The following is a 72,089-nucleotide window of genomic DNA, read 5'->3' on the forward strand; positions in this document are numbered from 1 at the left end:
AATTCCTCTCTTTTTACTCTTAATTGTTTTGAGGGTAGAAAATCCTAAATAAGATGTTGAAAATTGTAGTAAAATGTTCAAAGCTTTTTTAGATATTGCCACATATTCTTCTTTTATAGAAATCCAAAAGGCTTCAAGAGACCATTTCTTATGTTTAATCATCAATTCAAAACCCCCACCATACATATCATCTTAACTTCACACCAAACAAAGGATAGGAGAAACTTGCCTCCAGTCTTTCTGGGGAACATGGGGGGTAGTGTAAACAATCCAGCACCACAGCTTAACAGCCTTTTGCAACCTAATCAGGCAAGTGAGGTGGGAGGTTGGGCAGACTGTCAGGTTACAGCCAATTCCCCACACCTCTGTCCTTCAAAAATCTAAACTCCAAAAACCCTGTTGGTTTTTTGGTCTCCAATAGGCACATATTTCTCTGGAATACTATAGGGCACACCTGGAAATCTCCTAAGGCACACCAGTGTGCCCTGGTGCACACTTTGAGAACCACTGGAGTAGGGTCTTCTTCACACAATTGAGGTCTCTTAGACTTGGGTATTTGCGTTCTCTCCAGTGAGATTTAAAGCTCTAGAGAGAACATACTCTTTCAGGCTGCAAGGGAATGATAAATCTTTTGAGGAGATCAGAATTCAAAGGTTCAGAGTTCACTTTCACATGTATCTATTAAGTACCTACTAAATAAATGTCAGATGCTATGGTACATACGAGGATGCAAAGATGTAGAAGTCATTCCTTCAGAGGGAATTTAATCTAATTGCAGACAGCCATATTCCCAAATATACAGAATTAACAATCAACTGTCTCAACATTTTAAAGAAAGTTGTTTTAAATATATATATTCTTTTAAGAATGCGCAATGGCAAAAAAACAAAACAAAACAAAACAAAATTACATCAATCAGCGCCTGACCTGTGGTGGCACAGTGGATAAAAGCGTTGACCTGGAATGCTGATGTTGCCGGTTCAAAACCCTGGGCTTGCCTGGTCAAGGCACATATGGGAGTTGATGCTTCCTGCTTCTCCCTCCCCATTCTCTCTCTCTCTCTCACACTCTCTTCCTCTCTAAAAATTAATAAAAGTAAAATAAAAAAAAATCACATCAATCAATATATTTGAAGTGTGAAAATTTATAACGAACTTTCTACCTACAAATGGTGTATCAGAGGAGTATATTCACAAATCAAATAGCTCAGTACATTAATGATTAATGTTAAAAGTTATTTGATAACCATTAAAACAACTCCTCTAGTTGTTGCAGATTTTCCTAGTGAAAACCAACGCACTCTTTCATATGCCTGATTACTGGATCAATAGATGATTCAGGTCCTTAATTTTCCCATTTTTCTGTTTTCAACTTTTGGGGCACTTCATTTTTTAATTAAAAATTCTCTTAAAGATGGCAGGAAATGAAGGTGAGAGTAAAGTACAAGTATACTTGTTGTTCAACTGGCTCCTTGTTAGTCATTCTGTTAAATTCCTATGGAGAAAGTAAGTCATCTACTAACATAAGCCTTTGATGTTATCACCGAAGTCTTCCCAACTCTAATCAGACATCTTTTTTTCTAGTTTTACCATTTTATATTTAATACAGGATGGCTTTGCTTACAATTGCCTTTTGATTTAAATGACTTCTTTCTTGTAAGGTGCTTTTTTTTTAATAAATAAATTTTTATTAATTTTAATGGGGTGACATCAATAAATCAGGGTACATATATTCAAAGAAAACAAGTCCAAGTTATCTTGTCATTCAATTATATTGCATACCCATCACCCAAAGTCAGATTGTCCTCCGTCACCTTCTATCTAGTTGTCTTTGTGCCTCTCCCCCTCCCCCTGCCTCTCTCCCTCCTTCACTCCCCCCACCCCCCGTAACTACCACACTCTTGTCCATGTCTCTTAGTCTTGTTTTTATGTCCCACCAATGTATGGAATCCTGCAGTTCTTGTTTTTTTCTGATTTACTTATTTCACTCCGTATAATGTTATCAAGATCCCACGATTTTGTTGTAAATGATTCGATGTCATCATTTCTTATGGCTGAATAGTATACCATGGTTTATATGTGCCGCATCTTCTTTATCCAGTTTTCTATTTTTTTTTTACAGTGATTAAAGCCTTTAAGCAAACTCTTGGCCAATACAGCAAGAATCCATAAAAGAGTAGTGTCCTTATCATGTTCACCAAGTCCAAGTTGGCACCATCACCATGCCAAATCCCTGAAAAATGCAACCCAACCCCAGTTCAGTCTGTGTAAGGTGCTTTTTATTAATTAATTAATATATCAATTTTTCAATTCTGAGTTTAATGACATACAAATTAACGTGTTCTTTTTTAGTTCTGAGTTTAATGACAACAAATTAATGTGTTCTTTTTTATGCTGTACTAACACAAAACACGTTTGGAGTGAGTCCTTCAATTTGTTTTTGTTTGTTATTTACTTTCTTTTTTTGTATAGGTTTCATGTGTACAGTTTAGGGGTTAGACAATCAAATATGTGCAGAGTGTTCCTCTTAGTATTTCCAACACCCAACTGACAGCATACATAGAGCAATATTATTGACTCTATTCCCTGTGCTTTACTTTCCATCCCTGTGACTACTCTGTAACTACCATTTGTAGTTTTTACAATAATTCTTTCACCTCTTTCTCCTAGTCCCTCAATTCTCTCCTTTTGGTAACCACCAGTTTGCTCTCTGTGTTTGGGAGTTGGTTTCAAGCTATTGCACATATATACAATGAAATATTATTTGGCCTTCAAAAGGAATGAAATCTTACTGTTTGCAACAGCATGAATAAATCTAGAGGGTATTATGCTCAGTGAAATAAGTCAGAGAAAGACAAATACCATATGATTTCACTTATATTTGGAATCTAAAGAGCAACATACATTTTTTTAAAAACGAAGATCCTCTTTAAACAACACTATCACTCTGTCATTATTATTTCTCCAAACCACGCCTTCAGTGTATGAGGTGTTGGTAACTGATGCTGGGTTGCCTAGAAAATAAAAATATGGGCTGTTTAAGGCATCTATTCTGAGTCACTGGTAGATTGAGGAAGATAACTTATTTGCCAGATGTTAGCCAATCTACTTCGTCTTCAATATAACACAAACTTAGCCCTTTATACACTTTATATACTTATATGTATCGTCCATGATGAATAGTAAAATACTTATCGTGTTCTAGAAGATTGCTGACCTATTTTTATGAATAGCCAGTGTCACAATAGGACATTTTGAGCAACTATTCCCAAAGAAAGATTCTTAGTTTTGCTTGGAATTCTTATCGCTATTTTGTTGGGATATAGGGCAGGGCAGTGGAGATTGAGAGTCAAATTTTGTATTGTTATCATCATTATTATTTTACTTTTAGTTTTGTGTTAGCCATGTCTGAGGAAAGTAGCAAATTTGTCTCTGACCATTGGCTAATTTGATTATGCAATTGCTTCTGGTATTACTAAAAGCCAAGAGGGTGGAAATTCTCCAAGGCAAGAAGTTATTCGGCAGAGACACACAGAACTGTTGTACCATCAGTTACAACAGAAAATTACTTTTCCATGTTTTCAACCTAGTTTTTAATATTTCCTCATTGACCATGTTTGAGAACAAACTGCTCCAGACAGAACCAAACTAAGGTCAGGTCTGTTCCTCACACAATGATCAAGTTCTCTGGAAATACAAGCTGTCAAAAACACAGCGTGAATAGTATTTAGAAACATGTGCCTTGGACTTAGCCAAGTGTCGGTCATGGAGAAATTCAATGGCAGCAGTGCTCTCTGCTGGAATGTTGTGAGTTTCATATCAAGATGACATACCACAAGGCAGGCGTCCTGAACAGTGTTCACCTCTGTTCTTGTCTGCTTTTTGTTTTTAATTTTCAATTATAGTTGATACTCATTATTATCTTAGTTTCAGGTTATGGTCTGTAAAGAAACTAGTGCCAGTGCTAGGGAGTGGAGGACAGAGTATAATTCCAGACCCAAGATTAAAGTAAACTCAAAAAGAAGACAAGATGTTCTAATAGGGCAAGCAAACATTAGGAGTTATTTTCTTTTTTATAGACATGGACACACTGGTTGAGAAGTGGTCAACAAAAGCAGCATTAAAATAAGTCTATTGCTCTGTTGCCTTAATAACAGAGAAATTGTTAATAAGTTCCTCTTTCAGATATTGTATGCGGTCTATTTTCTAAATATGATTGAGACTGAAATTTCTAAGGTGGGTACCCAGAATTTTTTTCTTAAACATTTTCAATTACTTCATAATTAGAGAATAGATATGTATTTAATTTTTTAAAAGGGTACCCGGACAATCGGTACCCAGGATGGGAAAGAGACATAAGATTACAAAATATAGTTTACTGCCGCCATGGCTCGCCATTGTTTTGAGTTGTCCTGTTTGTGATGATAGCCATGAGCCACCTGGGGCCACTGACCACATAAAGTCTGGCTAGCATAGCCGTGTAACTGACATTTTAATTAAATGAAAAATACTCAATTTACATATATGCAGACAATTCATTTTCACCCTCCCTGTTTTATGCAACTCTCTTGACTTCTTAACTGCTTTCTTGCCTCTGACCTTACACTTTGCTAGGCCAGTCTCATAAGAACTGCCAGTTATAGTGAAACTTTAAAACTCTTTTCAAAGTCTAAACAGCATACAGAAAAGTACAAAATTGTAAGAGTACAGTTTGATGAGTATGTATTCCTTGTGTCTCGTTTGTTTTCCTTAAGATTATGCTTGTGAAATACATCCACAAAGTTAATTCATTTTCACTGTTCTATAGGAATTTAGTATACGAACAAACCACAATGTAGTCTTCTTTTCATAAACAATTTGGTTATTTCAAATTTTAGGCTACTATGAATAATACTTTGAACACTTTAAAATGTGTTCGGTGCACACATTTCTGTAGGATCTATTCCTAATAGCAAGTTACTAGGTAATAATATGTACATGTCCAAATTGAGAAGATACTGCAGTTTTCCAAAGTAGTTTTTTTTTTTAAATTTTTATTAATGTTAATGGGATGACATTAATAATTCAGGGTACATATATTCAAAGAAAACATGTCTAGGTTATCTTGTCATTAAATTATCTTGCATACCCCTCGCCCAGAGTCAGATTGTCCTCCGTCACCCTCTATCTAGTTTTCTCTGTGCCCCTCCCCCTCCCCCTAAATCTCTCCCTCCCTCCCTCCTGCATCCTCCCTCCCCCCACCCCTGGTAACCACCACACTCTTGTCCATGTCTCTTAGTCTCGTTTTTATGTTCCACCAATGTATAGAATCATGTAGTTCTTGTTTTTTTCTGATTTACTTATTTCACTCCATATAATGTTATCAAGATCCCACCATTTTGCTATAAATGATCTAATGTCATCATTTCTTATGGCTGAGTAGTATTCCATAGTGTATATGTGCCACATCTTCTTTATCCAATCTTCTATTGAAGGGCTTTTTGGTTGTTTCCATGTCTTGGCCACTGTGAACAGTGCTGCAATGAACATGGGGCTACATGTGTCTTTACGTATCAATGATTCTGAGGTTTTGGGGTATATACCCAGTAGAGGGATTGCTGGGTCATAAGGTAGTTCTATTTGCAGTTTTTTGAGGAACCACCATACTTTCCTCCATAGTGGTTGTACTACTTTACATTCCCACCAACAGTGAATGAGGGTTCCTTTTTCTCCACAGCCTCTCCAACATTTGTTATTACCCGTCTTGTTGATAATAGCTAATCTAACAGGGGTGAGGTGGTATCTCATTGTAGTTTTGATTTGCATTTCTCTAATAACTAAAGAAGATGAGCATCTTTTCATATATCTGTTGGCCATTTGTATTTCTTCCTGGGAGACGTGTCTGTTCATGTCCTCTTCCCATTTTTTTATTGGATTGTTTGTTTGTTTGTTGTTGAGTTTTATGAGTTCCCAAAGTAGTTTTTCTAATCCACACTCTGTAAGTGTATGAAAGGTTATGTTCCACGCTTCCATCAATACTTAATACTGTCAATCTTTAAAAGTTTGTTCATTTCATGAGCTTTTAATGGTGTGCCATTATGGTTTCATTTACATTTCTTGATTAATGAAGATCAGCATCTTTTGTATGTTTATTAGAAATTCGTTGTCTTTTGAAGTTCCTGCTCCTCTTTTACCCGTTCTATGGACCCTCTCTTTAAACGATTTGCAGCAGCTCTTTCTCTACTCACTTTACGAGGTGCAATATCTCACCCCATGGCTGTCTTTTTCATTCTGAAGGGTGTTTTTGATGGCAGAACTTTTCCATTTTATGTTATCCATTTTACCATTGTTTTCCTTTATGACAAAGTCTTTTTTTTAGGTTCCATTTAAGGAATCTTTCCTATCCCTAGGATTTGAAGATATTTGACCGAGTAATCATTTAGAAATATTATTTTTGCCTTTTAGATTTACAATCAACCTGAAATGCATCTTTGCATGTAGTGTGAGGTAAGGGTTTCTTTTATTTTACATGATTATCCAATTACCCCACTATAATTCATTGAAAAGGCCATCTTTTTCTCTCTGTGTTTAAGTGCCATCTTTGTTTAGGGTGACCAACTCATCCTAATTTTTTTCTGGAACTCTCCAAGTTTTAGCTTTGAAAGTTCTGTATGCTTGGAACAGTCCCAGTCTCAGGCAAACCAGGATGGATAGTCATCTTATTTTTGACATAAACCATGTGCTCATATAAAGATGGGTCTATTTCTGCATTCTCTTGAACAGAATAGTATGCCCACTCTCTCCATTATTTCAGCTTTATCATAAGGCTTGTTATCCTGTATGGAAAGTCATCCTAACTTGTTCTTTATTTCAGAGTCTTGACTATGTTTAGAATTTTTCCATTTCCATTTTAGAATCAGCTTCTTCTTTAATACAGATAAACATTTCAAGATTAGGAATGCTTTGGTTCTATAGGTCAATTTGAGGAAAATTAGATGAACTTTCTAAGCCATGATTTATTTAGGTTTTCAAATTCCTAGACACTGTTTAGTAGTCTTCTGTGTGGAGGTCTTGTGCATCTACTGTTAGGTTTCTAAAAAACTGATTTTTAAAATATTGTATTTAATATTATTAAATGTTATATTCTAATACGTTTTTCTGTTATATTACACTTGAATTTCATACATTGGCTTTATATTCAGGGAACTTATTAAACTCACTAACCCTAAAAGTTTAGATATAAGTTTAACATCCGTAAATTAATTATTTTGGATTTTCTATGTATATAAGCAGGTGGCTGGCTCATGAGCTGTATTTGCCAAACTGCTTTCAATCATGTTTAAACTTTTCCTGGGAGCATCTTGTCTGTCTGTGCATAGTGTGCTGGATACACGGTGGCTGCAGCAGGAGGTCCAAATTGCTGCTTATGAGCACAGAATGGGTCTTGAGCTTTCCAAAGCTGTCCCCCTTTTCCTGAATAGTCTGTAAAGTGAGTCAGGTGCCAAATTCATTTCCAGCATACCATTTCTTTGTGTAGTTCCCATCTGGTATCACTTTTCTTCAGCCTGGAGAATTTTTTGTAACACAGCATGTAGTGCAAGGATGAAAAAAAAAAGCCTCCTCTCCACTTTTGTGTAAAAATGTCTTTAACCTTCATTTTGCATGATATTTTCTTTGGCATAATACAGTGACTGTTCACTAGGTTGACAGTTTTTCCCCCTGCATTTTTAGATGTCATTCCATTGCTTTCCAGCTTGAATAATTTCTTTTTTTTTTTTTTATTGTATAATTTTTTTTTAATAAATTTTTATTAATGGTAATGGGATGACATTAATAATTCAGGGTACATATATTCAAAGAAAACATGTCTAGGTTATTTTGTCATCAAATTATGTTGCAAACCCCTCGCCCAAAGTCAGATTGTCCTCCGTCACCCTCTATCTAGTTCTCTGTGCCACTCCCCCTCCCCCTAACTCTCTCCCTCCCTCCCTCCCATGTCCTCCCTCCCCCCCCACCCTTGGTAACCACCACACTCTTGTCCATGTCTCTTAGTCTCATTTTTATGTTCCACCAATGTATGGAATCATGTAGTTCTTGTTTTTTTTCTGATTTACTTATTTCACTCCTTATAATGTTATCAAGATCCCACCATTTTGCTGTAAATGATCTGATGTCATCATTTCTTATGGCTGAGTAGTATTCCATAGTGTATATGTGCCACATCTTCTTTATCCAGTCTTCTATTGAAGGGCTTTTTGGTTGTTTCCATGTCTTGGCCACTGTGAACAGTGCTGCAATGAACATGGGGCTACATGTGTCTTCACGTATCAATGTTTCTGAGGTTTTGGGGTATATACCCAGTAGAGGGATTGCTGGGTCATAAGGTACTTCTATTTGCAGTTTTTTGAGGAACCACCATACTTTCCTCCATAATGGTTGTACTACTTTACAGTCCCACCAACAGTGAATGAGGGTTCCTTTTTCTCCACAGCCTCTCCAACATTTGCTATTACCCGTCTTGTTGATGATAGCTAATCTAACAGGAGTGAGGTGGTATCTCATTGTAGTTTTGATTTGCATTTCTCTAATAACTAATGAAGCTGAGCATCTTTTCATATATCTGTTGGCCATTTGTATCTCTTCCTGGGAGAAGTGTCTGTTCATGTCCTCTTCCCATTTTTTTATTGGATTGTTTGTTTGTTTGTTGTTGAGTTTTATGAGTTCTTTGTAAATTTTGGATATTAGGCCCTTATCTGAGCTGTCGTTTGAAAATATCAGTTCCCATATAGTTGGCTCTCTGTTTATTTTGATATCAGTTTCTCTTGCTGAGCAAAAACTTTTAATTCTGATGTAGTCCCATTCATTTATCTTTGCCTTCACTTCTCTTGCCATTGGAGTCAAGTTCATAAAATGTTCTTTAAAACCCAGGTCCATGATTTTAGTACCTATGTCTTCTTCTATGTACTTTATTGTTTCAGGTCTTATATTTAGGTCTTTGATCCATTTTGAATTAATTTTAGTACACGGGGACAGGCTGTAGTCGAGTTTCATTCTTTTGCATGTGGCTTTCCAGTTTTCCCAACACCATTTGTTGAAGAGGCTTTCTTTTCTCCATTGTGTGTTGTTGGCCCCTTTATCAAAGATTATTTGACCATATATATGTGGTTTTATTTCTGGGCTTTCTATTCTGTTCCATTGGTCTGAGTGTCTATTTTTCTGCCAATACCATGCTGTTTTGATTATCGTGGCCCTATAATATAGTTTAAAGTCAGGCATTGTAATGCCCCCAGCTTCCTTCTTTTTCCTTAGGATTGTTTTGGCTATTCGGGGTTTTTTTATAGTTCCATATAAATCTGATGATTTTTTGTTCCATTTCTTTAAAAAATCTCATAGGGATTTTGATGGGAATTGCATTAAATTTGTATATTGCTTTGGGTAATATGGCCATTTTGATTATATTTATTCTTCCTATCCAAGAACAAGGAATATTTTTCCATCTCATTGTATCTTTTTCGATTTCCCTTAACAATGCTTTGTAATTTTCATTATATAGGTCCTTTACGTTCTTTGTTATGTTTATTCCTAGGTATTTTATTTTTTTTTGTTGCAATCGTGAAGGGGATTATTTTTTTGAGTTTGTTTTCTAATATTTCATTGTTGGCATATAGAAAGGCTATGGACTTTTGTATGTTAATTTTGTATCCTGCGACCTTACTGTATTGGTTTATTGTTTCTAATAATCTTTTTGTGGAGTCCTTCGGATTTTCAATGTATAGGATCATATCATCAGCAAAAAGTGATAGTTTTACTTCTTCTTTTCCGATATGGATGCCTTTTATTTCTTTGTCTTGTCTGATTGCTCTGGCCAGAACTTCTAGCACCACGTTGAGTAAGAGTGGAGAGAGTGGACAACCCTGTCTTGTTCCTGATTTAAGGCAGAAAGTCCTCAGTTTTATGCCGTTTAATAGGATGTTGGCTGATGGTTTATCATATATGGCCTTTATCATGTTGAGATATTTTCCTTCTATACCCATTTTGTTGAGAGTCTTAAACATAAAATTGTGTTGTATTTTATCAAAAGCCTTTTCTGCATCTATTGATAAGATCATGTGGTTTTTGTTCTTTGTTTTGTTGATATGGTGTATTACGTTAACCGTTTTGCGTATGTTGAACCATCCTTGAGATTCTGGGATGAATCCCACTTGATCATGATGTATTATTTTTTTAATATGTTGTTGTATTCGGTTTGCCAGTATTTTGTTTAGTATTTTAGCATCTGTATTCATTAGAGATATTGGTCTGTAGTTTTCTTTCTTTGTGCCATCCTTGCCTGGTTTTGGTATGAGGGTTATGTTGGCCTCATAAAATGTGTTTTGAAGTATTGCTTCTTCTTCAATTTTTTGGAAGACTTTGAGTAGAATAGGAACCAAGTCTTCTTTAAATGTTTGATAGAATTCACTAGTATAACCGTCTGGGCCTGGACTTTTATTTTTGGGGAGATTTTTAATAGTTTTTTCTATTTCCTCCCTGCTGATTGGTCTGTTTAGGCTTTCTGCTTCTTCATGACTCAGTCTAGGAAGGTTGTATTGTTCTAGGAATTTATCCATTTCTTCTAGATTGTTGTATTTGGTGTCATATAATTTTTCATAGTATTCTACAATAATTCTTTGTATATCTATGATGTCTGTGGTGATCTCTCCTCTTTCATTTTGGATTTTATTTATTTGAGTCCTGTGCCTTTTTTCCTTGGTGAGTCTTGCCAAGGGTTTGTCAATTTTGTTGATCTTTTCAAAGAACCAGCTCCTTGTTTTATTGATTTTTTCTATAGTTTTTCTGTTCTCTATTTCATTTATTTCTGCTCTGATTTTTATTATCTCCTTTCTTCGGCTGGTTTTGGGTTGTCTTTGTTCTTCTTTTTCTAGTTCCTTAAGGTGTGAAGTTAAGTGGTTTACTTCGGCTCTCTCTTGTTTGTTCATATAGGCCTGAAGTGATATGAACTTTCCTCTTATTACTGCTTTTGCTGCATCCCAGAGATTCTGATATGTCGTATTTTCATTTTCATTTGTCTGTATATATCTTTTTATCTCTGCGCTTATTTCTTCTTTGACCCATTCATTTTTTAGAAGTATGTTGTTTAGTTTCCACATTTTTGTGGGTTTTTCCCCCTCTTTTTTGCAGTTGAATTCTAGTTTCAAGGCTTTATGATCAGAAAATATGCTTGGTACAATTTCAATTTTTCTAAATTTGCTGATATTGTCTTTGTGGCCCAACATATGGTCAATTCTTGAGAATGTTCCATGTATACTAGAGAAAAATGTATACTCTGTCGCTTTGGGATGAAGTGTCCTGTAGATGTCTATCATATCCAGGTGTTCTAGTATTTCGTTTAAGGCCACTATATCTTTATTGATTCTCTGTTTGGATGACCAATCTAGAGCCGTCAGCGGTGTATTGAGGTCTCCAAGTATGATTGTATTTTTGTTAGTTTTTGTTTTAAGGTCAATAAGTAGCTGTCTTATATATTTTGGTGCTCCTTGGTTTGGTGCATATATATTAAGGATTGTTATGTCTTCTTGATTCAACTTCCCCTTAATCATTATGAAATGACCATTTTTGTCTCTGAGTACTTTTTCTGTCTTGTAGTCAGCATTATTAGATATGAGTATTGCTACGCCTGCTTTTTTTTGGGTGTTGTTTGCTTGGAATATTGTTTTCCAGCCTTTCACTTTGAATTTGTTTTTATCCTTGTTGCTTAGATGTGTTTCTTGTAGGCAGCATATAGTTGGATTTTCTTTTTTAATCGATTCTGCTACTCTGTGTCTTTTTATTGGTAAGTTTAATCCATTTACATTTAGTGTAATTATTGACACTTGTGGGTTCCCTACTGCCATTTTATAAATTGCTTTCTGTTAGTTTTGTATCTAGTTTGATTCTTCTCTTTTGTTTTTCTATCATTTGTTTTTGTTTGTTTGTGTTCCATACTTCTTTCCTCTGTTGCTACCTTTTTTAAGTCAAGTGTTTTTGTGGTGGTTTTTTTAAGGGTGGTTACCATTAAGTAATGAAAAGGGTACCTACCATATTCATTGTAGTACCCTATCTTATAAGTATTTCTGCACTTCATCATCCTTTGCTACTGTTAATCTCCATCCTCTCCCCCCTTTTTTTTCCTTTGTTGTCACAGTTTAAGTTTGGTTTTATTGTGTTCTTGGTGGAGCTGTTACTTGTGGTGTTGTTTTCTTTTGTTCTTTGAATCTGGTTGGAAAACCCCCTTTAGTATTTCCTGGAGTGGGGGCTTTCTGTTGATAAATTCTCTCATCTTTTCTGTATTTGTGAATGTTTTTATATCTCCTTCATACTTGAAGGATAGCTTTGATGGGTATAGTATTCTTGGCTGAAAGTTCCTCTCTTTCAGGGCTTTAAATATTGGGGTCCACTCTCTTCTAGCTTGTAGAGTTTCTGCTGAGAAATCTGATGATAATCTAGTAGGCCTTCCTTTATATGTTGTACTCTTCTTTTCCCTGGCTGCCTTGAGAATTTTTTCTTTGTCATTGGTTTGTGTCATCTTTATTATGATGTGCCTTGGAGTGGGTTTGTTGGGGTTAAGAAAACTTGGTGTTCTGTTTGCTTCTTGAATTTGAGGCTTTAGTTCCTTCCATAGGCTTGGGAAGTTCTCGTCTATTATTTGTTTGAGTATATTCTCCATTCCATTTTCTTTCTCTTCTCCCTCTGATATACCTATTATTCTTATGTTATTCTTTCTGATGGAGTCAGACAATTCCTGTAGGGCTTTCTCATTTTTTATTATTTTTGAGTCTCTTTCTTCTTCTCTCTGTTGTGCCTCAAGTTGTTTGTCTTCTATTTCACTAATCCTATCTTCAATCTGGGCTGTTCTGTTAGCTAAGCTTGTTACCTCGTTTTTCAGCTCGTGAATTGAGTTTTTCATTTCTGTTTGATTTGTTTTTATAGTTTCAATTTCCTTGGTAATATATTCTTTGTGTTCATTGAGTTGTTTTCTGATCTCCCTATATTGCCTTTCTGTGTTTTCTTGTATATCTCTGAGTATTTTTAAGATTTCTATTTTAAATTCTCTGTCATTTAGCTCCAAGGCTTCCAATATGTTAAGTCTTTTCTCCATAGATTTTTCCACATCTATTTGTGTTACCTCTCTTTCTTTTGTATCCATAATATTCGATTTCCTCTTTCTTATCGGCATCTGAGGGTGGTCTTATTGATAGCACTAATTAGAATTAATAAAGAGTAAAAAAAAAAAAAAAAAAGGGTAAAACACCCCACAAAAAAAAACAGTAATAATTTATTATTTCCCCCTTTTTTTCTCTCTTCTCTTTTTCTCCTCTCCCCTCCTCAGGGAAATATCGTGCCTATAATGGAGGGCCTGATTTGGGGTGAAGAGTTCAAGGGGCAAAAAAAAAGGGAGTAGGGACCTAGTAAATGCAAAAAAAAAAAAAAAAAAAGGAAGAAAATCTTAGACAAGCATAAGATGATTTGCTTGTAAGTGATGGTCAACTAAGAGATATAATGAGAGGGATAAGAGGGAACCAGAAAAAAGGACCAAAAAAGAATAATAAAGAAGAAAAAATAAAAATAATAAGTAAAAATCTGTTTTATTAAGTGGAGCGAAGACTAAATACAATGGAGACCTTGGGTTGGGAGGACCCAAAATGCCACAAAAATAAACAAACAAGAAAAAAAAAATAAAAACAAAAGCAAAAAAGAGAAATAAAGCCAAAAAAAAGCCTTGAGTCCCAAATTAACTAATTTGTTCGTGATTGAGGATTATATGGGAGGAAAGTAAAATGAGAAAAAAAAAAACGAATAGAAAGGAAAAAATAAGAAAAAGAGAAAAACGAAGGAAGAAATAAAATAGGAAGAGAAAAAAACAAAATAAAGCAAGACAAAAAAAAACAAAACAAAAGAGGAGAGAGTGAGAGTTAAGTGTTTTGGAGTATAACCTTAAAGGAGGGTGAGGATGAAGAAGAAAAATAAAATGCAACACTCATGAGTAGTGTAGTTCAAGAAAGGGGAAGTATAAGATGGGCAGAGAATAGAAGGACCGAGGTGGAGGAAATAAAGGCAAAAAGATAGAAGAAACAAACAACAACAACAACAAAAAAAAATTAGTGGATCAAGTTGTAAAGTCTGTGGGTTTTTCTTGATTTTGAGAGGTTAACTTCTTCCTTTTTCTTTTCTCTCCCTCTTCCTGGTCAGTGACTCTGTACCCCAGGCTCTGCCCCTGTGTCACTCTTAGGTAGGGATTTGCAGTTGATGGGATTCTATGGCAATGTCATATAATTGGCTTTAGTCTTGCTGGAAGTAAAGGCTTGTTGGCGTTTGCAAGGTTCAACGATGAGAGAGTTTGCTTTCCTGGATTCTCTCTCCTAGTCCCCCCTTTCTGAATTAGCAGCCTGGTGATCCAGCTATAAGGCTGCAACTGCTTCTGCCTGGGGAGTAAGAGGCTCAAAGAGCTGGGAAATCCCCACTCTATCCCCACTCAGTGCAAGGCTTTGGGAAAGGCTCTGAGAGTCAGGGCCTCCAGTTTAATCAGACGGGGGTGGGAGTCAATTGTTGTCAAGGTGACTGATCAGCGCCTATCATTTAGTTGGACCTCTCAACCCAGGCTTTCCACACTTTGTAGCCTGTTTTTGCAGGGAAGAAGAGGCACTAGTCTCTGCTTACGACTAGTGTAGTATAGACCTTATTATCTGCCAAGTCCTTCTTGTTAGCGTTTATCCCTGAATATGGAGGCTCTATCAATCAGAAGTTGCCCCCGCCCCTTTAGCGAGAGGCACTAAAAAATATCACGCCTCTTGTCTTGGATCGCTGAACTGAGAGAGATCTTATCAATTAGAACCGAGGGTGCGCAGATTTTATGGGTTAAGCTAATTTCAGTGATTGGGTCGCAGCTGTGCTTCCGAAGGTATTTTAGGCTGCCTGCGCGCGCCCCTCCCCCAACGCTTGATTGTTAGCTTGAATGGCTGGGTGAGGTGCCCCGCCCACGGAGAGAATCTCCCAAGCTTCTCCAGCTCGCCCCGCTGCTGGCGGCTGGACCGCACCAGGCGCAGGATAATGGAGCCCCCTGGGTGTGCGGGCCAGCAGGGCGCCCTGGGCGCGTGGAATGCCCAAGGCACGCGCGCGCGAATGGGGCGCTCCGGGCACCGGTGGCGACCCCCACTCGCAGTGTGCGGGCCGCTGGGAACGTCAGCGGTGCTCAACCGGACTGGGCACGCGCGCGGTTGCTCGCGCGGTTGCTCGCGGTGGCGGCTCGTGGTTCCCAAGTATATGGGCTGACTCACCACAGGCGCACTTCCTTGCGGTTTGAAAGAACGTCCCTGTGGTAGCTTCCTCCACACCCTCGTCTCTCAGATTCAAGTGATAACAGTCCTTTCGCTTTCAGTTTGTGTGGAACTCCGGAATGCTCCGAGGATAAATTTTTCTGTTTCTAGTTGATAAATTTGTTGTGATTTAGGGGAGAGCTGTCGGACGCGCTGCTCACGGCGCCATTTCCGTGACGTCACTCTCCTATTAGCTTGAATAATTTCTAATAAGACTGCTGTCTTTCTTGTTTTTCTATACCAGGGATTACAAACTTTTTTTGTAACTACTCCAATAACTATTTTTGGCTTTGCAGGCCTTATAGGCTCTGTTACAACTACTCAACCCTGCCATTGTAATGTGAAAGCAGCCCTAGATAATAGGTAAATAGGTGGGTGTGGCAGTGTTCCAATGAATACTACAAATAAAAAAGGAGAGAGGATAGATTTAGCTTGAGGGCAGTATTCAGTTTGCTGACCTCTGTTGTGTATATGTGTTCCTTTTCTCTAGCTGCTTTTAAGTTTCTCTTTATCACTTAAAATTTTTTGCCAATTACAATTGACACAGTGTTTCACATGTGCAACACAGTGATTAGACATTTATATAGCTTATGAAATGATCTCCCCAATAAGTCCAATACCCATTTGGCACCATGTATAGTTAATATACTTTTAATCCCTTGACTGTTTTTTTTTTTATCTGGCAATTTGTACATATTAATTCCTTCTCCCCCTTGCCCTTTTTCTCACCATTTTTAATGACTTTGATTATGATGTACCTTGGTGTGGTTCCCTTTATATCTATTCTGCCAGGATGTTGTTGAGCTTCTTGGATTTTTCATTTCTTTATTCACTGTGTTCATGTTTTCTTTTACATTCCTTTTAGCTGCTACTTTGTCAACTCCTTCCTTTCCATAATTTCCTGGATGTTTTTATTGATTGTTTTCCCCTGGGTAGGAGTTATATTTTCCTCTTCTGAATGCTTGATAATGGTTGATCAGATGCTAGATATTCTGGCTCTTACTTGCTTAAATGCTCCATGTATTATATTCCTTTAGGGTGCTGGCCTCTGTTCTCCATGCAGTGAAGTTATTTACGAATGAGTCCGATTCTTTCAAGGACTGCTTTTCATCTTTGTTGGATGTAAAGGGTCAGCCTGTACTCTAGGGCTAATTTAGCTCCACTACTAAGCCAGAGCCTATTCAAGAAGCACAAGATACAACCTGGGATAAAGGGGAGATTAATCAGACTGTTAGGTTAGTACAAAACCTGAGCATAGTGAAAGGTGGGCAGGATTTGTCACTGAAAACAAGAAGGGAACGGTGGGGTGAGGAGTATGGCAGGTCATATTGAGACCTGCATGTGTGAAAAGCAGAGAGATGGCAGGTACACGATGTCATTTGAACAAGAACTGTGCAAGGTTCGGTATGACTGAGGGAAGACAGAAAGGAAAGAATGGAAAAGGTGAGGCTAGCAAAGCTAGTAAGTAGAGACTCAACAAGTATAGCAAATATGTTTGTTAAGAACCATGTTTCTCAGCCATTCAGAACACTACCTACATGTTTTAACAAAGCAAAGCAGAATGTTTTGTTGTTGTAGGAATCATGTTGGGAGCGCAAAAGCCTAAGTGACACAGATTGTAGAAATGTTATTTCAAAAAATTCATTGCCTTAGGAAACAAACCACTTTTCTTTAGCCTAGAAGTTCTTGATCCAGGCTGCACATTAAAATCACATGAGAAACTTCAAAAAATATTGATGTCCAGTCTTCACGTAAGTTAATAGGTCTGGGGTGGAGGCTAGAAATGGTGTTATATTAAAAAAGCTTTTTAAAGTGATTTTAACATGAACGCAAGGTTTAAAACTGCTGATCTTGCAAAAAAAAAAAAACCCTACCTTTATATTCCTCTGAAATCGAGGGGTGTGTGTGTGTGTGTGTGTGTGTGTGTTTGTGTCTCTAGCACACAAAGCAAAACATTAAAACGAACTGTTAAGAAAAAACAACTGCAGGCCATAACTGACACCAACGAGAGCTGGCGGCACACTTGGCTGACTTCTTAGATTCTATTTTTAATGTTACATGCACACTGGTTATATAACATTGGGGCCCAAGGTTTCACATAACAGATCCCGTTGAGTTTGTAAACATTATATTGTTGCTTTTACAAAAATCTTTACTCCATTTCTTTAAAAAATATTTCCATGGCAAAATATTGTTTTTATTCGGGAAAGCTGCTGTTTCTTTACAAACTAGTGGGTTTTTTTTCAAAGCACTGTTTATTTCGGATCCTTGTTTTTCAGAAGTTCCCCACTTATTCTGAGGTTCATTCACTTCTAAATAGAATTCAATAAGAAAATTAACTTAGTAAAAACAAAATAAAGATAGCACTACGATGATATACAGTTTGAGAAATGCTTATAAATACATAAATATATGAAACTTATATTTTAGACTTATTTTTAAACTTGGGATAACTTTGAACTCAAATTCCTTTCTGTTGCACTTTATCTCTGTTCCAGGATCACATTAACCTTATTCCTCTAGATGATGTTACTGAGTTATTAATAAGTTAACATTTCCTAAGTTTTTATAAAATGTAACTTATCCGTCTCTACTTAAGAAATATTTCATTTTAGAAATCTAAACTATTTAGGAAAAAACAAGATGAAAGTATAATATATACAAAGTGGTGTATTCTTATGAGAAAAGATACTATATATAAATGTGCAATGTTAGTTATTCTGAAATATTCATTTAAAAAGCTCTCTTTGGATAGAATATATTATGTGAAGCATACAATCCTAAAATTTAAGAACTGCACCAAAGGACACGACAGTAAAATGGTGGTCTGTGTAAGATCTGTGTACTGGACACACTATCCCAATCATGTTCCTGAAACTGTGCTGGGCACACAGCATTCCATACTTTTAGAAGAGGGTGGGGAAAAACTTTTAGAGGTAGCCTATGAAAAACAACTATTTTTACAAATAACATTGTCATAAAAAGAACAAAACCAAGAGAGAAAGATCATTATAGATTTGAGTTCAAGACTTACTTTTGAAATATTTTGTTCTTTCCAAATGATAGTTAAAAATATCATATGAGGCATTGTAGACCTGTCACAAGGTCCCCCAATAGCCCTAGACACTACGAAGGACCTTGATTTCTACATCTAAAGGGCTCTTCTGCAATCTTACAGTACTGAGACATGTCAGGGGTCTCTGGTCCATGCTTGCCCAAGTCTGATTCTTTTCTGATTGTTCAGCTAGGTGGTAGGAATCAAGTTATCTAAACAGTTTCAGTATTATTATATAACTATAGAGTTTCATCTTTTTGTCATCATTCTGAAAATTCAATACATATTACTTTGACACATAAACTCCTTAAATGACCTGCTAGTCATAGATAAAACCGTGTATTGGTCTGCTTTTATGGAAGTTTCTAGAAGCAGCTGAGCCCAATATCAACCCACCAAGCATTAAATGATTTTACCAATTTCAGTAAATGTGAAGATGTATAGAATCTGATTATAAATCATGATCTAATCTGTGGATAACTGAACACACAGGGAGCTAAGAAATTCCATTAGAAAAAGAGGAAGCCCACAGGAAAGGAAGCGAGACAAAAATTCCTCTGGTTCATTCATTTGTAGGGGAGATATTAATTCTGCAAAGAATTTCCAGTGATTAACTAATCCAGTTTCCCTAATCCTCCTGGTGACGGGAAGGTTAGGAGGTGAACGCAGTGGAAGGAAGACAAGGCGTGCTGTTTTTAACCATGACTGTGAAAAGCTTGGGAAAAAAGATAAACCTCAAATCACCAAAGAACATTCTTTCCTTAAAATGTTTTCAAAATAAATGAGACCAGTCTTCAGAACAGTGTACAGCCACGGATAAGTTCAAACATTTAGGAAGGAGGACAATGGGATCACTTCTGAACACTATATTATCAAGACTCGGGAGAAGGGGCTTGTTTCAGTTTCCTGGTCTGACATGTTGACATCTTATCTGAAACAATGAAGCAGAAACAATGGTGCAAAACATCACTTAAATGAAAAAGAGAAAAACCAAACGTACAACTCTAAATATTATGTGATCAATGTTTAATATTCTGAGGACGGAGTAACAAAATCAAAACAGATTTTTTACTTGACTAGGTTCATTTCCTCTGAATTCTTCTAAGAGTTAAAAACAAAGTTCACACACTGATTTAGAACCATCAGATTTTACTTCAGGAAAATCTAATACCTTTCAAAAAGTTATAATTTTAATGTCAGCACAAAAAATTACTTCCTAACATTTCATTTGAAAATAGTTTTTCCGCAGCCAAAGATGACTATATTTGAATTATGATACTGCAAGGCACATACAAAACTCCTTTCTTCAAAACATACAGAAGACTCCCTGAAATAGAATTTTTAAATCCTTAATGATTAGAAACACTACAAAGTTAGCAATTTTTAGGTAAAAATGTTGCTTCTATAGGATCATGCACCTTTCTTAAAATCAATTCAGCACGTATGTATAAATAATCCCTTTAAAAACATTTGCACTTGAAATGCAGATACGGTTATGCTGAAGATAACACTAACGAAACCTGAAAGGTACTACAGCTTGATAAATTTTGTTATTGCCTTCATCAGAGACTGAATTATCTCCAGTATTTTCAAAGACTTGAACTTAATCATAGGACATAAAGGATTCTTTTCTTTTTAAACAATATTTCCTTCATCTCTAACATAATTCTTTTATAAAGGATGCTAAAATGAATTCTATCTTTTGTTCAGTAAAACTGAGGACAGAAGCATTTAAATGCCTCTATTAAATTCAATGCAGCTTAATTAGGGACCAGGTACGTCTTTTTCTCTGAAAAGTTTTGGTCAAGCATGTCTAACTATAAAAGCAAATGGAATTATAAGAGGTAGATTTTTTCCCCATGATGCATTTTGTTAATAAATGTATTGTCAAGAAAATAAAAACAAGCACTGAGTGTGTTTTCTTAAAGTACAGGGTCTAATGAAAAATAAAAATAAAAGATAGATATGATACTTATTACAGTCTGACATTTTAACAGTCATAGTATTAGATATTTTGTGACCAGTGCATTTTAGACTCTCTCAGGATCAAAATACGAGTCTGCTGACTGTATTAAATCCTCCTCCACCCCCTCCACCAGTTGGTCCACAGCTTCCTGGTGGGTCATTGTCATCAAATCCATTTGGCCGAAATGAACAGGAGGCAGATGCAGCTTGGAGGGCCCGGGCTCGAGCATTCAACTCTTGTTCCTAAAATTAAAAATAATTTTAACAAAATTAAAATCCTAAATACAATGGGTGGACATATCACCTATATAAATATTTTAAAACTGCTTTAATTCTTATAAGCATCCTCCAGATCTTATTAACTTTAAAAATACTGACTACACTAATCCTTTCAAATCTTACTAAAGTATATAATCGCAGATGGAGCAAACGAGAGAGAGCAAAGTCTTGGTGTAAGTCTACAGAATGACAGGTCATAAGGGCTGTTTATTTCAATATCACACTTTACAGAAGAAACTGAAGCCCACAGTCCAAAATTTTCTCTACAGAAATATTACAGTTCTTGTCAACACTCATCAACACATACAAGAAAAGATTTCTTATACACAGACTGCAGAATTTAAAGGTTATGACAATGTATGATTACTTTCTAACAAGTGGGGCTACTTTGGAAGTGAGTCGTTACAGTAAAAGGTAAGAATAATGAAAAAAGGCTGAATTTTTTTCTACCCTTTCCTTGGACTATTTCCCAGTAAATAAAACATCTCAAAACACTGAAAATTGGAACCTATCTTCTTACAGTAATACTTAAAACTTTTCTCTACCAAACCATTAAAAATCTTACCAGGAAACATATTCACCTATGTGCCAGATACATATTAAGTTCTCAATAAATATCAATGATCTCAAGTTAGAATACTGTTAGGTACTTAGCCACAAAAAGAGAAAAAGTGAATAAATAATGGAAAATTCATTTGGCAAGTTACAAAACTGGGTTCTCAAAACTGGCACAGACTATTTGAAAGAATATGTAAAATATTCTGGCATGTGCCAATACTTCTGGGAAAGAACCTATAACTTTCAAATGAGGTCCATGTCACTAGGTCTAAAAAATGCTGAGATCACATAACCCTTAACCTGTTAGGCATAATCATTCTGAAGAACTTTTGAAATACAATTAACATTAATAACAAACACTGTACTGTACCCCCCCCCCCTTTAAACTAAAAGCCCATTTATTTTGCTCCATCTGGCAAGGCAATGTTATTATGTAATTTCTAGTCAGCTTTTTTTTTTCTAGTTAGAAATTAAATAGTTGTCTAGTAATTAAAATTAAGTAGTTAACTATTAAATAAAATTAAATTTTAATTAATTTAGTGATATCCTTTTTGCTTTAAACAATGTGAGACTTAAAATTTAGAACTGCACAACACTGGAAAACTGAAAGTATGTAACACTTTTCCTTTACAGTGACAATAGAACAATAATGAATGGCTCATCACACCAAATACTGTATAATTCGGATGGAACGGGGTAAACGGCAAGATAGAGACAGTCATTTAGAACTAGGCTGCCGTACAAGTAGTTGTTACAGTTCTAAGAGCTTTGGGCAGTCCTAGGTCAGAAATTAGACTCGTTTCTCATCTTTTCAAAATCCATGTTTCTCCTTTAATAATATCTCACCCAATCACTGATATATATTGTATTTCCCCATGGATAAGACGCTCCCATGTATAAGACACACCTTAATTTTGGGAACCGAAATTTGAAACAAATGTCTTATATAAAGTTACTGAATTCAAGTTTTATTCATCATAAAATTCAATATAACTCCTCATCACTGTTAAAACTCCCACCTATTAGTTTGTCCTCATCTATGTCTGATGACTCTGATGACGAATCACTGTCTTCATATATTGCCTCGTCCTCAGTTCCATCTATGGCATTTGAAATGCCACCACTGTATAAACGCACCAGTTTTTAAACCACAAATTTTTCGAAAAAGAGTGCGTCTTATACCTGAGGAAATACGGTAGGTAATTGGCATATTTCCAAAAATTAAGATGGCATTGGCTCATATTTTCTATATTTTATATTATAAAAATTTTCTGTTTCAACCTAACCCTCTTACACTCACCCTGACTCTTTAATCTTTATGAACCATGACATTTAACATGTAGTGCTTACGTGCTATCTAGCCAGGACATGGCTGAATACATTCTATTCCCTGGATCATACACCTTCTGACTAGATGAGAGTCTTTGCGAAGCAGCTCTAACAAATAGTCTGAATTTCTCATTTTTTTCTGTAAAATGTATTGTCATTGTCAATCTAGTACACTGACATACTCCTTTAAAAATGTATCATATTCGAGTATTTTATAATAAATTTCAAAACTTTTGAGAAAAATTCCCTCTAAAAATTAGTAAAGTCAGTACAATAGTTGCCCATTTCTTCTCTCATATTATCTGCTCCTTTTAGTTTTGAGACTTTCAAACACAAAAGTTCTAGAAACTAATTTAAACTCATAAAATTACTTGGATTACCCAGTTAATACACCTACAGTTTCACCTATAATTTACCGCTGGTCCTTTCTATTAATAGCAATTTGACAAGTTTCAAAGAAAAACAGTTCTTTTATCTCCTTGATTTTACTGCTCAGATTGTTAAATAATACTAATATCCTTTCTCTACATATTCCACCTTTTAGTGTCCTTCATTTTATCTATCCAAATGTCAATAAGTAGCCCTTAAAATACTTATAAAGGTCTAGAAAGAATTAACACCAAATTTAGCAGTTGTTTCTCCTGGTAGGTGGAACTAAAGGGAAGAGGGAAGATACCTCCATTTTATTAAACTCTATATTTCTGTATGATTTTAGAATAATCACATCTTCTATAATTAAAAACAAGATCTTTAATTGCTTGAAAATGTAGAAGTTGGGTTTCAAAATTAGGATGCTTATTTAACCAACTGTCCAATGTTTAAGTATTTTCCACAAATGGAGCTTGTGTTTCCAACTTACCTGTAAGTATAGTTTATTGTCTTTTGTTATAGCATCCATAAGTTCTTTCTGTAGAGGTGGGTCTCCATTTATCCAGAGTCCAGTGGTTGAATTATTACCACTTAAACCATTAGTGCTGTTCTGTTTTCTATACAAAAGTACATACGCTGTGTCCTTTGGAAATCTACTCGTGATTTTCTGGACGGACTGAAATGAAGTAAACGTCACTCTGCTGTCATTAAATAAAAACCACTCTTTCGACACTTCTTTATTTTCCAAATCCTGTTCAATAACTGCATTGGGACTATCTCTTGCGAGTACGTGACTTGGGGGGGAAGCTAATGCCAGAGTGTCAGACTGGTGGCACATCTGGTACGAGGACTCTCTACCGGTGATGTTTCTGGCGTAAGAGTAGTAATGCCCGCTTTCTGAGGATATACCAGAGTGAACAACAACAGAACTTAATAGATAGGGCACCAACTTGGAGCAGCAAGCTTCTTCAGTCCCAGAAGGCTTTAATTTTTTAGCTAGGTTTTCACTAATATCGGTGAAGTCAACATCTACAGACCAACTTTCTGACAATGAAGAGAAAGAAGTAGTTCTTTTAACTGGCAACTCCAAAACCAGTGGCAGTGACACATTGTCTAAAATTTTTCTTCTCACGTGATACTTCTGATCATACGAGAATCTCAGGAGAGTAAGAATAAGGTACTCAGGTTCCTCTGTGATTTGCATAGTTTTCTCGGCATTCTGCAGAGAGGCACAGTTTTCACAATAATACTGGTTGTCCCCCGTGAGGACCTCTGGAGCCAAAAAATAATTTAGTAAGTCAGTTACTGAAGGTGTGGGTTCGCCTCCTGCTCTCTGAGGTATGTCTTTAGTAACACAAATCTTGCTAGACTCATCAGGGGAAGAAGTGTTTTCGGTACAGCAACACTCCTCAGGGGGACGGCCCACCATGCTTTCACTCATCGCTGAGTCACAGACAAAGGCAGCTGTAGCTGGATTATAAAGGCCTGGGTCTTGCAAAGGACTGGGCACACAGGCTCGCATTAGACCACCATCCCGTGCGCTTGGGGATGATGCTGGATCCTGAAAAGACAAGCTGTCCATAGAGGAAGGAGGGCAAAAGGCAAGGGAAAGGTCTGTAAAGGCTTCCACTTTCTGTGAGGTACTCCTGCAGTTCAAACAACAGATGTGAGTTTTTAGTTTTCCTCCGAACATTTTTTCTATCAGAGTCTTCTCACCATCACTTGTGTAAGGGGTCTCTGTCAGTATCGCTGCCTTACTGGCCACTTCCTGCAAAGAGGTTTCAATGCACCCCAGACTTTCAGAAGGCTTGTGTGAGGACTGGACTTTCAAGATCTTTTCTTCTTCATGGAGCCTGCAGGAGAATATATCATTACACAGCTACTTACTCAAGCTTAAAGTTCATTGCTATTTAAAAATATCAATGGCTTATATTATATAAACAAATTATTTTTATCAGATATAATGTTTATGTATAAAAATCAAATTTCTCTTTTAATCAAGAGGAATATATTTGTGGACAAAAGTAGGTTTACAGTTGAGAGTACACAAAACATAAGTTTTAATCTTGTATTATTAATTATTACCGTATTATTTTCCAAATGAACAACTACAAACCTATTTCTGCTTTCCCCTGTATCGACTAGTTTGAGAACATAGATCGGAAGAGAAGCTATGGGCTATTTCTAGCCTATATTTCATTAAACTTTCCTCACACTACTATTTTATAGCACTTACTACGTTGTAGTTAATATACCAAATCCACCCAATTATGAACCGGTCTAAAGATTTATACACTTTTTGGTCTCAGGACCCCTTTGTACTCTTAAAAATAATTGAGGAGCCCAGGAGCTTTCATTTATGTGGTTATATCTATCAATATTTGCTGTATTCAAAATCTGAGAATAAAATAACAAAATATGTAAAAACCAATAATAAATCCATTTAACATTTTTACTGAAAAAGTTATATTTCATAAAACCAAAAAAATTTAGTTAGAAAAAGGAAACTTTTATTTTGCAAATTTTTCAAGTATTTGGCTTTAATAGAAGACAGCCAGATCTTCGGATCTGCTCTGCATTCAACCTAACATGATACGTTATTTTCTAAAAGTACGTGAAGGAAATCTGGCTTCGACTACATGTCCGCAGAAGTATAACTAGAAAAGACCCTTGAAAGTGTTTTTTGGGATCCTAGTTATTCCTCATACCACACTTTAGACCAACCACAGTTGAATGGATTGTAATACATGAGAATGTTTTATATTTTTAACGTTATTTTTTTTTTTTATTAAAGATTTGTCTGCAAGCCAGATGCAGCCATCAAAAGAGCCACACCTGGCTCGCGAGCCATAGGTTCCCGACCCCACAGTTGGTCTACAGTGAGAAAATTACAAAAAACAAATAATAAAAAGGATCCTTAAAATACACAATAAAAGCAAGGTATTTTAAAAATTAACACTTGAAATGTATTTTTAAGGCTAAAACAATACTGTGTAGAAGTGTTATGAAAGAACACAATTCAAATCATAACTTCAAAAATAATTTTTACCTGTCTAGCAGAAACCTGAGGTATTCAGAACAGTCTTGCTGTGATCTGGGGGTGAACCATGGAGGTCTAGAAGCCTCGAAGAATATCCGAGGTGCATATGCTTCTCTCTTGTTATCAGTAGAGAAAATACAGGAGGTAATTCTCACACCATGAACCAAATAACTGAAATCTTAATATATGGTTAATAAAGATTACTTAAAATTACATTGCGCTTAACCTTTACTATAAGCTGTTAAAATGAGGGCAGATAAATTAGTAAAAAATAGATTTAGATAACCTTCAGTTATAACTTCTCACTCTGCAGATGAGAATTAAGTTCTAGAGAAACTATGTGACTTGCCCAAGGTCATACAGCTAGCTACATTAGTGACAGAGATTGTATTACAACCCAGGTCTAACTCTTAATATAATGTTCTTGGTATTATCTTCTATGACAGTCATATAGTTATGTGCTTTGCTCCACAAAATTATGTTAATTGTTCATTACTGTGAAAATCTATTAACTCAGTACCTACAAACTATTAAAAATGCATTTAGGCCCTGGCCGGTGGCTCAGTGGATAAGAGTATTGGCGTAGCATATGGACATCCTGGGTTCGATTCCCAGGCAGGGCACACAGAAGAAGCGACCATCTGCTTCTCCCCTCTTCCCTTTCCCCTTCCTGCATCCAGTGGCTCGATTGGTTCGAGTGTGGCCCTGGGTTCAGATAGCTCCGTTGGTCAGAGCGCCTCATCCTCAGGCACTAAAAATAGCTCGGTACTTGAGCACTGGTCTCAGATAGGGGTTTCTGGGTAGATCCTGGTTGGAGTGTACGTAGGAATCTGCCTCACTATCTCCCTTCCTCTCACCTAAAATAAATAAATAAATAAATAAAAAATAAAAGATTTCTACATGAAGGTGCTTATTAAATAAAAATAAAATTTATCTGTAATAATTAGGAAAATGGGTAAGCATAAAAGGGAAAATGGGAAGAAGAAAAAAACTGGTATATCCTTAAGTATCTCTTAAGCATTTCTAAGTGGATTTGTTGTGCTGGGTGATATATGATTTCATCAGTTGAAAGGGGCTTTTCAAGTTTGATACAATGTGAAATTTCAAGAATATTATGATATTAACATATATAGGGCAGGGGTTGGGAACCTATGGCTCGGGAGCCAGATGTGGCTCTCTTGATGGCTGCATCTGGCTTGCAGACAAATCTTTAATAAAAATAATAATAATGTTGAAAATATAAAACATTCTCATGTATTACAATCCATGCATTTCCTACGGCTCATGTTCATGGCTGTGGGTGGCTGGAGCCAATCACAGCTGTCCTCTAGGACAACACCAAATTTTTACTGGATAATGCATAATGAACACAGGTCGTTGTATGGCTCTCACGGAATTACATTTTAAAATATGTGGTGTTCATGTCTCTCTCAGCCAAAATGGTTCCCGATCCCTGCTATAGGGATTAACATATATTCACTACATACATTTATACTCACCTGTGTATGAGCCAAAAAGGCAAAAAGATGCTGTAATTTTTTCATTAATGAGTTGCACCCATTTAGATTTAAAGATAATACTTGTCTCCTGAAACTGAAAGACAATAAAATATAATAATTTTTGTACATATACATGCATTTTTTAAAGCTAAAAGGAAGTTAGTTTAAGAATTTATACTCAAAGTAAAGATATTTGTACTTGAGGACACAAACTCTGGCTTAAGGTGAATCTCTCTGTTACACCAATAAATATCAAATCAAAGTAAACTGTTCACAAAAATTAGGGGATATTTTCTCTCTTCATATTCATTTTGAAATATTCTCTAATTTTTGTGAGCAGTATAATTCATAAGAATATATTATATATGATATAATAGAAACATAAAGTAGAATTTATATGAGTTAGTATTCTAATACTTCCTGAGCACTAAAAACACTTTAGTTTCTGAATAAGGCAATTATATGAAAATAATAATATTTCTGCCATTTATAAGAAATAATATGAAGATAATCTTACCAGTTTACATTTCATCAGCATGCATCATTTTTTTCAGTTAAAATGAATATAAAAATGTTCAAATTTAAACTTACTCTGTGGCCATAAACAATGCTTGTATAACACTGTTCATATAACATGTATTTCCTAGATTAATAAGGCCAGTTTTCCCAGTTTCAGATTTTCCAGAAAGTCTGGACAAGCAAGACGCCAAAGCATTGGATTGAGACGTCCAGGCACTTTGATTGAGAATCAATTTAATCTTCTCTTCACTGGGTTTAGGGAAGTCCTGTAGATCATAAAGAAAAAAAGTTGAAAAATAAACTATTTTTGTTATTAAATTAACTAACACCTTAAAGAAGTTTCTTCCACTGACACTTAACCATTTCCCCCTTCCACTTAGTTTTGATAGTACTTAGTCATCAAAAATATATGAAATTACCCTTTATGTAAAAATAATTGTCTCTGAAAAGAAATGAAAAACAAAGTAGGGTTTATCAGTTGAGGAATACTAAAAAACCAAGAATTCAAATCACATTTTTACTATTTGTTTCCAATTTGTCAGCAAAATGTTTTAAAAGTAAAACTTTGAGCCTGATCAGTGGTGGCGCAGTGGATAGAACAATGACCTGGGATGCTGGGGACCTAGGTTTGAAACCCTGAGGTCACTGACTTGAACCCGGGGTCACTGGCTCGGCTAGAGTCCCACTGCCCCTTTCAAGACATGTATGAGAAGCAATCAACAAATGACTAAAAGTGCTGCAACTACAAGTTGATGCTTCTCATCTCTCTCCCTTCCTATATCTCTGTTGCTCTCTCACAAAATAAATCTAACTTTGAGATCAGAGAGTATACTGCATTTCCATTCAAAGACAGAAGACTTAAATTAGCAGAAGACTTAAATTAGCACACAATTGAAAAAGCTACATGAACAATTAGCTTTTAAATTTTGTAATGAAAATAAAAATATCTTTTTCATTCACTACTAATTATTTACCCAGTATTAACCCTTATCAATAAAATTTCAAGGGAATCAGTGGATGAAACATGAAAGCATCTAAGTATTTATACAATGACCTGACTGAAAAATAACACTCAATCTCACATTTAACCATATTGAAAATAATTACAAAATACAGACTCTTCTTACCTGCTTTGTGATATATGACATAAAAATTTAAGAGTAAGTAATTTCAAACATGAGTAGAGCACTGGAGAATTAGGAAAATCATTAAGGTTCTTTTGTGTTGCTATTATCATCTGGTGCTTATACCTCAGAAAACAAGTAATTTCTGAAGGAATTTTAATATGTTTTTGTATTGCTATTAGAAAGTGCTTTCCTGGGTTCAGAGCGAGATCGTAAGACTATTTCAGTCAATAGAATTTTCAACAATTAACATCACTAGCTTTCATCATTGGATATAGTGACATCACAGAGAGAGATTAACTTGACTATCAAATCCATGACAAACAGCTCCTACCCCAAAAGACATTTACTTCTGGGTCAAATGTCGTATCAGTAGTACGCACTAATTGCTGAACAGTGTTGTGTTCTGGGCTCAACCACTATAATTTTGATTTAGCTAACTATTATATATAGTAAAAAGAAAATGTTTTTATTCATTTCAGATACAGAAGTAAAGATAATAAGACCTTATTGTATTTCAGACCTTAAGAAGAAATACTATGGATAGACTGATTTATAATAACTTCTGATTAAGTCTGGCTGAGGCAACCCCTCCAATCCTTTTGTTACACCCTTATTATGCAGTACGTTTACTAAAAGAAAGTTGTGCTTATTGTGACCCATTCTAAGACAAACAGAACCAGCGCATTTCAGATCCAAATGTACACAACTTGAAAAACAAGGTAAGTTCACAAATCATTCAAGTAGATTCTTTGAAATATGGATATTCATGAACAGTCCATAGATAACATGGAATAAAAAGCAGCAAAGAAGCAAAGTCTAATATTTACGATGCACCTTACATACTTTTAACACTTCTGATATTTAGAACAATTCTTATGTATACATCACTTAACATGGCATTTCTTTAACAAATGTCCTCAGAAGCTGTTACAAATTTAAAGATATGCCTTATAATTGATAGCACTATAGAACTGAAGAAATATGGTTATTATTTAGATTAGTTACAGAAAATAAGAGAAGACATTATCTCCTAAATATTAAAAACACTGATTTCAATTGCATTTTCCAAACATAAAGCATATTACCATACAGTAGTAAAATGAGTAGCTAGTTATAGGAATGTTTCACCCCATCATCTATCACATCATGGGCTACAGATCCACAAATATTGGTGCAACTCCTATCATACCTTTATTGCTTCCAGAATCGGTTCATAAAGATCTGGGAACCCAGAATAATGATACATCATACAGTGTATCAATTCTGTTAACTGCACTAAGAAGGCGGTACTGGAGGGCAGACCATCACTTCTGAAGGAGTGAACCAAACTCACTACATGAGGAACAATCTGAAGACAAAAGAAGATAAACATTTCTCAATTCATACAAATTGGCAACAAAGTTTCCAGGCTACACAATCAGCAAATACCTTTCTATATGTCCCGCCAGACTTTTCCTAAAAAATTTGAGAAGTAAAAAATTTCTGGACTATCAAGGTAAATCTACTTTTCAAAGTTACATAATTGTAATTTCATATAAAACCCTTTCTTCATCCTTATTTCTTCATCTAAAACACAAACAAAGGTACAAAGTAGGAGCCTTAGTCACTGCATTCTAAAAAATGCCAAATTGTTCAGCGGGAACAAAGATTTAAAAGATAAAGTTAGTATTAGCTTAAGAGCTCCATCTAGTGTAAATTTTAGATCTTTCACTTGAAAGAATTATACATCCTTTACACATTATAAAGTTTATGTAAAGAAAAGTCTTCAAAATACCTTATGCATGTAATAACTATAAAATGGCAACTCAGGCTGCAGGATTACCTTTCTTCTGGATAAGCACAGGGGATGTCTCATGCTAGCACGGTTATCCTCACAAAACCACCTCTATTCTTCACTTTAGAAATAAAGGGATTAGAAGCTATTTTTTCTTTCTTTTTAAAAAACGGAATGTTTTGGGGTGACACTGATTAATAAAATCACAAAGGGTTTCAGGTGTATCATTCCACTACACCTCGGGTTCACCACTCCAAGTCAGGAACTATTGTTTATTATTCTAAAGAGACTGAGGTTGAAAACAAAAGGGAAATCTAAAGTGCTTACTGCTCATAAACATACAGGAAACTGTTAGTAGTATAAGCACAACAACGTCCTTTCACTATAAAATTAGACTAAAAAGTCAGTAAGAACCAATTGCATGTTATTAATAAACTATTTTGCTCATTCCATTAGGACAGTGCTATACTTGCTCCCACTAATTATTAATTATAATCTGATACTATGTATTTACACTTCATATGTAAAAGCACCTTCCGTTCTTTTGTAGAACATTTTGTTTTTGGTTGCTAACTAGTGATAAAAGTGAAGTTATAGTTCTATGGTCTTATCATCAAAGAGCATTAACAACAATTATACTAATATCCCAATCAACTCCCTTGCCTTCCCCCTGAAAAGAACAACCACATTCTTGCCTTAATACCACTATTCCAAAAAAAAAAAAAAAATCCCACTATTCCCATTCTGCTCTGTCTGGTTTACACTTATGCTTGAGGTCTTAAATCACATTTCAACTTCTGCACCACCTTCTTTAATCTTTATCAAAGGTCTATTTGGACACAAAACTACCGCTTCCTAATAGGTTAACTCTATTTCTATTGCCTCTTCATTTCTAAGCAAATCTGAATTATAATTTTGTTGCATCTATCAGATACTCCCTTGCTAAAATAGAAATCTAAATTTATTTTGTTTCTTTAGAGGTGAAAGGGGAGAGAGATGAAAGATAATTTTTAAAATTATTATTTATTTAAGATTCCAAATCTTCCAAAAGCTTTTGGGATGTAAATTTGGTCTTTGTAATCTATGATTACATCCTATATAGTCAAAATTATCACTGACATAGAAATAAGACTAAGTTTTTCACAGGCATATAGATTTATATGCTTGAAAATGGATTATTTTTTTTGAATGAGCAAATATAAATACAGGGGTGGGCAAAAGAAGATTTACAGTTGTCCATATACAATGATTAATAAATAACAATACAAGAATAAACTGTTTCGAGTACTCCCAACTATAAATCTTCTTTTGCCCATCCCTGTATTTGTAGATATTGTAATCCTCATTAAACTTAAGCTACTATTTGAGAAAATGTGTATTAAATTTATTTACTTAGAAACTTTGATATTTTTACTTAAGTTTAAGTATCTTTCCAATTATAAAAAGCACATGAAAAGCACCTTAGTCCATAATAATACATATAACAATCTTGATTTGCTCTAAAATACTCTAAACATATAACAAATAATGACGCTGGTGATTCCAGATTACTGCTCAACTTAATAACTCCTAACCTGAGTCCTTTGCTAAGTTTTTAGAGTTATAGGTGATTTAACTACCATATGACCCAATACTATATGCCCAAGTTAATTTGAGTTGAGTGGCAGGTCAGGCTAATCCAAGTATGCAGGCAGTAATAAGGTCTTTGTTTTTAGGCCTTCCTAAGCCAGGTCACATTTTCCATATCAAATCTAACTATTCCTTAAATAAATGACTTCATATTTCCTTACTTTAATAAGTCAAATATTTCAAAGGCAGCCATTTATCTCAACTACCTTTTCTTCTTTCAGAGAGATTAAGAAATGTGTTCCATGATTAGAGTAATGAACCGTAGAGTGGATGATCAAGTCATATCAGAGAATCTCCATCTTGGAATTTTGAAAATAAACTTTCTCAAATGGCACACACATGACTGTGTCTGAGACAGAGGAAATAATTGATGGTTTTGTTCCTTGGGAGACTTTGCTAGTCTACGTGCTCTATTAGCCCAAGCCTGAGTCCTGTTTGTATATAAACGATATAAGCAAGCTCAACAATTAGGGCAATTAACTGCAGAAGCCACTCATCCTAAGTGATACGTACAATGTAATTACCTGTTAGCAAGGCTTCCTACAAAGCCTGCAAATTTTCCTTCAGTGGAAAGGAGACACTGAGCAGTCTAGGTCAGTATATGGTGCTCCAAGACTAGCTCCATTTCCAGCTAATAATAAGTGAATCCTATGTGTCATCAGTATCCTCTGAATTTGTCTGTGGTGGGTTGGTATTGCCGAGATTTACACTGTTGGTGCACCGATAAGTTCTAGTCCTGAACAACTGAGGAGCAGACCCTGGAGGAGGCGAGTGACCAGATAAATGCACTGCCTGCCTGTGAGGCCTGAGATAAATGCAGCTTCCCCAAATAACACCGTGTCATTTCTCATGGGCAGTAACTGAGAGTTCAATTACTGAAGTAAAATCAAATCAAAACCAGTGATGTAGCTGGTTCAAAGTGGTAGGATTCAGATTGTATTTTAAAAGAGGAGTCAACAGAATTTGTAGGCTGTAGTTTCAGCCCTAATTCTGGAGCTGATGTTTTCATGCTTTTGGAATTCTAAAGTGGTTTTCAACTATTTTATTCCTTCTATACTGTTTGCATGTGCAACTGGCAACTGTCAGTGACAATGACATGTGACACCTCACGCAGAGCAGTAACTTCACAATTGCTGGTTGTGGTGACAAGAGGAGTGGTCTTGGTGAGATCCATAATATTCTGACAATACATTCCTTAGAGGGAAATCCCACAATCTCAAATTTCTAAGAAGTCATAAAGCTACATGCAAATAGATTTAGAACCAACCTACAATCTTTTCACTATATACAAATGTGACTCAGTATTAAACTAAAACTCTAGGACAGGTTTTTCAATGGAGAAAGCTTGTGTCATAACTCACCAAATGGAACGCCTCCGGAGAATGCTGAAAACTAAGCAGCATGTGAGAAAGAACTGCAAGAGCACCAGGTCTCACAAGAGGAAACCGAAGTCGATTAAAGACCTTCAAAAAAGACAAGATGTCCATCTATAGGGTTTGTAAGGAAGCTGTGAACCCAATCAGAGGTTATTTTCCTAGGCTAAAATTTATTTACGTGCACATTGCCCGTCCTGGAAGGTTCTATCATAACCTGTTACCCTAGTAAACTTTGGGAGCAGGAGAAAGTTGGGAAATAACATGACAGAGATCAAGGGAATATAATGGCCTAACAAACTCTTTAAACCTTCTGATCAAATGGAAACACATGTTTAAAGATGATAAACTCCTTCTCCAGTATTCACTCAATTCTTTCGACACCTGTGTATTGAGCACTCACTATTGCTTAGCACTGTTCTAGGCCCTGAGGGTAGAACAGTGGATAAACCCATCTCTTACAGGGCTTACGGTCGAGGGTGGCTAGGGACACTAACAAGTAACACAGACATAGTGCTGTGAAACAAAGAGTGATAAATAGGAGACGCAGCCTGGCAAAGGGCTCTGCTATTTTATACAGGGGATTTAAAAAAAGGTTCATGAGAAAGGTGACATCTGACTATAAAAAACTGACGGAGCCCAGGCCGAATAGCTCAGGTGGTTAGAGCATCACCCTGAAGCACAGAGGTTGCCAGTTCGATTCCCGGTCAGGGTACATACAGGAGCTGATCAATGTTCCTGTCTTTCTCTCTCTCTAAATTAAAAACAAACAAACAAAAACCTGGAGGAAGTGAGAGTAAGCCTGACAGACACCTGGAGAAAAGCACAGCAAGCAGGGTGGAGCCCCAGCACTGCAAGGGCTCGAGGCCCACACCCCGCTGTACTAGATACAGCAGGAGGCCCGGGTAAGGAAAGCACAGAAACAGGCAATTTAACACTGGAGACCGGACGAGAAGCAGCAGGGGGCCAGACCAGGAAGGGCCTGGGTGACACCTGTAGCAGGTCAAGGACAGGAGCCAGGTGGCTACTGCAATCATTACAGCAAGAGGTGATGACTTGGATCAGGGTGGTAGTGATGTAGCTGGTTAGCAGTCGTAGCATTCTGGACATGTTTTAAAGGTGGAATCAATAGGATTTGTAGGACAAGGGCTGAGAGAAAGTGAAGAGAAAAGGATAGCTTCAAGGTTTTTGGTCTGAGCAAGTGGAAAATGGAGTGGCCATTTGAGTTAGAGAAGACCAGGTCTGAGAGGAGAAAGAAATTAAGGGTTAGATTGGGATAAGCTGCATCTGAGATCCAATTAGACACCTGGATATGTGAATATGGAGTTTATGGAGGAATAATGGTTTATATTTCTAGTTCATTAACTTAGAGATGTGCTAAGTATGGGCTGAGAAGAAAGTAGACCCAAGAAGAAACTCAAAGGCACTCTAAACTTAGAAAGACTCATTATAGAGATGCCAGTTACCAAAAACAAAAACCAGGAATGTGTACATCCTGGAAACTAAGTGAGCGAGTGATCAACTGTGTCAAATGCTGCTATGAGGGCAAATGAGAGGAGGCCTGAGAAATAACTCCTGCGTTTAGCAACATTGGAAAGTACTGGTGTCAAAGAAGTTTGGGCAGAATAATCTTCGTAAAGCTTAATTAGTTGGATTCAAGGGATAATGGAAAAAATGGGTTTTTGTATTAGATATGAAAACAGCAAGATTATTCTGGTTACCTATGCTTAGATAACATTTTAAATTTCCATAGCCTATCCAAAATTATTATCCAAAGCCAAACAAAACAAGAACCCATTCAAAATTAGATGCCTTAAAGGGGACAACCCCAAAATAAAAAGGTTGATCATACGAGTTCATACATTCTAATAGATTTATATACTCCCACTTACCAGTTCTATTTTCAGTAAAGTGACATCTATCAAAATAGTAAACTTTTGGACAGCTGCCAGTCCCTTCAAGAGTGCAATCACCCATGTGTCTACAAACTGAGCCAACGGCCAGGACAGCCAGTCAATCATTCTGAAAAAGAAAAAGAAAACTATTGGTATTGACAATATTTTCAACATTATTTAGTTAGAAGCAACAGGTGATAGTAGATAACCACTCACTTTGTGACTCAATATTTACTGAGCTTGTTTGTGCAAAGCACTGATCAAGACGTAGGAAACAAGTATAATCGGTGCTGGTGCTCAAGGAATTCCCAGTCTCGTAAACTGAGTTTCTTATAACACATTTCCATAAAAATAATTTCTGATAAATTATGGTTTCACAAAAGGCTTTAAATTTGTTACGTATTGATATTTAGAATTTATTAGTCAAATTTACTCCAAGAAGAGTAGTTCAAATACAACTATCTTAACTAGACATATGAATGTAAACCAAAATTTTTCCTCTCTGGAAATAGGAAATTCACTGTTAAGAAATTGGGCCAAATGTTCATATTATTTGACCCAGTAATCCAATTTTTGAGATTATATAATAAGAAAATAGTAGTGAGGCCCTGGCCGGTTGGCTCAGTAGTAGAGCGTTGGCCTGGTACGTGGAAGTCTTGGGTTTGATTCCTGGTCAGGGCACACAGGAGAAGTGACCATCTGCTTCTTTACCTTTCCCCTCCCCCCTTCTCCTTTCTCTCTCTTCCCCTCCTGCAGCCATGGCTCAAATGGTTCAAGTGAGTTGGCCCTGGGCGCTGAGGACAGCTCCATGGTCTTGCCTCAGGTGCTAAAATAGCTTGGTTGCTAAGCAACAACCCCAGATGGGCAGAGCATCCCGTGGTAGGGGGCTTGCCAGGTGGATCCTGGTGGGGCGCATGCAGGAGTCTGTCTCACTGCTTCTCCACCTCTCCCTTAAAAAAAAAAAAAGTAGTGAAAAACAAAAAACAAAAAGCCAGGATTCTAAACTCAGAGTAATCTGGTTTAAAAATTTCAATTCACCATTTATTAGCTGAGGGGCCCTAAATACTTATGTAAATTATTTAACCTCTTTGTGTCTGTCTTTCTCATCTGTAGATTATAGGTAAACATGCTTACTTTATAGGGCTGGTATGAAGTGAATGAGTTAATACATAACACTGGAAAGCCATTGTGATGCCTTTCTTCCATCAAATATTAATGCTGTGGCAATAAGTAAATACTTTGTATAAAATGTAAACTATATATAAATACTAAGTACGTAAACTTGACTTTTTTAAAAAAGCTAATATTTTAAAAGGACTGACTTCTAAATTGAAATGGTTATTTTCATAACAGCTAAGTTATAACTGTCTACATTAATTCTGGAGTATTATCTTTATTAATGATTTTGCTCTTAAAATTTAAATGTTCCATTAGACATTAAGAGCAGCCCCAGAGTTCAAATGCATGTTAACTACAAGTTATCAGTATGTTCCCTGTTTCCTACACACATTTTGTTTCCCTTCCAACAACGATAGTTATAAGTTATTAAAGTAGTCCCTGCCAACTGTTTCACGTCTTCCAGTTACTATTAGGCTGATTTTCCTAAAAGTCTGGTCATTCCACACACATCTTTATATATTTGATTCCACAATTTCAGTTTTAAACTGTTTTCCCTTACTGACAAAAACAACAAAATATCTCCTCCTCCCAAATATACAGTTACTATATATAGCCGTGATAGCGAACCTATGACACACATGTCAGCACTGACACGTGTAGCCATTTTCGATGACACGCAGCCACATGCGGCTGCATACCAGAGAAGTATGGGGCTGCATGCCGAGAAGGACGTTTCATCCTCGGCTCCTGCACGGCCAGGTGCAGGAGCCGAGGATAAAACATTTGCTGTAGTGTAGACAGTCTGTGCCGGAGAACTGTAGGCCAAAACAACAGAACTCCGGCACAGAGCGTTAGTTCCAGGACTTCCGGTTAGGCCGTTAGGGGATCTTTGACCTCACTTCTGGCTGGCGGAGCAGGGAGCAGCAGAATGCTGCGGGGAACACATCTCTGGGGACCCTGTGATCGCCATTACCAGCAACCACATAACCATAGCAACCATCACCCAATCTACTGTTCTGGGGTGTTGTGGATTTCTAATTGACCATCATTACTGAGGTAAGTGAGGGGGAGGCTGGGAGAGGCGAGGGCCTGTGCTATGGGGTGCCGTTTCCCGCCATTAGAAATAGCAGCAGCCGTCTTAATTTACAGAAGATGCAACTTGCAGAATTTCAAGACAGCATCTGGGCTCAGGTGTTTGTTGACTTGAGGTCAAAGCTTGAGAATCTGGAAAGGTGCAGCTTGGAGAATCAAGAGGAGTGCCACTACGAACAGGAAATTTGGAGTGCCTGGAACCAATTACCAGACACTTTTAGCACCCTGAAAAATATAGCAATGGCTTTACTCACAATTTTTCCCTTTACGTATTTTTGTGAGACCTTATTCTCAGCGTTAAATAATATCAAAACCAACAAAAGAAACAGACTGATAGATGAAGTTAGTATAGCGCTTGCTTGGGCTTGAAGTGTACAAAATACCAACCTTCAATTGAAGATTTAGCCAATGAAATTCAGCAACAAAAAAGTCACTAATAGGCAGGTTAGTTAAGGAATTCCCCCTCCCCCTCACTTATCTTAGTTGATGGCACCTCACACAAGTTAAATAATATCAAGAGCAACAAAAGAAATCGACTGACAGGTAAGTCCTAACCGGAATTACTGGAACTAACAAAGAAGTCACTAAGCAGGTAAGTTAAATAATTAGTTTTTGGTTTATTAGTTATGTATTACAATTATACATTTTTGTTATTTAAACTATAAATATTGTGAATTATGTTTTTTTTCTTGAAGTGACACACCACCCGAGTTATGCTCGTTTTTTTGGTGAATTCTGACACAAAGCTCAAAAAATTGCCCATCACTGGCCTATAGTGTGATGAAATACCTGCTAAGAGCTTGGGTCATACTTGCATCTTTGACATTGGGATCCGTAGTAAGGCTCCTGATGAGGACTGTGATCATCTGAAGAGGAATATGCTGCACCAGGCTTGCCAACGCTACAGAAGGTTCAAATGTTGCATCTGTTTTTTAATTGAAAAGAGAAAGGGATAGGACAAGAATGTTCAAGTCAAGCATAGAGAGAACAATTAACAACAAAAAGTAACTGCAGCAAAGGTGTTCATCAGGAAGCAGTTGCTATGCTCCACATCATGGGTACTCTAACATAAAAGGAATGTTACATTATAGAAATTAGAGAGTAAGAGTAACCACGGTTGCTCATTCTATAGACAAAACTATCCCACACCACTATAAAAACTGTTGTTTACTACTGCCATATTTAGTCCCAAAGTTACTTTAGTTTCTTGAATTCTTTGCTAAAATTTTCACTTATAAAGCAGAAATGCAAAGTATTTGAATTCCCACGTTAGGTCCTCCAAAGAAACTTACAACTATTAATTACAGTAGCTTTTAAATTGTACTAAGGAAGATTTAAAAATAATCTTTTAAAGTAGAAATTAAGGTAAATTTTGGAGGGACTCTGCTTAAACCATAGCAAACTCAAGGTGAGCACTGCGCCTCCAAAAACGGGGCGAAGTGCTGAACCAGCAAGCTCAGGGGAGCCCTGCATGGTGGCCTTGCTAACTCGGAGACCTAGAGTACCATACAGGATGGTTTGAAATGAAAACTTTCTAATTCAAAGCAGTTCATTGTGGGTAGTCACGTTCTAGGGCGGCATTTTCCTCTACCAAAGGTCTGTACTGACCCTTAACTGAGCCTGTCTGTGGTCTCTTTGCATCTACAATAACATACCTGACTGATAACGCACCTTTAAAATGTTAAGAGTGACCACCCTTTCCTGTCCCTTCCAGGGAACAGGCACCCACCAGAACAGAAACCACAAAACCCCTTGTTGTTATCATCATCTTCATTGTTAACCATCTTATGCCTACCTCTATAAAAGAAGTTTGGAGTCTATAAATTTTTACTTTTTATCCAATCCCAATGATTTCCCCGCTCTGCTTTTTTCTGGCTTCCCTCATCTATCACCAATGAATTTCATGTAACCCTTTTTTGCCTTCCCCTTTGATTCTAATGTATAAAATAAATGGTAAAATTGTCATTTCGCAGAGCATTTTTTCAATCCGTTGAGATTTGGCTTCCTGGCAATTGTTGACAGTTTGGCTCATATAAACTCATAAAAATTCTTACAGGTTTGGAAGTTTCTTAGGTTGACAGCACCTTTACTGCTACAGTTGAAAATGTTCTGGGGAAATATAACAGTTCTAGCAACACAGGCAATACAAGAAAGATTACAATTAAAAAAATAAACCAACTCAGACACTACAAATGCACAGCTGATAATTCTTTCATAAATGTACTTAGTTCATCAGCATGCATGGAGCTTGTTAAAACTGGACTCTTATTTTTGGTTCTCAAGATAAAGGAGAACATCTCTTTGACAAGTTCAATTTCCACCAATATCCAGGGAGAATGACTGTATCAAGTAGAAAGAAAGTGGACAAGATTCTGGATCTATTGTTTCACAACCTACAGAAATGGAAGCTCCAAGTCCAAACAAGAAATGTAAATGCACAGGTACAATTACTGAATGACAAAGCATTTTTTTGGCTAAGTATCACTTGACCCCTCCCTGTTTTCTAGGGATGAAGTTCATGGGCTAAAGCACGAGTGGAAAAACACCTATTTAGATCCTCATGTTGTTTCCCTTCCCTCATTCTAGCCGCCACCTTTCATGAACACTACACAGACAGAAAATGTCAATATCCAAAAACTAGAGCTAACTGGCATAAGTCAATAATAAAACAAACTGCAGTCCACAAACTTTTAAAACATGGGAAATTTAAAGACAGGGGGAAACTCATGTAACAAAATGACAGGGTTACAATACAATCAATAATAATATGGTATAAGCATTACTACACTACCCTTAGTCACTAATGAATAGAAGCTTTAGTAGCTGTCATCCTGGAAGCATTCCGTCTCTTGGGCGAAGGATGAGTAATTAAGCAACTTGTTTAGTGCCAAAGGTCTTAGACCTCCACATTCTCGATATATAAATAACCTGAGTAGGTTAGTGGATGGGAATAAAATTTCGGATGAGGTACTCAGATTTTCTCTAACAATATTTTCTGGGTGGGGAAGCAACATGGTGTGTATGAGTGGGAGAGAGAGACTGAATTTCCCTGAGATTTCCTGGGACTACAATGACGCTTACCCGTGGAAGAAATGCTTGCAAAAATTTCTTGCAGCGAAGGCAGCAGCGTGGAGGGCTCGGCCTTCCAGATGTTCTGCAGCAAGTTACTCACTTTCGTCACCTGAGAGACGTATTCCCGCAGCTCTTTCTCCTGGGTGGACTGGCACTGGAAGTGGCCTATGGTGCGAACCAGCTGTTGACAGAAGGTGATGGACAGTTTCCCCTTGGGGATGCATTGCACGAAGTCGGTCAGGAGGTCGCTCAGCCGGGCACACAGCTGTGGCTCCGGCCTCTCACACACCAGGCGTAGCACCTCCACCTGCAGCAGGCTGAAGAGGTCCAGCACCGAGGGGCAGCTCATGATGAGCTTCAGGCCGTTGTGAATGTAGTCCAGGACGGCAACGTCCTTCCTGTCCAGCGAGTGGTAGCCTTGCTGAAGGAGGCCCAACACGAACGTCTTGTTAAAGAAGGCCTCGAACTCGGGCCGGTGGTACCGTGCGTAGGCCTCCAGCACCTGGTGCCCCACCTGCCGCTGAAAGGGGTCCTGGCCCTCGAGGATGAGCCGAGTGGTCAGGTCGAACATGGCCTCGCACTGCGCCTTGTCCAGCCAATGCTCGGCCGACTCCACCACCTTCCGCACGATCGCTCGCTTCAGGGGGAGCGGGTGCGAGGAACTCACCAGGCCCTCCAGGATCTTGTCCATTGTCGCCACGCCGCGAGGCCAGGGGACAGAGGGCGGGCGGATACAGCCCCGAAGTGGGGCAGGGGAGCCCCGGGGCGCAGATGAACTGGGAGCACAGCAGCAGCGGGACCGACCACCGCCACGGCCGCCTCAGCAGCCACATTTATCGGGCAGGGGGGCCCATCCAAGCCCGAGCAGGGGGGGTTGGCAAGCCTGGGGCGAGTCAGAAGCCGCACTGCCCGCGGCGGGTCTCAGGAGCCAGAGGCCCGCACTCCGCCGCCGCCCCGGGCCCGCGGTCCTTCTCAGCATCAGCTCGGAGGCGCCAGCGGGGGCCCCCGGCGGCGGGGGTGGGGGCGCTTAGGCTCCGGGGCTGCGAGCCGGCCGGTGGAGGAAGCGCGCCTCCGCGTCCCGGAACAGGTGTGGGCGTCCGGGCCCCAGGCGATCTTCAGATACAACGGGTCCTGGTCTGAGCCTGGAGCCGCTGTCACCGAGACTGCCGGATCAGCCGGGAAGAGGAGGTGAACACCCTTGACCCGGATTCAGAAGGTCCCGCAAACAGGAAGTGACGTATGAATATCGGGAAAGGCCCGCCCTTCCACCCCTCCGCCCCGCCCCAACCGTCTCTTCCTCTTCGCTGCGGCGCCCCAGCTCGTCTACTCCCTCCGGGCTGTGCTCGGACCCCTCCTCGCCCACTTCGCTGCTGTCCGCGGACGGCCGCCTCCAGTCGCGTCGCGCGGCGACGCTCGCGTCATTAGGGATCGAATGTCGAGTCACAGGCGCCTTTCCGGGAGGAGGGTCCGAAGCGCAGGCGCTGGCGGTGGCCTTGACTCTAGGATTCCCACCTTCAGATCTCTGTAGGTTCTGTCCGGGTCAGGTTACTCGTTAAAGCCCGAGAAAGTGCTGTTTATGTAAAGTCAAAGTTTTGGAAACCCGAGCACTCGGGGAGAAAGAAAGGAAAAACATCAAAACTCAGATTGTGGAGAAATCGGCTTGGCGTATCCACCAAGACAGGAGCCAGGGTTCCTAAATGCGAGTGTCTTTCTCCTCTGGGGTTAATCAAGAACCGTGCTGGCCTTGGCGGCATTGGCGACAGTCAGCATCAGGAGAGCTGTGTTTAATCAAACCTCTAGCATATCTTTCTGGTGAGCTTTTGTGGCGTATAGAAAATTTCGAAGCTGTTGAAAAAGAATGGGAGGAGAGTTACGGGAAAATGAAAGACGGCCTGTCATATTAAAGAGTACTTTGAAAATAGAAAACGAGGTGGAAATTTTACATTATTTAATATGTGGATGCTGACATTGAACATGGTTTACAGTAAGGAAGAACAGATGCAGTCATGCTGTACTCATTCAGGTTAAATTCCAAAGATTCACAGTTAAGAATTTAAGCTTTAATCAGAGGCCTTTATATTAGAAAATGATCCCTAATTATAGCGCTCCACAGAGTTGGCCTATAGTAGTTGGGAACTTGAAGCCGGAATTATCGGAGTTTGTGCTGCCTGTCACCAATTCAGCCAAATAAGTAGAGAGAGATAGAATCTTGATGGGTGCTTTATTCAAATGGCCAGCGACCTGGAGAGACAGGGGTTGTATAGGTATACCCAAATCATCTCAACACCCTATTCCCAGCCAGCCTTTTTTAGGGGAAGAAAAGGGTAGGTAAGTGTTTGTAATTTTAAGGGAGAGTTCATCAGATCATAATTAAAGCTAATTGGGCCATAGTCAGCAGACATTTTACATCCAAAGTACAAAGGCTTTGCATGCAGTTCCCTGAGCCACAAAGGTGGGTCACTTGTAGATCTGTTGGGGCAGAAAAGTGGATTTCTTGTGATTTCCTGGGGCACAAAGGTGGATCACTCCCAGATCTAATTAAGTCATGTAAACCTGTTCAGGTACCCCAGTTCCTGGAATAAAGCTTTTACTTGCATTAACCATTGTCCCCACTAACCATAAACAAAGCCATCTATTCAAGCTGAAGTTTTAACTCTTGAGTTGCTCTTATCAAACTCAGACATTACTGGCTTTTAATACAGACACAAAAATGGCTTGTTTAAAAAGATCCAATGCAAAAGCAAACAACACTGAAAGCTGTTTACTTTGCTAAATACCATTTTGTTTTTTACCAATTTTAACAAGCCGGGCTTCAAGTTGTCCATCGCTGCTGAGTCGCAGAACCAGGGCCCGAGGGGTATAAAAATGTCTTCTATTTAGATTGCTAGCAATCCGAGAAGGCTGGGGACTCTTGTTCAACAGAACTGCCTTAATAGTCTCGGCTGGCTGACGTGTACATCTATTTTGGGGAGACTAGTGATTTATCATAAAGCATGCAGTTAGTCGCATAGCAGTGTGCGGAGGTATGAGATGGATCTGTTGGAGTGCCTTCCTGGAATGTCCCCCTGATGCTAGCTCAGATCTGCCTGGCGTCCTTGCTGTTTTCTCTGGAATAGCCGGGGTTGTGATGCCTCTGGGAACTTGCTGTGAGAGAACTCTATTTTTTGGGCAACCAAATAAAGATTAAGGTTTGTGAATTAAGCTGGTTATCTGCAGTGCCTTAACTCCCTATAAAAAATTCTGTGGCTTAGTCTTTATGATATATTATTACAATATATTATTGTAATTTAACCCCTTATGTGAAGATTAGTGAACAACGGTAGTGAAGAGTGATTACTCCAAAGCAGAGCGGAAAAATATATTGGTTACTTAAAAACTTGACAGATTACTCTGAATCATCAATAACACTTTCCCGTTTCTGTTTAATATAGCTTCAGAAACTGAATGTTGTAAAATAAGATGTGTGGGACGTACATAGTGCAATTTGTTCTTAGTCTGTATAACACAGATAACGTAATTTCATACTAGCAGATTTCCAAAAACTCCATGACTCAGTATTTTTAAAGTACATCTTGAATGATAGATACATGAAATAAAATATTTAGTTGGTTTTTATGCCAAAGTGTTCAAAACATGTTTCCTTCTTTTGCCATTAGTAAAAAAATTTTGCATAGTATGTTCTCTATGATTATAAGAATGCAGTTGGGAGTGGTCTACTTTAAATAACCTAATTTATTATATAACCAAAAATTATATAACAGTACCTTAGTCCTGTTAAGCATTTTAAACTATTTTCAGAAGTCTGTAAAAGGTTTGCTGTAGTATGCCTTGCCACTAATGATTAGATTAGAAGGTGCTGTTCCTACAGGCTTTAAGATTCTGCGTAAAGATTTAGTCTAAGGCCCCAATTGCTAAATAAATGGTTTTACAAATATCATACATCTGGGAATGGGAATTAAGTGATGGGGATAAAAGAAAGAAACCTCAGGATAGGGAATTATTATTTATTAAATGCCCACTATTTGCCTGAAACTCAATAATTATACTTTATCCGTAGTCCTCAAAACACTTTTGGAAATAGGTGCTGATAGCTTCATTTTATAGATAAGCAATGAAGCCTGAGGTTAAAGAAAGAGGTACTAGGTGAAAATTGTGTTTGTTTGTTTTTGTTTGTGATTGGCAAAGAGAGAAAGCATTTCCAAAGGTAGCATTAGAATTGGTGGACTGAAACATCTCTACAATGAGGTTAACTTTCCCCGAGGATATTTATGTCACCCTTTAGCATCAAAAGCTAACTCATTGGATAGATAGAACTCTGATTAATAAATCATTATGTGAAGTAATTATAAATAGTCCTTTAAACATTGTAGTTTATGTTTTTTGTACACTTTATTAATTATAAGAAAAAACTGGAAAGAAATATACCAACCACTTTAATAAGGTGAGTTAATATTTTTTTGTGATTTGTAAGGTACACCAAGCTAATCTCACGACCCTATTTTAAATCCTCCAGTTCTTCCCATTTTATTTAGAATAAAATTCAAGTGCCTGTCTTTGACTACAACACCTTACATGAAGGGACTCAAATCTTTTTCTGCCACTCTTCACTTGACTATGTGAGCCACACTGGCCCTCTCATGGTTCTTCCTCAGGTCAAACTCTTTCACGTGTTCAGGGGTTTTGAAACTTTCTTTTTTGGATCCTGTAATTTCTCTGTTTGGAAGTCATCTAATGGAGTCAGTGCTAGATTACCTGCCACTCTACTCTGTATCTTTCTTTTTTTATTTTCCTTCTCTTCCTTCCCTTCCTTCCTCCTTCCTTCCTTCCTTTCTTCCTTCCTCCCTCCCTCCCTCCCTCCCTCCTTCCCTCCCTCCTTTCCTTCCTTCCTTCTTACCTACCTACCTACCTACCTACCTGCCTACAAGAAGGAAGACAGATAAGAAGCATCGACTGTAGTTGCAGCACTTTAGTTGCTCATTAATTGCTTTCCATATGTGCATTGACTGGGAGGCTCCAGCCAAGCCAGTGACCTTTGGGGTCAAGCCAGCAACCATGAAATCATGTCAATGACCCTATGCTCAAGCTGGTGACCCCACACTCAAGCCAGCAACCTCAGGGTGTTAGATCCTGTGACCTCAGTGTCCCAGGTCAATGCTCTCTCCACTGCGCCACCATTGGTCAGGCTGTTTTATTTATTTTTATTTTTTATTTTTGTATTTTTTTTTTGTATTTTTCTGAAGCTGGAAATGGGGAGAGACAGTCAGACAGACTCCCGCATGCGCCCGACCGGGATCCACCCGGCACGCCCACCAGGGGCGAAGCTCTGCCCACCAGGGGGCGATGCTCTGCCCCTCCGGGGCATCGCTCTGCTGCGACCAGAGCCACTCTAGCGCCTGGGGCAGAGGCCAAGGAGCCATCCCCAGCGCCCGGGCCATCTTTGCTCCAATGGAGCCTTGGCTGCGGGAGGGGAAGAGAGAGACAGAGAGGAAGGAGAGGGGGAGGGGTGGAGAAGCAGATGGGCGCTTCTCCTGTGTGCCTTGGCTGGGAATCGAACCCGGGACTTTTGCACGCCAGGCTGACGCTCTACCACTGAGCCAACTGGCCAGGGCCATTTGTTTATTTTTTAAATTAAAGTATAATTGACATAAGATATATTCACTTCAGGTGTACAGTGTAGTGATTCTACATTTATATACCTTATGAAGTGAAAATAATGGTAAGTCTAGTAACTGTCACCATGTGAAGTTATTATGATATTATTGACTATATCCTCTGTGCTGTGCATTACATTCCTGTGACTTATTTATTTATTTATTACTCCATGAGGTCAAGAAACTAACTGCCTTGGTAACCTTTATGTCTACTACATGTACTGTAGTTAGAACAGTACTTGGCACAAAATAAACAGTCTAATAATATGTTAAATGAATAAACTTTTTTTAAATGAAATGAAATGCATGTTTTAAAAATCCACATAATAACTTCTAGAATAAGTGAATTCAGAAAAGTTTTAGGATATAAGATAAAAGACAAGTTAATTCTACTTTTATATACTAGCAATGAATAAGTGGGAAACAAAATAAAAAAATATACCATTAACAATTACTGAGAAACAGAACAACTTTGGTATGAATCTAACATGTACAGAACTCATATACTAAAATCAACAAAACACGGAAGAAATCAAAGAACTAAATATATGAAGAAACGTATTGTGATGGATTGGAAGACTCAATATAGTAAAGATGTTAGTTACCCCCAAATTGGTATATAGGTTTAACAAAATTCCTGTTAAAATTCTAGCAAGATTTTTTTTTGTAGATTCAGACAAGATTATTCTAAAATTTATATGAAAAACAAAGAAGCAAGAACAGTGACAACAATTTTTAAATTTTTTTTAATTCATTTTAGAGAGGAGAGGGAGAGACAGAGAGAGATGGGGGGGAAGAGCTGGAAGCATCAACCCCCATATGTGCCTTGACCAGGCAAGCCCAGGGTTTCGAACCAGCGACCTCAGCATTTCCAGGTCAACGCTTTATCCACTGCGCCACCACAGGTCAGGCAGTGACAACAATTTTGAAAAAGAAGTAGGAGGAATCACTCTACTCAAAATTGATTCTTATTATATACTACAGTAATCAAGAGCGTGTGCTGTTGGCAGAGGGATAGACACATAAATCAACAAAACAGATTAGAGTACCCAGAAATCGGAGCATAGAAATATACTCAACTGAATTTTGACAAAGGTGTAAAAGTCATTCAATGGAGGAAGGATAGCCTTCTCAACAAATGGCACTGGAGTAATTGGGTATCCATAGGCAAAACATAAACCTTGACCTCAACCTTACACCTTATACAAAAATTAACTGAAAGTGGATCATAAATTTAAGTGTAAAACATAAAGCCATAACTCTTTTTAGAAGAAAACATAGGAAAAAACATTTGGGACCTAGGGCTTGCTAAGAGTACATAGAACACCAAAAGCAAATAGATAAATTGGACTTCATCAACATTAAAACTGTTCCTCAATGAAAGACCCCGTTAAGAGAATGAAAAAGCAAGCTACAGACCTGGAGAAAATATTTGTAAGCCAGGTATCTGATAACAGACTTGTATGTAAAACTCTTAACACTCAACAGTAAAAGACTATTGTATATAAAAGAACACTATCATGAGAGTGCAAAGACCATGCACAGAATAGGAGAGAATATTTGCAAGGCCTATATCTGGTAAGTGACCAATATTCAGGATATATAAAGAACTTTTACAACACAACAATAGTGAAACAACCCAATTTAAAAATGACTAAAGTTCCTGAATAGATATTTCTTCAAAGAAAATATACAAGTGGCCATTAAACACATGAAAAGATGCTTAACATCACTAGCCATCAGGGAGATGCAAATCAAAAATCACTATGAGATATCACTTCATATGCATTAGGATGGCTTTTATTTTTAAAAAGGTTAGAAAATGTGTTGGTGAGAATGTGAAGAAATTGTGCATTGCTGTTGGGAAACAATTTGGTGGTTCCTCAGAAAGTTAAAAATGGAATTATCATATGATCTGATCCTTCAATTCTAGGTATATACCTAAAAGAATGGAAAGCAGGAACTTAAATAGATAGTTGTACACCAGATGTTTATATCAGCATTATTCACAATACCCAAAAGGTGGGAGCAACCCTAATGTTCATGAACAGATGAATGGATAAACAAATATGAGCGATTATATTCTTATATATATGAATGTTATTCAACCTTAAAAAGGAATGGAATACATGCTACCATGTGGATGAACCTTGAAAACATGCTAAGTTAAATAATCCAGGCAGAAAAGGACAACTATTATATGATTCTATTTATGTGAGTTACCTAAAATAGTGAAGTTTATAGAGACAGAAAATTGAATGGAGGTTACCAGAGACTGGAAGAAAGAAGAAATGAAGATTTATCATTTAATGGGTATAGTGTTTCTGTTTGGGAGGATAACAAAATTTAGAAGTGGATAGCGGTAGTGATTGTACAACATTATGAATGTCATTGAACATTGCAGTTAAAAATGGTTTAAATGCTAAGTTATATGTATATTTCATCACAAATTTTAGGGGTAAAATAAGGCAATCCAATTAAAAATGAGCAAAGACACTACATTTCATTGAAGAGAGTATACAGATGGCCAATAAGCACAGAAAAAGATGTTCAACAACAGTAGCCATTAGGAAAATAGATTTTAAAGCAACCAGATGTCACTGCACACCTATTAGAACAGCGAAAATAAAAAATAGAATATCAATGCTGCCAAGGATGCAGAGAAACGATCTTTGGAATATCTCTGGTAGGAATGCAAAATGATTCAGCTATTTTGGAAAAAATAGTTGGCAGTTTTAAAAAATTAAATATGCAACTACTTTATGACCAAACAATTGTACTAGATCTGTATTCCAGGGAAATGAGAATTTATATAAAAATGTATACAAATGTTCATCGCAGTTATCTTTATAAAAGTCAATGACTAGAAACAACCAAAATATTTGTCATTCAGTGAGTGACTAAATGAACTGTGGTCCATCCATACCACGAAATTCTCCTCAAAACAAAAAGGAGCAAACTTTTGATAGACATGACAACTTGGATGGATCTCAAGGACATTGTGTTAAGCAGAAAAAGCCAATATCAAAGGTCACATAATGTGTTATTTATATAACATGCTTGAAACGAGAAAATTTTAGAGATGGACAGATTTGTAGTTTCTAGGGGTTAAGGAAGGTGGAGGGGGGGAGAGGAGGATGGGTGTGACTGTGAAGCATGTGGTAATGAAATAGTTTTATAGTTTTGTGTTAGTGTGAGTTCTCCACAGAAACAGAACTAACAGAAATAGAACCATATGAGGAATTGGTTTACACAGCTGCAGAGTACCAGAATCTGCTATTTGAAGTCCCAAAATGGTTGTGATATAGTTCTAGCCTATGTCTGAAGGCAGTCAGAGAGCATGAGTTCTCTTACTCCACCTTTTTGTTCTGTTCAGTCATGGATCGAATGAGGCCCACCACATTTGGTAGGAAGATCTAGTTTACTTAAATCTATTTAGTCAAATGTTAATCTCATTCAGAAACATCCTTACAGACACAACCGGGATTAATATTTAACTGAATATCTGGGCATCCTGTGGCCCAGTCAAGGTGAAAAAATGATCATAAATTCACCCTTGGTAGCCATACACATCTCAAACCATATTCAATCTCCAAATAAAGACAAGATCATAATTCTACCTAACATATATACAACCAGAAACACTAACCCCTTCCCCATAAGAGGAAGCAAAGTCCTTGAGTGATACTTACTCTTTTCATTGATATCCTGTCATTTAAATACTATGATGTAAAATTAACAATACTTAAATATTGTATGTCATATGTTGTGTTACTTAATAAAGGAATAAAAGGAAAGAAAATAAAAATATTTGTTTAGATATAAATATATATGCAAAGCTAATATTTTTGTTGTATAGACAGACTAAGCAAATATATTACACAAACATTCATAACAAAATAAAGGGAAAATACTATGACCATTAGCTTTCATTATTATAACTGGTTCTGTGGTTGTAGATGGTATTTATAACAACCCTTTTACACTATTTTGTATTTCAGCAAACACTTCAGCGGGTTGTGGTTCTTTGCCTGGTGGAGTGACCCAACCCTTCATTCCTGAAGAATGGGCCATTAATAGTCCTGTGTAGATTGAATTGCTGTAGGTTTCCATTGACTTTAATTACAGGGCATGTAATACTAAGAGGTGTCCTAAGGCAGTGGTCCCCAACCTTTTTTTGAGCCATGGACTGGTTTAATGTCAGAAAATATTTTCACGGACCGGCCTTTAGGGTGAGATGGATAAATGTATCTCGTGATCGAGACAAGCATCAAGAGTGTTTTAGATGGATGTAACAGAGGGAATCGGGTCATTTAAAAAAAATAAAACATCGTTCAGACTTAAATATAAATAAAATGGGAATAATGTAAGTTATTTATTTCTCTGTGGACTGGTACCAAATGGCCCGCGGACCGTTACTGGTCCACGGCCCAGGGTTGGGCACCACTGTCCTAAGGTATCTCTTGTAATACAGACAGAGTATATTCCTTATCACCATTGTAGAGTAACAAACCAATTTCCCCTTGAGAGTCAGGATAGTGACCCCAGCCAGCAGAGCCCTTCTTTGCCATTGACTCCTACGTATGGGGAGTCCAAACTGGCCTAGTGTTATTCCTAGCTCAGAGTTCAATGGAATCATTGTTTCCTGATGGAAACATCCCTCACTTTGGAACTAAGATTTTTAAGCCAGCAGAACATAAGATAGGGAGAAATTTTTTTTTTTTTTTTTGCTAATGTTAATAGGTCATTAGGGGTAAGAGTGAGTGATGCCACTCCCATTTCTACCCCTTGATTTTTGGACCTGTGAATCCTGGATATGAGAGAGGCAGCACCACATATCAGATGCCGAGTCAGGGCATATACTGTACAGCCTTCTGGAGAACTTTTCTCAAGTCCTGCAAATTATTGTCACTTAGCTGGTGCTGTAATGGAGTCTTTAAAGGACGATTCCATTGTCTGTCAAGGTAGCTGCTTCAGGATGTTGGGGAACATGGTAAGGCCAGTGAATTCCATGATCATGTGTTATTGCCACACTTCATCTGCTGTGAAATGAATTCCTTGATCAGAAGCAATGCTGTATAGAATACCATGATAATGAACAAGGTATTCTGTAAGTTCACAGATGGTAGTTTTTGCATGAAACATATGCAGGGAAGGCAAATACATATATACATTTGATATATATATACATTTAATATATATATACATTTAATATATATTAAATGTCTATTTTGGTAAAAATAAAACACTGACTCCTCCATAATGGAATAAGTCCAATGAAATCGATCATATCAGGGTCTCAGGGTTGGTTTCTGCTATTGGCAGATTGAGTACTCAGCAGTGGCCATAGCCAGGATGGCCTTGTTGAGTGGAAGTCTGTGTTCCTGAACACATGTATAACTTTCATCCCTGTCCCCATGGCCACTTTGTTTATGAGCCCATTGGGTAATAACAGGGGTAGCTGGGAAAAAAGTAATTGGCCAGAGACTGTGAATTGGTATATAACCGTGTGCCTGGCCATTTCTCCTTCCAAGCAATGTGAACAATGAGGTTCATTGCTCAAAGTTATGCTCACTGAGAGAATTTCTTTTTTTCCACCATCCTTCAGGGATGTCCCAGAAAGAGGAACTGTCGTGCTGCAGTTGCCCACTTTTAAGTGGTGCCTGCATGTTTTCCAAGACTATCTACAAACCAGGCTAGTCTTCTCTTCCCCTGTCAACTGATGATAAGCGACTCCCTATGACAACAGGGATGCAGGCTGGGAGAGAGATGGTAGTGTGCAGGAGTGGGGACTAGAGGTAGTTGGGTCCCTTCTACAGGTAACTTGTGCTTTCAGGGTCTGCTTAGGCCCAATCACGTATCATTTCCATCTGAGCATGGAGTTCGGCTGTGCATTGTACGTTCATAGCTTGCTGGGTCAGATAATACCCAGTTCATGGTGGGCAACTCAGGTCACATGGTGTTTTGGTGGCTCATGGTTGTGCATTCAGTTTCTAATAAAAATAAGTCAGAGAGCTGTTTTTCAAAAGGAGAGAAGTATATCTGCATGCAGATGTCTTACCAAAGTCTATAGTAGTTACTGCATTTTGTTCACCAGTCCAGTCAGCATAATGTCATCAATTAATGGACTTGTGTGCTATCTTGTGGAAGGGAAAAATGACCAAGATAACTGCAAATTAAATTATGACCTCTAGGTTAAGGCTAGAGAGAGATAATAGTTCTGTGAGGTAGGAAAATGAAGGTGTATTTCTAGCCTTATTAGCTGTAAACAAACTGCTTCTGGTGGTCTTTACTAACAGGTACCGAGAAAAAAACATTTGCCAGATCAAGCACTGCATACCAAGTACCAGGGGATGTACGTGTTCATTTGCTGCAGCAGTGAAACCGCATCTGGTAGAGCAACTGCAGCTGGAGTATCCACCTGGGTAAGCTAATGATAATCCACTGTCATTCTCTAAGTCTTCTGTTTTGTGAACAGGTTAAATAAGTGAGATAAATGCAGACATGGGAATCACCACTCCTTGTTGTTGTGAGTCGGGGGCACAGAGAGAGAGATCAGCAGACGGAATCATCAAGGACTAGCAAAGGACCACCGCTCGCTCAGGCAAATGGCCCTGAGTTCATGCAGTGTCCTAATTTTATTCACAAGACTTCAAAAAGCTTGTTTACTGAGAAATTGGCATAACACCAAGAGTAACTTTTGCTTAAAGATACATAGAGTGCACCTGCAAGATAGCTTAGTAGCAACATAATATCAGAGGGCATTAATTGCTATTGCTTCTATGGATCCCACAACATTCCTCTCCTTATCTTAAGCCTTAAGGGATAACCTTGGAAAGTACAGAAATCTTATGAGAATGTTTTACTGAGAAAAGCCCAGCAACTACCTTCAGTCACATAGACTTGTTTCAGTGACTTGCCTTCAAGTCACAAAACTACTTTCTTGGCAAAACATTCTTTTCTTGTTGGCTGTGTTCCCATCCAAGGCCATGCAATGGGTTATTCTGCTACAACTCCTGCATCTTTCAAGTCCTTGATTGTGGCACTAATCTCGGCTATCTATTCAGGAATATGGCATTGCTTTTGGCTTGCTATTTTTCTAGGTTGAGGCAGTTCTAATGGATTCTACTTGGCCTTTCCCACTTTAACCAACTGCACTCCACAGGTCAGGGAAGCAGTATGCAGATTCTGCTAGTTGCTGAGTATGACTGTTCTAATGAGTGATTCTGGACTCCACTTGGCTTTTCCTCTTTAATTGCTCTCACTCTGCTGGTAATGGAACAAATGTGGGGATTTGGTTAGTTGCTAAGTATATGTACTCTAAGTATTAATTCTGGAATTGAGGAGATAATCACAGAATGGGTTAGGAGACCGACTGGGCCCACTGTGAGACAGACTTGAGCTACAATTCCATTGATCACTTGACTTCTATACTCTGACTAGCGGATCACAGTGATGTTTTGGATCTCCTACAATTAGTGTCAGTTCTGAGTCAGTGTCCAGTAGTCCCTTAAAGCTCTGACAATTATTTTTTCTCCAGTGCACAAGTACCCTGGCAAAAGGTCACTTTGGGGAAGGCTGGGAGAAAGATTAACAGCATACATTTTTGGCAGTGTGGTGGGGTCCTTCCTCAAGAGTACCCAGCCTTTCCTTGATTCAGGAGTTCTAGGTCTGCTAACTGGCTTAAGTCTGGGAATTGATTGAATTCCCAGACTCTCTCTCTTTTTTTATGATTTACATTAGACTTTTGTTCACTTGATCTAGAATTTTCCTGCTTATACAGATAAAGTAAGAATTTAGTAGGCCTTCTGTCTACTTTACTTCTAGCAACATCATGATAAACTAGCCAACTTGATAGGTTTCTGTAAGTCAGACCATTCTGATTGCTGTTTTGACTTTGCTTTCCATTATGGTAACCACGCCCACCTTGCCTGTGGTAATAGAGGGATGCCACTTGACTTCTACCACCCCAAGATCCAATTACTTCCATTGCTTTTAAGTTTCTCAATTCAGTGACTTCAATCTCTGCTGTAAGGTCTGGCCTATGGAGAAGAGCAATCACTGAGCTCTCCAAAGATGTTGTGGTTCCCCACACAAATTTATTTCTCATGCTAACAATGAAAATGAAACCAGAAATATCAGAGTTTGTGCTTCCTGTCATCAATTCAGCCCAAGACAGGGATTGCATCTTTATGGGTGCTTTATTCAGATGGGCAGCAATCTGGGGAGATGTGAGTTACATTCCCAAATCATGTCAAACCCCTACCCCCAGCCAACCTTTTTATTTTAAAAAAATATTTTATTTATTGATTTTTTTAGTGATTGGAGAGAGAGAGAGAGAGAGAGAGAGAGAGAGGTGGTGGTGGGGAGGAGCAGGAAACATCAACTTATAGTTTCTCATATATGTGCATGTGCCTTGACCAGGCAAGCCAGGGGTTTTGAACCAGCGACTTTAGCATTCCAGGTTGATGCTTTATCCACTGCGCCACCATAGGTCAGGCCCTAATCAATCTTTTTATAAGGGGAAGAGTCAAAACAATTAGTAAGATTAATGATTAAGGTAAATAAAAAGCTTTATTTCAGGAGCTGGATACTTAAATAAGCCTACATGACTTCATGAGGCTATAAGCAATCCACCTTTGTGCCCCAGGCCCAGGAGGTCCACAAACACAAAGCTATCTAAGCCCTGATGCTTTAAGGACAGGACACTCACTCACTGACAAGGACGCAGATAAAGAAGTATTGGTCAGCAGATGAAGAAATGCTAGAAGAATCCCTGGACTACAACTTAAATTTTCCGTAAAATTCCACCTTACCTATCCCTTTCTTCCCCTTATAAAAAAAGGTTGGCTGAGATGAGGTGTTAAGATGGTTTTGTGGTACAGAAACCCCATCTTCTCAGATTGCTGGCCATCTGAGAAACAATACCCATGAACATCCAATCTTTGTCTCTACTTATTTGGCTGAGTGGTGACAGGCAGCACAAACATGGGTATTTTTCTGGTTTCAAAATGACAAGTCCACTCTAGCATCACAGTCTCTGTAAGCCTTTGAATCTCTTTCTCTGCCTTAAACCAAGGAAGTTCTGGCATTTCTAGTTGAGATCACTGAGGGAATTTGTGTACATAGGAGAAGAGAAATAGCTCTAAGCTGGGCACCCAAATATTAAGATAGGTTATAAGGAGTGAGAGACAATACAAAGATGTTAGAATAAAGCAATTGTGGTTTCTAGCAGGGTCAGAGGGCGTTGGGACATAGGCAGTGAGCTAGAAAGAGAGGAGATGGTGGTCAAAGAGTGGGATGCCTCAGACTGAGATGGTTGAAAGGCTACAGTTATTGCGCATGACAAGGATTAAGGTATGGTGATGAGAGTAAGTAGCTGGCATAGGGTGGAGGATAAAATTGTTGGAAGACAGGAGCTCAAGGCACTAAGTGAAAATCTTTTAGATTAATCATCTGTGTGAACACAGGTCAACTGAGAATTATGACAGGAATAGGGTTTGAGACAATGCCTGGGAATTAGAAACTAAAATTTTCAAGAATGGAGGGGAAGGCCTGATATTGACCTGGGTGTGTTTGAGCATTGCAGTAGGGAGACGCTGTTAGTGCTATAATTTGATGTCATAAAATTTAAATGTCAGTGTTTATGGAAGAAGGAAGAAGGAGTAACAAGGAGAAAGAATGTCATCTTCTCCACCTGGAGGCCTAGCAGTGGTGGAGTTTGGGCTGCAGAGAAGAGAGTTATGGGATTGAGCAAGTTTTAAATCAAGAAGTGACAGGAATGTTCAGAGAAGGCATGTTTGCTGCTGATTCTGTCTTAGAGGGCAAGTGGAAAGATTTGAAATGTTGGACAGGATAAGAAATGGGTCAGAAAAGGGGATGTCAGGAGCCTATGGAAATTAGAGTTCCAAATATGACAGGCTTTTTGTGGCAACTAAATTCAACAGGCATAAAAGGCATGATGGAATTAATCTTGATGAAAGTCTTTGATAAAAAAAAACCTTTCAGAATTGAAGATATAATGAAACAAATATGACACTTCAATGGCTATTCAAGGACAAGCTTGAACTTAAATTAGTTATGAGTGAAATGCCTGTTGGCAAAATGTCTGCCTGGTAAAGGGCACAGGGTGGCATATGGGTTATGAAGAAATCTAAAGTCCTTGAAGATAATCAAGGTTTATTACTCATTACATTTAATTTACATCATATAGCAATTATGGCTGCTGTCTCAAAGACCTTCATTATTATAAGAGGTGCTCTTTCAAAAGCTGGGTGCTAAATTTCTACCTTCTTGCCTGAGAGGAGTTTGAACAGCAGTAGCATCTTGTGGACTTAAAGATATTTTACCAATTGTTGCATTCAAACAAAATTGGATACTTGACATTTAATTTTTTTTAAAAAAATCCCGAAAGGTCAAAGCAGCCATAAATGGCTAATATGAATTCAAAATAAAGATGGTGAGGGACGCCAAACCTAAAAAATGGATGTAAATGTTTATAGGCACATGAAAAACTAATGGTTCTTCCTATGGTGCCTAAAATCATAAATACATGATGCAGGAAAAAACAGGAGGTGGGACTATTAATTATTGCTTGATTCCTATTTTGGTCAACCTCCTTATCTTCTCCCTAAGTCTAGATCTGTGTGTCTCCTCTTATTTATAACAGGAATTCAGAATTATGGTTACTTTTTTTTTTTAATAAATTTTTATTAATGTTAATGGGATGACATTAATAAATCAGGGTACATATATTCAAAGAAAACATGTCTAGGTTATTTTGTCATTAAATTATGTTGCGTACCCCTCGCCCAAAGTCAGATTGTCCTCCACCACCCTCTATCTAGTTCTCTGTGCCCCTCCCCCTCCCCCTAACTCTCTTCCTCCCTCCCTCCCATGTCCTCCCTCCCCCCACCCCTGGTAACCACCACACTCTTGTCCATGTCTCTTAGTCTCATTTTTTATGTTCCACCAATGTATGGAATCATGTAGTTCTTGTTTTTTTCTGATTTACTTATTTCACTCCTTATAATGTTATCAAGATCCCACCATTTTGCTGTAAATGATCTGATGTCATCATTTCTTATGGCTGAGTAGTATTCCATAGTGTATATGTGCCACATCTTCTTTATCCAGTCTTCTATTGAAGGGCTTTTTGGTTGTTTCCATGTCTTGGCCACTGTGAACAGTGCTGCAATGAACATGGGGCTACATGTGTCTTCACGTATCAATGTTTCTGAGGTTTTGGGGTATATACCCAGTAGAGGGATTGCTGGGTCATAAGGTACTTCTATTTGCAGTTTTTTGAGGAACCACCATACTTTCCTCCATAATGGTTGTACTACTTTACAGTCCCACCAACAGTGAATGAGGGTTCCTTTTTCTCCACAGCCTCTCCAACATTTGCTATTACCCGTCTTGTTGATGATAGCTAATCTAACAGGAGTGAGGTGGTATCTCATTGTAGTTTTGATTTGCATTTCTCTAATAACTAAAGAAGCTGAGCATCTTTTCATATATCTGTTGGCCATTTGTATCTCTTCCTGGGAGAAGTGTCTGTTCATGTCCTCTTCCCATTTTTTTATTGGATTGTTTGTTTGTTTGTTGTTGAGTTTTATGAGTTCTTTGTAAATTTTGGATATTAGGCCCTTATCTGAGCTGTTGTTTGTAAATATCATTTCCCATTTAGTTGGCTGTCTGTTTATTTTTATATCTGTTTCTCTTGCTGAGCAAAAACTTTTTATTCTGATGTAGTTCCATTCATTTATCTTTGCCTTCACTTCTCTTGCCATTGGAGTCAAGTTCATAAAATGTTCTTTAAAACCCAGGTCCATGATTTTAGTACCTATGTCTTCTTCTATGTACTTTATTGTTTCAGGTCTTATATTTAGGTCTTTGATCCATTTTGAATTAATTTTAGTACACGGGGACAGGCTATAGTCGAGTTTGATTCTTTTGCATGTGGCTTTCCAGTTTTCCCAACACCATTTGTTGAAGAGGCTTTCTTTTCTCCATTGTATGTTGTTGGCCCCTTTATCAAAGATTATTTGACCACATATATGTGGTTTTATTTCTGGGCTTTCTATTCTGTTCCATTGGTCTGAGTGTCTATTTTTCTGCCAATACCATGCTGTTTTGATTATCGTGGCCCTATAATATAGTTTAAAGTCAGGAATTGTAATGCCCCCAGCTTCATTCTTTTTCCTTAGGATTGTTTTGGCTATTCGGGGTTTTTTATAGTTCCATTAAATCTGATGATTTTTTGTTCCATTTCTTTAAAAAATCTTATAGGGATTTTGATGGGAATTGCATTAAATTTATATATTGCTTTGGGTAATATGGCCATTTTGATTATATTTATTCTTCCTATCCAAGAACAAGGAATATTTTTCCATCTCATTGTATCTTTTTCGATTTCCCTTAACAATGCTTTGTAATTTTCATTATATAGGTCCTTTACATTCTTTGTTATGTTTATTCCTAGGTATTTTATTTTTTTTGTTGCAATCGTGAAGGGTATTATTTTTTTGAGTTCGTTTTCTAATATTTCATTGTTGGCATATAGAAAGGCTATGGACTTTTGTATGTTAATTTTGTATCCTGCGACCTTACTGTATTGGTTTATTGTTTCTAATAATCTTTTTGTGGAGTCCTTCGGGTTTTCGATGTATAGGATCATATCATCAGCAAAAAGTGATAGCTTTACTTCTTCTTTTCTGATATGGATGCCTTTTATTTCTTTGTCTTGTCTGATTGCTCTGGCCAGAACTTCTAGCACCACGTTGAATAAGAGTGGAGAGAGTGGACAACCCTGTCTTGTTCCTGATTTAAGGCAGAAAGTCCTCAGTTTTATGCCACTTAATAGGATGTTGGCTGATGGTTTATCATATATGGCCTTTATCATGTTGAGATATTTTCCTTCTATACCCATTTTGTTGAGAGTCTTAAACATAAAATTGTGTTGTATTTTATCAAAAGCCTTTTCTGCATCTATTGATAAGATCATGTGGTTTTTGTTCTTTGTTTTGTTGATATGGTGTATTACGTTAACCGTTTTGCGTATGTTGAACCATCCTTGAGATTCTGGGATGAATCCCACTTGATCATGATGTATTATTTTTTTAATATGTTGTTGTATTCAGTTTGCCAGTATTTTGTTTAGTATTTTAGCATCTGTATTCATTAGAGATAATGGTCTGTAGTTTTCTTTCTTTGTGCCATCCTTGCCTGGTTTTGGTATGAGGGTTATGTTGGCCTCATAAAATGTGTTTGGAAGTATTGCTTCTTCTTCAATTTTTTGGAAGACTTTGAGTAGAATAGGAACCAAGTCTTTGAATGTTTGATAGAATTCACTAGTATAACCGTCTGGGCCTGGACTTTTATTTTTGGGCAGGTTTTTAATAGTTTTTTCTATTTCCTCCCTGCTGATTGGTCTGTTTAGGCTTTCTGCTTCTTCATGACTCAGTCTAGGAAGGTTGTATTGTTCTAGGAATTTATCCATTTCTTCTAGATTGTTGTATTTGGTGGCATATAATTTTTCATAGTATTCTACAATAATTCTTTGTATATCTATGATGTCTGTGGTGATCTCTCCTCTTTCATTTTGGATTTTATTTATTTGAGTCCTGTGCCTTTTTTCCTTGGTGAGTCTTGCCAAGGGTTTGTCAATTTTGTTGATCTTTTCAAAGAACCAGCTCCTTGTTTTATTGATTTTTTCTATAGTTTTTCTGTTCTCTATTTCATTTATTTCTGCTCTGATTTTTATTATCTCCTTTCTTCGGCTGGTTTTGGGTTGTCTTTGTTCTTCTTTTTCTAGTTCCTTAAGGTGTGAAGTTAAGTGGCTTACTTCGGCTCTCTCTTGTTTGTTCATATATGCCTGAAGTGATATGAACTTTCCTCTTATTACTGCTTTTGCTGCATCCCAGAGATTCTGATATGTCGTATTTTCATTTTCATTTGTCTGTATATATCTTTTGATCTCTGTGCTTATTTCTTCTTTGACCCATTCATTTTTTAGAAGTATGTTGTTTAGTTTCCACATTTTTGTGGGTTTTTCCCCCTCTTTTTTGCAGTTGAATTCTAGTTTCAAGGCTTTATGATCAGAAAATATGCTTGGTACAATTTCAATTTTTCTGAATTTGCTGATATTGTCTTTGTGGCCCAACATATGGTCAATTCTTGAGAATGTTCCATGTACACTAGAGAAAAATGTATACTCTGTCGCTTTGGGATGAAGTGTCCTGTAGATGTCTATCATATCCAGGTGTTCTAGTATTTCGTTTAAGGCCACTATATCTTTATTGATTCTCTGTTTGGATGACCAATCTAGAGCCGTCAGCGGTGTATTGAGGTCTCCAAGTATGATTGTATTTTTGTCAGTTTTTGTTTTAAGGTCAATAAGTAGCTGTCTTATATATTTTGGTGCTCCTTGGTTTGGTGCATATATATTAAGGATTGTTATGTCTTCTTGATTCAACTTCCCCTTAATCATTATGAAATGACCATTTTTGTCTCTGAGTACTTTTTCTGTCTTGTAGTCAGCATTATTAGATATGAGTATTGCTACACCTGCTTTTTTTTGGGTGTTGTTTGCTTGGAGTATTGTTTTCCAGCCTTTCACTTTGAATTTGTTTTTATCCTTGTTGCTTAGATGTGTTTCTTGTAGGCAGCATATAGTTGGATTTTCTTTTTTAATCCATTCTGCTACTCTGTGTCTTTTTATTGGTAAGTTTAATCCATTTACATTTAGTGTAATTATTGACACTTGTGGGTTCCCTACTGCCATTTTATAAATTGCTTTCTGTTAGTTTTGTATCTAGTTTGATTCTTCTCTTTTGTTTTTCTATCATTTGTTTTTGTTTGTTTGTGTTCCATACTTCTTTCCTCTGTTGCTACCTTTTTTAAGTCCAGTGTTTTTGTGGTGGTTTTTTCAAGGGTGGTTACCATTAAGTAATGAAAAGGGTACCTACCATATTCATTGTAGTACCCTATCTTATAAGTATTTCTGCACTTCATCGTCCTTTGCTACTGTTAATCTCCATCCTCTCCCCCCTTTTTTTCCTTTGTTGTCACAGTTTAAGTTTGGTTTTATTGTGTTCTTGGTGGAGCTGTTACTTGTGGTGTTGTTTTCTTTTGTTCTTTGAATCTGGTTGGAAAACCCCCTTTAGTATTTCCTGGAGTGGGGGCTTTCTGTTGATAAATTCTCTCATCTTTTCTGTATTTGTGAATGTTTTTATATCTCCTTCATACTTGAAGGATAGCTTTGATGGGTATAGTATTCTTGGCTGAAAGTTCCTCTCTTTCAGGGCTTTAAATATTGGGGTCCACTCTCTTCTAGCTTGTAGAGTTTCTGCTGAGAAGTCTGATGATAATCTAATAGGCCTTCCTTTATATGTTGTACTCTTCTTTTCCCTGGCTGCCTTGAGAATTTTTTCTTTGTCATTGGTTTGTGTCATCTTTATTATGATGTGCCTTGGAGTGGGTTTGTTGGGGTTAATAAAACTCGGTGTTCTTTTTGCTTCTTGAATTTGAGGCTTTAGTTCTTTCCACAGGCTTGGGAAGTTCTCGTCTATTATTTGTTTGAGTATATTCTCCATTCCATTTTCTTTCTCTTCTCCCTCTGATATACCTATTATTCTTATGCTATTCTTTCTGATGGAGTCAGACAATTCCTGTAGGGCTTTCTCGTTTTTTATTATTTTTGAGTCTCTTTCTTTTTCTCTCTGTTGTGCCTCAAGTTGTTTGTCTTCTATTTCACTAATCCTATCCTCAATCTGGGCTGTTCTGTTAGCTAAGCTTGTTACCTCGTTTTTCAGCTCGTGAATTGAGTTTTTCATTTCTGTTTGATTTGTTTTAATAGTTTCAATTTCATTGGTAATATATTCTTTGTGTTCATTGAGTTGTTTTCTGATCTCCCTATATTGCCTTTCTGTGTTTTCTTGTATATCTCTGAGTATTTTTAAGATTTCTATTTTAAATTCTCTGTCATTTAGCTCCAAGGCTTCCAATATGTTAAGTCTTTTCTCCATAGATTTTTCCACATCTATTTGTGTTACCTCTCTTTCTTTTGTATCCATAATATTCGATTTCCTCTTTCTTATTGGCATCTGAGGGTGGTCTTGTTGATAGCACTAATTAGAATTAATAATGAGTAAAAAGTAAAAAAAAAAAAAGGTAAAACACCCCACAAAAAAAAAACAGTAATAATTTATTATTTCCCCCTTTTTTTCTCTCTTCTCTTTCCCTCCTCTCCCCTCCTCAGGGAAATATCGTGCCTATAATGGAGGGTCTGATTTGGGGTGAAGAGTTCAAGGGGCAAAAAAAGGGAGTAGGGACCTACTAAATGCAAAAAAAAAAAAAAAAAAAAAAAGGAAGAAAATTTTAGACAAGCATAAAATGATTTGCTTGTAAGTGATGGTCAACTAAGAGATATAATGAGAGGGATAAGAGGGAACCAGAAAAAAGGACCAAAAAAAGAATAATAAAGAAGAAAAAAATAAAAATAATAAGTAAAAATCTGTTGTATTAAGTGGAGCGAAGACTAAATACAATGGAGACCTTGGGTTGGGAGGACCCAAAATGCCACAAAAATAAACAAACAAGAAAAAAACAAAAACAAAAGCAAAAAAGAAAAATAAAGCCAAAAAAAGCCTTGAGTCCCAAATTAACTAATTTGTTCGTGATTGAGGATTAAATGGGAGGAAAGTAAAACGAGAAAAGAAAAAACTAATAGAAAGGAAAAAATAAGAAAAAGAGAAAAACGAAGGAAGAAATAAAAAAGGAAGAGAAAAAAACAAAATAAAGCAAATCAAAAAAAAAAAAAACAAAAGAGGAAAGAGTGAGAGTTAAGTGTTTTGGAGTATAACCTTAAAGGAGGGTGAGGATGAAGAAGAGAAATAAAATGTAACAGTTATGGGTAGTGTAGTTCAAGAAAAGGGAAGCATAAGATGGGCAGAGAATAGTAGGACTGAGGTGGAGGAAATAAAGGCAATAAGATAGAAGAAACAAACAACAACAACAAAAAAATTAATGGAACAAGTTGTAAAGTCTGTGGATTTTTCTTGATTTTGAGAGGTTAACTTCTTCCTTTTTCTTTTCTCTCCCTCTTCCTGGTCGGTGACTCTGTACCCCAGGCTCTGCCCCTGTGTCACACTTAGGTAGGGATTTGCAGTTGATGGGATTCTATGGTAATGTCATATAATAGGCTTTAGTCTTGCTGGTAGTCAAGGCTTGTTGGCGTTTGCAGGGTCCAACGATGAGAGAGTTTGCTTTCCTGGATTCTCTCTCCTAGTCCCCCCTTCCTGAATTAGCAGCCTGGTGATCCAGCTATAAGGCTGCAACTGCTTCTGCCTGGGGAGTAAGAGGCTCAAAGAGCTGGGAAATGCCCACTCTATCCCCACTCAGTGCAAGGCTTTGGGAAAGTCTCTGGCAGTCAGGGCCTCCAGTGTAATCAGGCGGGGGTGGGAGTCAATTGTTGTCAAGGTGACTGTTCAGCGCCTAGCATTCAGTTGGACCTCTCAACCCAGGCTTTCCACACTTTGTAGCCTGTTTTGGCTGGGAAGAAGAGGCACTAGTCTCTGCTTGCGACTAGTGTAGTATAGATCTTATTATCTGCCAAGTCCCTCTTGTTAGCGTTTATCCCTGAATATGGAGGCTCTATCAATCAGAAGTTGCCCCCGCCCCTTTAGTGAGAGGCACTAAAAAATATCACGCCTCTTGTCTTGGGTTGCTGAACTGAGAGAGATCTTATCAATTAGAACTGATGGTGCGCAGATTTCATGGGTTAAGCTAATTTCAGTGATTGGGTCGCAGCTGTGCTCCCGAAGGTATTTTAGGCTGCCTGCGCGCGCCCCTCCCCCAACGCGCTTGATTGTTAGCTTGAATGGCTGGGTGAGGTGCCCCGCCCACGGAGAGAATCTCCCAAGTAGAAGACCACCCTGGTGCCTCTCCCGCTCGCCCTGCCGCTGGCGGCTGAATCGCACCAGGCGCAGGATAATGGGGCCCCCTGGGTGTGCGGGCCGGTAAGGCGCTCTGGGCGTGTGGAATGCCCAGGGCACGCGCGAATGGGGTGCTTCGGGCACCGGTGGCTGGCGACTCACTCGCAGTGCGCCGGCCGGCCGCTGGGAATGTTAGCGGTGCTCGCTCTGCAACTGGACCGGGCCCGCGCCGGCGGCTGCTCGCGGCTCCCGAGTGTGGGCGGTGCTCGCTCTGCAACCGGACCGGGTACGCCGGTGGCTGCTCGCGGCTCCCGAGTGTGGGCTGACTCACCACAGGCGCACTCACTCGCGGCTTGAATGAATGTCGCTGCGGTAGCTTCCTCCACACCCTCGTCTCTCAGATTCAAGTGATAACAGTCCTTTCGCTTTCAGTTTGTGTGGAACTCCGGAATGCTCCGAGGATAAAGTTTTCTGTTTCTAGTTGATAAATTTGTTGTGATTTAGGGGAGATCTGTCGGACGCGCTGCTCACGGCGCCATTTCCGTGACGTCACTCATTATCGTTACTTTTGAAAGTTGAGAGGTGAACAATTTTCTGGTCAGGGACAATCAAGGCTTTGACTGGCTTGGAGACGAGATATTTATTACAAGTAGAAGTGAGGTGTAGAGCAGGTGTCTGTGGCATGGTTGTAGTTTAACTTGTTTTGTGGTTTGGGGTATTGGCAAATCTGAAAACTCATGTTTGCTAAGATGGGAAGAGCACTGGAATGGATAATCATGCAATGCTTTTGTACAGGTTTTAAAGATTTAGATAGAAGGCATGAATGAGAACTTTCTCATTTACTGTTTAGGTTATTTTTAAAGGTTCTGCAATGATATTAGTGTGGAAGACACACAGTGACATTGCAAATGTAGAGAGAATAAACCAGGGTCTGTAAAGCTCATAGTTTTGTTTTGTTGTACAAGTAAATTAAATGAAACATGCAAGTCACGTAACCTAAGTCTGGTCTTAAGCTGAAATTTTTTTTCCCTTAAAATTATTGTAGAAATTATCCTCTTAGTTTGGGGAGGATTTATATAAAATAATGACTCTGGTTGCGACAAACCTCTCTAGTTATTTAGATAGGCCCTTTAATGTTGTGACTTTATTGTAATGTTTTTCTTCTCATGGTCCTTTTCCCAACTCTCACCAACTCATTCTTCCAGATGTCAACTGTCCCCTCTTCAGGGGAAGCCTTACCTAACTTCACAGAATAGGTCAAATATTTTGTAAAGTATCTTCAGAGCATCCTGTATTACTCTTTAGCAATTATCACAAATTATTTTTTCTTTAATTCTTGAATGTCTTTCTTCTACCCAAGGAGGTAAGTTCTAGGAGGACAGGGTCATGTTTATCTTCCATTCTGCTCCTTGCCAAGCAAACAGCACATGTGCCCCACTGCTTAGCACTCAGTGATTATTCAATAATGAATTTGGGTTTTAGTGAAAATTCATTTTGAGAGATCCTCATTTGGCATATACCAATATTCTTCCTGAGAGATTTGACAGGAAATAAGTTCTGTAGTGATGTTATATATCTTTAGAAATTATGCATGTTAGCTTTCTGTACTGTAACTGTAATATCTGTTGAAGATAACGGTTGAATTTACTTAAATGACATGAACATTGACAACATATTGGTTATTAAATATTTAAAATAATATTTTATTGCCTTATTTCCAAGGCTTTCTACGTGATTCTTTTGAGACGTGTCAACAGGGAGCTTTATTTCTTAGATAAAACAAGTGGGATAGTTGATCATAGGCTTTAATGTAGTAGAAAGTATTTGTATTTTAGGAAAATGGTGCTTGAGTCAGCTTTAGTTTTAAAGTAAGTACTCTCATGTAAAGAACAAACCATAGTGTTCATTTGAAGTGTCCCTTCTAGCTCTAAAATGTAGACTGTGGTGGTGGTAAACAGAACCAAAGAATTAGGAACAAAGCAGGCTGAGTTATGTGTTTCTATTTTTTAATGTCATATACTTTTTTGCTTTCAGACTAATGAAGGCAAAATATTACTTTTTTTTTTAAACAGACCTAAGTGTATGGACTCTACCTTCTCTTTTATGTTATGGCTTTGGGTAAGTTACATACTTGGAACTCTGCTTCTCCATCTGCAAGATGAGGCTAGTACCACCTTATTCCCAGAGCTGTTTTGTGGGTTAAATGTTCTAGTGTCTGTCAAGTATCTGACCATAATGGCACAAAAAATATTTCTTTCCCCCTTTTTATCAGTTAGTGGTTAAAGGGAAAGGAGGAATGAAGAGATAGAGCACAGGGGAATTCTATGGCAGTGAAACTATTCTATGAGACAGTATAATGATGGCCACATGATGTGACACATTTGCTAAATGCACAGAACATATAACAGAAAGAGTAAATCCTAATGCACACTGTGGCCTTTAGTTAATAACGTACCAATATTGGTTGATCAATTGTCACAAATGCACCACACAATACAAGTTGTTAATAATAGGGAAAAATTGGGGATGGGTGAGTATGAAAATCATTTAAACTTTCTACGGAATTTTTTATAACCCAAAACTGCTCTACAAAAACCTATTAAAAAAACAAACACATATGAAAGATGTTGTTCACCTCATTCATCTATTCTGGGCCCTAGGATCTTAAATGCAGTGTCAAGCAAGGCATGTTGGTTCTGAGATTTGATTTTACCATGCTGGCAACCTAATCAGTTAGCCTACTACTGTTTCATTGAGGCAGCAGTATGTTTGCTTTGGTTCCCTTGCCTCTCATTCCCATGGGGCACACAGAGGGCCTGGTTAGGAGCCCACACATGCAGTCAGTTTTCTTATAAGACAGGAGCACTGAGCTTGGGAACCCACTGTTTTTGTAGCAAGCAGTAAGCAAACCTGCTCTTTGTGTGGGGCAGGTGTATTACCTTATCTCTCAGTTGCTCTCTGCAAACACAACCTGGAGAAATGGCCTGGGCAGGGAGTGGCCATGGCTGTCTGTGCATTCCTGGTACACCCTGAAAGACCATGCAGATGCTAACTGCCCACTGCAGGTTGCCTCTCCTGGCAGGTTCTTTTAGTTCTGGCATCTCTTTCTAACCATACTTAGGGAAAGAAGGTCTTGACATAAGGACTTCTACACACAACAAATAACATCTTTATGTACAGTTGACTTATGTGTAGGTGTGTAAAATTAAATATTAAAATGGGGTACTACTGTCGATTTCCATTTCCTCCTTAGTAAGTATTTTTATCTCTTTTGGTCGGATCTAGATTTATTTTTTTCCATGTCCTAATCTTTCTCTGGAGGGTTCCATGTAGATCTGCCATGGAATGGTGGCATCAAAGCCCTTTTACTATTTGCAGAAATTTCTTTACTTTTGCATCTGCATTTCCTTCTGCTTACTTCAAATATGGTCTTTTTTTTTTTTTTAACTTTTTAAATATGACCGTTGTGGCCTGACCAGGCGGTGGCGCAGTGGATAGAGCATCGGACTGGAATGCGGAAGACCCAGATTCGAGACCCCGAGGTCACCAGCTTGAGTGTGGGCTCATCTGGTTTGAGCAAAAAGCTCACCAGCTTGGACCCAAGGTTGCTGGCTTGAGCAAGGGGTTACTCAGTCTGCTGAAGGCCCGCGGTCAAGGCACATATGAGAAAGCAATCAATGAACAACTAAGGTGTTGCAATGAAAAACTGATGATTGATGCTTCTCGTCTCTCCGCTCCCATCTGTCCCTATCTATCCCTCTCTCTGACTCTCTCTCTCTGTCTCAGTAAAAAAAATAAAAATAAAAAAATAAATAAATATGACTGTTGTGTACCTTGTTTTCTTTGTCATGCCCTATTTTCTGTGATGGCAAAGGCTATGGTCTGCTGCCTTTGGCAGGAAAAATTGCTTCCTATTTGATATTCAGACTGAGAACCAAACCACAATGGGCAGAAGCATGGCCACCATAATGCTTCTTAGATAGTATTATTAGATAATCTTCCACTTACCTGCATCAGTGCCAGGAACATTGTTGTTATTCCTTCTCAGTATTGTATGGATTGTAAAAACCCCTGGAAATAGGATTTACTACTCAATCTACAGATATTTTACAAAAATAGATGTCCTTGGCTTAAGGAATAAAATGGGATAAGAGTAAATTGAGTGCCTATGGTTTATAACTATCATTTATTCAATAAAGTCTGTGGAATGCCTAAGCCATTTTAAAATATAATTTCAAATCCCGTCAACATCTAAATTGGGGGGAGACATAATTCAGTCCATAACAAAGACTGTCTCACTGGCATCATTTGGTGAAATGATTGTTCGGCATAATTAACTTTTCTCCAAGTTTGCCAGTGGGTTTGCCATTAGTATTTTAATAAGGGAATTTAAGTAGGGCAACTTTCTTCTTTGCTAGGGTCTTCCCTTTAGTAAAGGAGAGAATGGATTACAGGAATACTGCTAGCTAGTTTCTTTCCAGGCAGGCATAGTATTATTCCCATTTTAAGGCTGAAGTAATTGGAGTACAGAGAGATTAAGTTAGTTTCATAAAGTCAGCCACCTAGTAAATGATGGAGCTTAGCTCAAAAAGATTATAGTTTATTGAATACCTATGTATACGAGGCCCTAAATCTCATAAACATCTTCAAATTCACATTTAGGTTTTTTTTTTTTTTTAATATTTTTGTATTTTTCTGAAGTGAGAAGTGGGGAGACAGAGAGACAGACTTCCGCATGTGCCCAGCTGGGACCCACCCAGCATGTCCACTAGGGGGCGGTACTCTGCCCATCTGGTGCGTTGCTCCATTTGCAAGAGGAGCCATTCTAGCACCTGAGGCAGAGGCCATGGAGCCATCCTCAGGACCCAGGCCAACTTTGCTCCAATGGAGCCTTGGCTGAGGGAAGGGAAGAGAGAGATAGAGGGAAAAGAGAGGGGAAGGGTGAAGAAGCAGATGGGCGCTTCTCCTGTGTGCCCTGACTGGGATTCGAACCTGGGACTTCCACACGCTGGGCTGATGCTCTACCACTGAGCCAACCAGCCAGAGCCCACATTTAATTTCTTAATAACTGAAATTTAAAAGAATATAATACGTAAAATATATAAATACATAGCAAAACATTAAAAGAGAATATTATACAAATATGGTCTTCTAGTTTTCCCTTAATGGGAATGACATCAGCATCAAGTTATATAAACCAGAAGTGCTGAAATTATTCAAGACACTTTCCTTTTCTTCAGTCTTATACTCAATATCCTCCAACAATTGTGTTGCTTCTACCTCCTAAATAACTCTGTACGCAATTTTCTTCACTCCACTTTCTGCCACCCCCTAGTCTAAGTACCATCCTTTCTCTCCTGAACTATTGCAATAATAACTTTCCAGGTAAGAAAACAATCTATACCAGTACACTTTTGTGTGTATGTGTGTGTGTGTGTGTGTGTGTGTGTGTGTGTGACAGAGACAGTGAGAGAAATAGACAGGAAGGGAGAGAGATAAGAAGCATCAATTCTTTGTTGCTGCTCCTTATTCATTGATTGCGTTCTCATATGTGCCTTGAAGGGGGGGGGGGGCAACAGCAGAGCGAGTGACCCCTTACTCAAACCAGTGACCTTTGGGCTCAAGCCAGCAACCATAGGGTCATGTCCATGATCCCATGCTCAAGACAGTGATCCCACACTCAAGCTGGTGAGCCCGTGCTCAAGTCGGCGACCTCGGAGTTTCGAACCTGAGTTCTCTGTGTCCCATTCCAACACTCTATCCACTGTGCCACCGCCTGGTCAGACTATACCAGTACACTCTTAAGATGTGGTCTCCACACCATTTGCAAAGTGATCTTTCAAAATGCAAAACTGATTGTGTCATTCCTTTACTTAAAATATATTGAGGAGTCCCATTTTTAAAATAAGAACAGAAGTCTTTATTATGGTCTGTGAGACACAGTATGGTCTAGCTTCCAATGATATTTCTAACTTCAGTTCATACTATGTTCCACCCCTACACCCCACCCCCACCCCCAGGGTTCCCTATGCTCCAGCCACACTGGTTATTTTGCAAACTCTTGCAATTTCAGTGCTTCTTCCTCCACATTTTTACATATACTGTCCCCTTTGTTTCCTCCTGTGTTTTGCTTGGTTGCATTTTAAAATTTATCCTTCTGACCTCAGTTCAGTTACTTTTTCTCCACTAGTCTGACAAGGCTAAATTCCCTAGTTTCAAAGCAAGAACTCGAGATAATTTCCCTGAGAAAGAGTTAACTAGAATCTATTCCGTCGACCTGTGGTGGCACAGCGGATGAACTGTTGACCCGGAATGCTGAGGTCGCCAGTTTGAAACCCCAGGCTTGCTTGGTCAAGGCACATCCGAAAAGCAACTATGAATTGATGCTTCTGGACCCTCTTCTGGTCTCTTTTTCCCCCCAGCCCCCAAAATAAAATCTTTAAAAAGGAGTCAATTCCATGAATGACCCATTTACTAAAAATAAACTTGGCAGATTGCAGAAGACTGCTTCATCACTCTGTTCTTGGATAGTTCTCTGTGTTCTAGGTTGGTTCTCTGCAGCTGACTTTCTGGAAGAGGCAGAGACAAGCAGAAATTGAAGTCTGAAGACCGACCGTTAACTGCATTGAAGAAGAAGCCCAGTATGTGCTTACATTGGGGCACTGGGTCATTGGGCACAGGAGAAGAGCTTGGTAGCAGAAATGTGAAAACATGGAATTGACTTTCAGCCCAGACAGTCAAATTTGGGGTTAAAGAGCTGTAATGAAAGGACTATGCTGAAACGTCTGTGACATGATGACTTAAAAACATCCCCAATAATTCACTGAATTGGTCATTTGGTGAAATTATGATTTGGCAGGTTACGTTCATCAATTTGATTTTCCAGAAATTGGCTTATGGCAAACTAGCCCTCATTGAATTGTCTGTTACAAAATTCAGAGAATTGGTCATTTGGAAAATTAACTTTTGGCAAACTGGCTTCACACAAATTGTTTTTTTGGCAAATTGGCCTTCTTACCTTCATATACCTCACCCTGTAACATTTTTTTGTAGTTAATGTTTTCCATTTGTTTATTGATTGATGGTACTCTTACCTGCTGTTCATTAAGTATCACCAGGGAGAGAGAATATGTTTTTTTTTTTATTAAGACAATTAAATTTAACAGGGTGACATTGGTCAACCAGAGTACATAGATTTAGAGAAAACATCTCTACATCATTTGGACAGTTGATTGTGTTGTATACCCATCACCCAAAGTCAAATCATCCTCCATCACCCTGTATTTGTTTCTAGATAATATGTTTGTATTCACCACTATGTTCTCAGCTCCCAGCACAGTGCTGAAACATAGTAAATACTCAATAAATTTATGCAGAAAAATATGACATCTTTGCTGCAGATAAAGATAAATTTTAGGCACCACTCAGTGAAGATGATTACCATATATCTATAGGAGCTCATTACAAAGCAATTGCTTTT

General features: G+C 38.0%; 1 protein-coding gene across 1 annotated transcript; it reads right to left on the reverse strand.

Moving 5' to 3' along the window:
• Nucleotides 1-19,699: 19,699 nt before the first annotated feature.
• Nucleotides 19,700-41,716, reverse strand: USP38 (ubiquitin specific peptidase 38). Its single transcript, XM_066232823.1, has 10 exons — nt 41,032-41,716; nt 38,740-38,875; nt 35,737-35,866; nt 33,833-33,934; nt 30,258-30,416; nt 28,014-28,207; nt 27,423-27,516; nt 25,933-26,039; nt 23,374-24,736; nt 19,700-20,591 (listed from the first exon to the last, which is right to left on the reverse strand). Exons 1-10 carry the CDS (start codon nt 41,711-41,713, stop codon nt 20,430-20,432), a joined length of 3,129 nt encoding a protein of 1,042 aa, XP_066088920.1. The 5' UTR covers nt 41,714-41,716; the 3' UTR covers nt 19,700-20,429.
• Nucleotides 41,717-72,089: the final 30,373 nt, after the last annotated feature.

This window comes from Saccopteryx bilineata, chromosome 1 (genome assembly GCF_036850765.1).
Source record: "Saccopteryx bilineata isolate mSacBil1 chromosome 1, mSacBil1_pri_phased_curated, whole genome shotgun sequence".
Classification (NCBI taxonomy): domain Eukaryota; kingdom Metazoa; phylum Chordata; class Mammalia; order Chiroptera; family Emballonuridae; genus Saccopteryx; species Saccopteryx bilineata.

Excerpts from the sequence above, each read along its gene's own strand:
- USP38 (XM_066232823.1), bottom strand. The coding sequence starts at position 41,713 with ATGGACAAGATCCTGGAGGGCCTGGTGAGTTCCTCGCACCCGCTCCCC. Across the intron at positions 38,876-41,031 it reads TGCAAGCATTTCTTCCACGG|ATGCAACATTTGAACCTTCT; the intron begins GTAAGCGTCATT and ends ATTAAAAAACAG. Across the intron at positions 30,417-33,832 it reads CTCCGGAGGCGTTCCATTTG|ATTGTTCCTCATGTAGTGAG; the intron begins GTGAGTTATGAC and ends TTTTGTCTTCAG.